Source organism: Cricetulus griseus, chromosome 3 (assembly GCF_003668045.3).
Source record: "Cricetulus griseus strain 17A/GY chromosome 3, alternate assembly CriGri-PICRH-1.0, whole genome shotgun sequence".
NCBI lineage: Eukaryota > Metazoa > Chordata > Mammalia > Rodentia > Cricetidae > Cricetulus > Cricetulus griseus.
The window spans coordinates 23,547,610-23,599,116 of record NC_048596.1 but is presented as its reverse complement, the minus strand read 5'-3'; the positions used below and the strand labels follow the sequence as shown (position 1 = coordinate 23,599,116).

Below are 51,507 nucleotides of genomic sequence, written 5' to 3'. Positions count from 1 at the left end.
ACTCACTGTAAGTAATAAGCTGAAGAACACCTTCAAGAAATGAGGAACTTTTACACAATCGTTAACACCAGTACACCCAACACTAATTTACTATTTTCTGCTGGTTCAGAAAGGACTGCAATAGCTCAGCACAGCACCTACGCCTAGCAGAGTCTGGTCAGCAGCTGCAGAATGAACAATTGTCCTATAGAAGGAAAAGCCCTGACATCAACCATTTTAAAATTAGACACTAAATACTTTATTTACAGTTTAATGCCAATCACTGCACGTTCAATGCCACTTAAAACAGTGCATCATGTACTGGAGAGCTGTGGACAAAACAGATTTACATATAAGCAACCGAGATGCTACACAAAGGAGGGAGGAAGTGTCTGAAACAGTCCCTGAGCCCCTGAAACCTCTGTCCGGCGGCTGCGCAGACCCAACAGCACGGGCATGCTCATGGAGCTTCACAGTACGCTTCCTTCCCAAGGAGTGAGGCTCTCTCCCTGCTCACAGAAACAAGTCCTGAAAATAATCATCAAATTCTTCTTCCCTATAAAAAAGTACAAACAGTGATTATAATAAAATAATAAAAATTAAATTAAAAAAATCAATAGAGTAAAAAATTAGATACATTGTATGAGACTAATAAAAACAAAATACTTTCATTCAGCATATTAGCTGATCATTCTACATACCAATATGTTTTCATAATTCAAATAATTCAGAGTTTCTAGACAAGCATCTATTCTCAAAACTGTTAAAATTGGAATATCTCACATGCTGGTACCTCTCTCAAAGGCCCTCAGAGTTTTCTTTGGAATACTTTATGAAACACTATTGCTTCTCTTTGCTCTTTTGGTTGACCTTATACCTTCTCTGTTCACTGTTTCAAATTATAACCTGCTTAAGAAATGCTTGAGTATCCCAGTTTACTGTGTTGAGTTGGCATTGTACAGAAATTAACAGCCATATTGGTCTAGAAATGTTGAACTTAATTTTTTTCCATTTGTACTGGGGTAACACACTGTATTAAATATGTAAGGTCTTATCTACGTGGGTTTGATTACAAAAACTAATAAAATATTCTCTAAATAAAAAAAAAAAGAAAGAAATGCTTGAAATGGAAACTGTGTTAAAAAAAAAAAATACAAGTCTTACTCCCAGGAATGTGAGAACATTTGTTCAGGCCACAGTCTTTATTAGTGTGAAAATAGTAAATACATATTTGTAGCTAGAAAAGTTCATGTCTAAATGCAAGAACAGAACTTAGAGGGGACATTACTTTCAGTATAACCTGTCAAGTACAGTGAGAAGTATCAAGCCATAAATAACGTAGTGTTTGCAGCCAGCCTCAAGCAGCCAAGCAGCACAGGCTTTGCATCAGCCGCTACACACAGCAAGTGTTATCTGTTGTTGGAAGGCTGAGAGGAGAGTTGGCAAGGATTTTCCTACACCTGTGTAAACCTTCAAGGGGCTCCTCAGCATGGGCCATGAGAATCGTAACATCATGGGACAGGCTGTCCTAGATGCCAGGGAACAGCCCCCTCAGAAGGAATCCAAGCAAGAACAGAAGACTGTCTGTTAAAGTGAACTGATGCTGGGCCTGCTGGCTCTTTAGAGCCAAGAACAATGGCTGGTAATAAACTTGCACCTTACCAGGGTAGGGAGTCTTTGGCACTAAATAAACACTCACGGCATTAAATATTTTCATTAAGTGATACCAAGAACAGCTGTATCCACAGCCCCCTTGGCTGATGACAGAAGGGAGCATCTACAAATCTCAGACTTACTGTGATTTTTCATCTGTCTCTGGCAGGGGACCCTTCCAGAGCTCCGATTCTGAAGCATCGTCTTCCTCATCTGTATCTCCTGCTTATTTACAAGAAAAGGCTTTTAACAGAACACATCTTGAATCATTTACCAGTGCAATTAACTATGAATTTAACAGTAATTTAGTTTCAACTTGTATAATACCCTGGAAATTTAAGTTATCTCTCCAGATACAATAAAATTTAAAAATTAAACAATATGAGAAATACCAGAGTCTCAGCAAAAAGTGCATGGAACTAATGTTACATAGTTCGTCCACCTGATAATACATTATCTAATATTGAGTAAATTTTAGTTGAATATTGGGTGATTCATTTGAGGTCTAATTTTTAATATTTTAAAAATAGGAATATATTATTTTTACTAATTTTAGAGGTAATATGTGCTCACTGTCTAAAACAAAAGTGATTTGAAAATGTTTAAAGTACAAAGGAAAAGTTACCTGAGCTTACAGGTAATTCTATCATTATTTAAGTCTGGTTGGCCCTTATAAACTTATGATGCATAATCTGCATATATGTATATATATGTATGTATGTATGTATGTATCAATCATGCACCTTTTAAAATAAATTGGATTGTACTGTGATTTTTTTGTAACTATAAAAGATTTGAGGTAACAGTTTTCCTTGAATATATATATATACACATATATACACATATGTATGTGTGTGTGTCAGTTTTCATAACTAAGATTTTAATTTTTGATGATGCACATGTGTGTACAGGTGCCTGTAGAAGCCTGAGGTGTCAGACCTCCCAAAGAAGGTCCTGGCAACTGAACTTGGGTCCTCTGTAAGACCAATATATGCTTTAACTACAGAGACATCTCTCTAGCCCCATGAAAGCTTTCAACAAAGAAGCAAACAACAAAACAAAACAAAATAGAAACAGCTATATAGAATTATAGGATTAACCAATCCTCAATTCCTGATTGGTAGGGATTTAGGCTGCTCTCCTTTTCTATTTTTATCGAGGTGGGGCAGTGCTAGTGATTAAACCCAGGGTCTTACATGCTGGTGAGGGCTCCACAGTGGGACCACAGGCCAGCCAAACCGTTGTTCTTGTACGGTGTACATTTCTGTCCGCATTTATCTGAGGTGCTCATCTATTCCAAATAAAATATCAAATTCCAAAAGCAGTATCACTGGCCACCAGACCTGTGCTCTAAAGCAGTCATAGGGCCAGTTTTCCTGCAGAAGAAAGGTTACGGAGTTTCCATTCTCCTGAACAATGTCTGAGAAAGCCTCTTTCCTCTCAGAACAGGCTGTTACAATTCAAGTAATAAGCATCCTTTTTACAAGATGTCTGACAAATGTATTTTCGTAAGGTAACTGCAGTCTCACACAGAGGCTTAGTTACTTGTGCTCAACCTAACACACTATGCTCTTTACAAACCTTAACCTACACAGCTTTGATGATTAACAGACACTAAGTCAAGAATGACATTACAAGAGATAATCCCCTTGTAGGGGTTAACCCTGGAGTTAACTTAACTCAGGTTTGGCTTGTCAGTACAGAACGTCCCTCAGTTCAGCACAACACAAAAATAAAGCTGCATTGATTTGCCACGGTGGTGCTAGCCTTTTACCTGCTGGACTCTGATCCGGGAATCAATGCGTACGCCTGAACTTTGATCCTAACTCAATCTGTTGTGGCACCAATTTTAACAAATAGCAGGGGGAGGGAGCTATGTATGTATACATGGTGGTGAAACTATAAAGTCTTGGAGGAAGATTCTTGTACTGTGACAGCCATCACTACAGTTCCCAGTGTCTTGAACTGATAATACAGGAAGAGAAAATAAAATCTTCAACTCAAAGAGATAAGAAAGAATAGAAAATCTGATTATGCCTAATAAATTCACATTTCTGGCATTACTGTTAAGATGTCAGAGAACAGAGCCTACATGGCCTCTAAAACCTAGAAGCTGATTTTAAAAAGACTTACACTATAAACTGCTGTTGTTTACTCTTGTTCCCTCCCAAGAATACTTTCCACAAGTCAGCTTTCCCACACCAGTTTCCTTCATATGAGTGTATTTGCCTACATGTGTGGTGTATATAGGTTTATATGTGTGTACATCCATGGAGACTTTTCCACACCAATTTCCTTTGTACAAGTGTATCTATGTGTGTGGTGTGTATAGGTCTAGTGTGTGTTTATGCACGGAGGCTTTCCCACACTAATTTCCTTTGGATGAATGTATTTGCCTGTGCGTGGTTTATATAGGTCTACGTGTGTGCGCGTGCATGGAAGCCAGCGGTCAACTTCCAGTGCTGTTCCTTGGGTGTTGTCACTTTGTTTTTGAGAAAGGGTCTTTCACTGGCCTTGAATTCACTAAATAGGCAAGGCTGGCTGACAAGGACCCAGAGATCTGCTTGTTTCCACTCCCCAGCACTAGGTGTGGTACCACGCCTGGGCCATTTATCTTTACACTTATTTATGTATAAGTGCATGCAGGTATGCCCATGCAGGAAGACAGTATGGAGACCAGACAACAAGGTATGGAAGTCAGTTCTCTCCCACTGCCTTGTGGGTTCCAGGGATCAAACTTGTCAGGTTGGCGGCAAGCACCTTAACCTGCTGAGCTGACCTGAGCCCAGTTTTTAAAGAGGGTTCTGAGGACGGAATTTAGTTTCTCTTGTTTCATGGGAGCACTGTACCAACTGGACTACTGACCCAGCCCTGCACATCAATTTTCTGATACCAGATAATACAATTTTACTTTTAAAAAGTTAAATGCCTTCAAATAAATTCCATTGAGAGAGTATTCACTGAAAAAGTGTCCAAGTTGCCTCAGAGAATCCAACTATACTGAAGTCCCTTCTACCCTAAAACTTCCTCATTCCCTGAGGGTGACAGTCACTACAAATACTGATACAACTACAACCAACCACCAGGGGTGACAGAGAGTACTGTTAAGGAATAATAAACAGAATGGCTAACACACAATATTGTCCTTATGGCACCACTGTCAAACCTCTGTGGTAATTATTGGTAAGAGTTGGAATAACCTGTAGTTCTTTTTTTCTTCACATTTAGTGTGTGTGTGTGTGTGTGTGTGTGTGTGTGTGTGTGTGTGTGTGTGTGTGTAATGTGGTGTGAAAATGCCATGGTATATGTGTGCAGGTCAGAGGACATGTGAGTTCCAAGGATTGAACCCAGGTCATCAGGCTTGGCAGCAACAGCTTTTATTTGCTGAGCCACAGCGTACTGCTCTATTGGTCTCTGTGGGTCTTTTCATCCAACATTACCTACGAAAACAAATCCATTCACTGTAACACTTCCCATAACAAGTAGTGTGCCGCCTGTCTCCTGAGAAAGCTCACTTCCTCTATTCTGTTTGTCAGACAGCTAGCTCCAAGCAACAGTTTTCCTAAAACTGAGGCAAAAATATGTTTTCAGGGCATTTTTATCTATAGACTCTAGTTCTGTAAACCAATCACCAAATATAAATCTCCCACATAGTAACAGCCTCCAAACACCTCCAATTTCTACATCCTCCTCCTCGCCTCCTCTCACTCCTTCAGCTTTCTCCAAACTAAACATCTGTAATTTCACCGACATTCTCCCCACAGCCCAATTTCAGTTCTCCTAACACATTGGCTCCTCTGTGTTTGATCTACCTAAGGTTTTGATGTTCTCCTTGGTGTATGGTGCTTAAATGCTTTGGGTTTTCATGAATGCTTGCATTTTGTGGATATTATATGATAACTAAAAACTCACTCCAGTGATGAAATGGTGAATATCTGTAATAACTATAAGAAATGGACAGGTGCAGGGGCTGGAGAGATGGCTCAGTGGTTAAGAGCACTGGCTGCTCTTCCAGAGGACCTGAATTCAATTCCCAGCACCCACACGACAGCTCACAGCTGTCTGTAACTCTAGTTCTAAGGTAGTTGACACCCTCACACAGACATATGTGCACACCAATGCACATGAAATAAAAATTGAAAAATTTAAACAAAAAAAGAAATGGATAGGTGCTAACTTTTGATCTGATCAATTCTAGAAAGCAAACACAGACTCTGTTTAATGTCTGGCATTTTTATTTTTGCTGGCATTGCAACAGAACTACAGGTTATTAAGGACTTCCTTTGTGTAGGGCACAGGCCTTGTGTGTGCATCTTCTGACAATAATTCATTGAAGCTGGCCTGTTTATACAACCATCTGACAAAAGCAAGACATGGACAGATCAATCATTTAAGATGGATCTATCTGTTTGTCTGTCTAGTCTGTCAAAATTTTAATGTAAATAATAGGCCTATATTTGACTCACCAATAATAAACAGTTATTGATAGTAAAAGCAATAGGTACTCTGTTGGGGATTATAAACTTTAATCTATCCCTATCTTTGACATTAACTACTTAGCCTTGGATAACTTCCTTGAGTTCTCTGGTTCTCAGGGGATCTAATGAATGGCCTAGAGCTTAACTCACCACAAATGGATGTCCTCTGACTGGGCACAGTGACATATACCTATAATTCTAGAAATTTGGGAGACTGAGACAGAAGGATCATGAACTCAAGAATAGCTAAACCTTGTCTCAAAATAAATATGTACATTAAAATTTTAAGCAATAAAAACAAGTATTTTAAAAATGGAGGGGAAGGGGCCACACTGGAGAGATGGGTGAGTACAGTTCTGTCAGGGGATCTAAGTTTGGTTCCCAGCACCCACATTCAGCAGCTCACAACCATCTGTAGCTCCAGTTCCAAGGGAGCCAAGGCCTCTTCTGTACTTCAATGGCACCTACACTCAGGTGGATATACTCACATACATAATTTAAAAAAATAATAAAAATAAAGCTTTACAATTTAAAAAACAAAAGCAGTTTTTTTTTTCTATCACAGATAGGATTTAAAAAAAAAAAAAAGAAACTACCAATGTATGTATGTTCCCTTTTATAATCCTACAGGTGATGCTTTTCTCAAAGCTGCCAGAGGAAAAAAAAAAGCTAAATAAGCACTGAGGTCTCCTTATTATTTCATAAGGGCATCGTCACTCTGCTGGAGGTTTTATCACTGCTTTACTTACGGGGAGAACAGTGACAGAGCTGTGGTCTGCCTTTGCAATCATGTGACATGCGTTGGTAGAAGTGTTTAATTCTGCCTCTATCTTCATATTGCTATTCTATCTTGCTTTCCCTTATTCCTACATCACTAATTTTAAAATAACCTTACACACTTTTTGTAAGTCATTATGAACACTTTGGGAATTTGTGGCAATCATTCAGTAAAATCACTGCTTTAATGTAAGTGGTAAAAATAAGACTAATGCACCCCTCACAGCATCAGCTTCTTCTCCCAATCCACACCACCACAGGGCCATTCAGACTCACGTAAAATGAGCAGTTTTCTTTAAGTCTTAACTGCCTTTCCTTTCCCATTCCAACCTTATCCCTATTTCTCTCCCTACACACTGTACGATGTGAAATTCAATGTTTATGCGTGGTATTTACTGAAAAAAGATTCTGATGCTTTCTATAATTAAAATAAGAAACTTGTAATTATTTTTACTGAAGAATAAATAGTCACCTTTTGTCCTTCATGATTCTCCTCATGGTGTAAAAATGTAAGTCACATCAGAGCAGGATATAAATAAATAAATAATTCAAATTACAAATGCTTTGCAGCTACATATTTCTATTTGAGAAAGAAATGCTTGATACTTACTGTTTCTAGAATCTTCCGACCTTTTTGAGGATGAATGTCCTGAAAGGAAAATGGCATCATTTTACCAAGCATCATCTTTGGGTGGTGTTGAATGTTGTAGCTAAAACCATAAGTTCTTTCCAAACTTGGTTTTCTTATGCTGGGGAGGGGGGCCCCCTTTACTACTTTCTAATCTTTTAGGTCCCTTAGTCTTATCGGCTCAATTAAAATGTTAGGCCCTTTTAGATAGAGATCATCTTATGTGTTCATAGATACTGGAATAGCTAACATAAAAACTAAGAGCCTAGGAAAAGTCTCACATGGCTTAAAAACACTTCACAGGCTACAAAGTAGTAATAATAATAAAATAATAATAACAATTTAATTTTCTTTGTGGAGATGTTCAGCCCTGCCACTGAACAGTGTACAAATATTCATTTCCACAGAATTTTTTCCATGGTAGAAAGGGGAGGTGGAGAGGGGCTGGAGCTTCTTCCTTCCGTACGGCTGAGACACATCCCCAGCCAGCCCTGTCCACAGTCATATGTAGCTATTCAGATATAACTTTTCAGCAGTAGTTATTGAGGGAGACAAGAAGCGAAAAGTACACATTTCTGGAGGACAATAAAAAGCATAGGTGAGAGAATGACACCCTCACAAAACTGGAGAGAGCTAAGAAGCCTAAGTGTTAGTCTTTCAGAGGCTAAAGGGGGTATAAGAAGTGCAGGGTAAAGACATGGAAATGTGTTCAATGGGTTTAATAAAAACAAAAAGGTAGGTGGAAAGGTTAGGCTTACACAGTGGGCCTACTGACATAAGTAGAACCAAACTGGGAAGTGTAGTTAGGCCACACATCTGAAATGTGAAGGGCCACTGTAGATGGGGGTGGGTTCCTCTTCCCTGAAGCAAAGTCAGAACAACCACAGGCCACAGGGCAGAGCTTCTTGCACACTTGTCACAGGGGTCTCAGACAGTGACTTCAGACCAATGTTCAACTGATCACAACACTGCCGGTCAGAGCACTGTAGTGTGAAAAGCTAAAACTCCAAAACATCATTTTGAGTCTGGGACTGACTTCTGGAGTTTCTTTAACTATGAATTCACTGATCCACTCCCTCACCTAACACCTACTAAATGCCTATGGTGTTAGAAACTGGAGATGCGTTAAACAACCACACAATCCCCCTCTCACAGAAAATGAGTTATTTCAAGGGCCCTGAGCATTCTTAAACAAGTACAGGGTGCTCTCAGAATGTATAACAGGGATCCAATCTAGTCTGGGGAAGTGAAACAGACAGTATTAAGAAGGGCCTTTCCAACTGAGCTAAACTGAAATGTGAAAGGCAAGGTAGCTGAGAGAAAGGGGAGCAAGGAGAGACGATATTGAATCTTTGGCCAAGAGAGTGAATCTACATCTAAGGATTTTGTTTTTCCTTATCTGCAAAAGCAACCACTCATCACATACAAGCTATTGTCCTGCTTTCCTCTACACATTCATTCTGCCATGTGACATTAACTTACTTAATGTCACCCAGCCATCCACTTACTTAACACTCTCTAGGATGGTAACATGAAGCTATAACGTATATAGTCTCACATAGGTGGGGAAAGGATGTCTAGGTTTGGATAAAGCCAGGAGTGCCAAAGGTCCATATGTAACTGTGATGTTTAATTATTAAAGCTTGTGCTTTAATAATAGTAGAGATGAGCTCTTCCTAATTTAGAATAATCCATGTCTATATGATACGATAACAGTAGGAGGGTAACAACATTATTAATGCAATAATGAATATAACTAAATTTTCAAATAATATATTACTATATTAACATATTAGAATAAATAAAAAATTTTAAACTCAAATGAGAGTTTCACAATTACTAATTGAGATTTACATTGGAGCTCAGAAATACTCAAGATAGATATAAAAAGGCTTTCAGTTTCAAGTGCTAACTCTCAACAGGGTAACAGTTCTACTAACCATCCACTCTGACTTAGCAATATGCAAGAAGGAAAGAAGCATTTAAGAGTGCCCCAACTGCCTTCCTATCTAGAGTGAGGGAGCCCTCTCCTGTCCAAATCTTATATTAATATTAGCTTAAATTCAGTTGAATCTTGCTTTCATGCCCATCTAGTTTTAAGTTTGGTTTAGTAGAAATAATAGCCAATTGGTGCTTTTTCAGCACCAAACAACTATTGGTGCTGAAAAAGCAACTAGAAGTAATTTTCATAATAGCTAATTACATGGCAGGCATTAGTCAAATTGCTTAATAAATTATCTCAATTTTTCTCATTCCTGTAGACAGGTACTACAATCATGGTTTTAGATTGAACGATCCACTGTCAAGCTGCTTTACAGTTCTGAGTACCTTCACATTCCCATTTGATTCTTCTCAAGCTTGACAAACATGGGGTGGGTGTCAAAGTAAGCTTGAGAGTCAGTGTCTCACCTAAGTAACAAGGCTTGCACACAGTGGGAATTAACACTGCAGCATTCCATATTACATTACCTGCCCAAAAGGAATCAAAACCAACTCTGTTCTTACAACTCCTATAAGTGACTATAAGTGGACCTGAATTCTCAACCACTTTCCTTTTACTTGCTATAAAACAAAGTTCTGACTGCACTCACCATCGAGATTCTGATTTGTACTGCAGCAGACTGCACTGCATACTGGGAATGAGGAGCTCTTAAACCTCTTACCTTCATCTTTCCCCTTGGCAGCCTCTGAAGAAGATTTGGATTTCTTATGTGGTGAATCATCATACTCAATCTTGGTTTTAGCCTTTCTTTTTTTTGACTTGACTTCTTTTCTCCTTTATTTTAAACAACATAATATTGAAGTTAATTTTTTCAACTGATTTTTTTAAAAAGTAAAATCCAATGAATTAAAAAAGTTAAAGTATTTATCACTTATATAATAAAGAACCTTGAGTGGGTATATAAGTATTTTAGCTCAATATACAAATTAAGATAATTCTGTAAAATAATAAAGCCTAAACAGAGGCAAAGAGCTAATTTTGTAAGTTCTCTCAGGCCTCTGCCAGCACATACCCCATGTCCACTGGGCACTGGGAAAGCATGAGCGAGCAGCAGGTGCTCTGAAGGTTCAGAGCCAGTGAGAGGACACTCTCCTCTCCAAATAAACACTATAGGAAAAGCATTTGGGGATGGAGATAGAAAGGACTTATTTTTAACTCACATCTCAACATTAGACAACTTATAAATTACCTTCTCATTGCTCTGGCTTCATGTCTTCTAGGCTAGATTTATAATTTGGTCAGTACAATAGGTGAAAAACAATTAATTTTAATTGCTTAAGAAAAGAAACACAAGGAAACAGCTCTCAAGTATTTGCTCAACAGACTTCTGATTAAGACATCCATGCTGATGCTATCATGCTGTCACAGCAGTTAATAATATATGCTCCTTATCAAAGCCATTTCAAATTGGAAGTGACGGGTAAGGAGGGAAAAATCACAAAACACGGTCAGTCTCTCTCAGCATCACTGACAGAAAGAGGAAATTAAGGTTGGAGCTGGCTACTCAAGTAACATAAAAAAAATTCTGCTGATTTTAAGAATTTATTACTGATCTGTAGCAGCTAAAACACTATGTAGACACGCTTATAATAAAACCGATTTTAAGCCAGGTGTGGTGGCATGTACCTATAACCCCAGGACACAAGAGTCTGAGACAGGAGAATCACAAATTTGAGGCTAGTCTCAGATACACAGTGAAGACTAACCTGCCTCAAAAAACAAAACAAAAACAACAAAGAAACAACAACAATATGAAACCAATAAAACCAAGGCCAATGATCTCATATGTGCTGCATGTGATACTCCTAACTCATTCAACACTGCACACATAACAAAAACTTTCTTTTTTCTTTTGGTTTTTTTGAGACAGGATTTCTCTGTGTAGCTTTATAGACCAGGCTGGTCTTGAACTCACAGAAATCCACCTGCCTCTGCCTCCCAAGTGCTGGGATTAAAGACATATGCCACTACCACCCAGCTTAGCATTCTACTTTCTAAACAGTAAATTAAATCCACTTTCCAATTGAGATTTAGACAGTACAATAACATGAGTATGGTCTAATTACTAAACATTAAACATAGTATTTTAAAAGAAAAAAATTACCTGTGATGAAAATTTAACTTAAAGGAACATTCTTGACATAATCCTAAGAGAAAAAAAAATATCACTGAGCTTCTGGATCTGTGTAACTATATTGTTATTCTAGTTATAATTTCTCATGTTCTGTATATAGGAAATAATATGAAGAAAATAATCTAACATTATATCTCAAAATCATATTAAAATGTTTGAGGACTAAAACTATTTTAACAATACTTCCTACTTAAATTTTTTCATACAATATATTTTGGTCATATTCTTTCCTCTCCCTCAATTTCTCCAATATACCCCCTCTCCACCCACCCCACTTCAAATTCTTTCTCTCTCTTTAGAAAAGGAAATTGGGACTCATTGAAGAAAATGGATTTTTCCCTTTCCCAGCAGCTATCACTTACAGACAGTGCCCACCTCACCTTCTGTCCCACTGCTGGGCCCCTGCCCCCAACTCCGGTAGACTTCCACCGCTCAGGCAGGCACAGGCCACACCCGTCAGAAGAACAGGTGAGTGACCCGTGCCAGCTGAACTGCCCCACTCCCTAGATTCCCTTCTCAATTACAAACAGCTTCTTGGTTAGGCTTCGGCTTTGTACCCACTTCCCCTTATTGCTGATGGGATTCTGTCTGTGCTGGGCTTGAGCATGCTGCCACAGTCTCTGTGAATTCACACAGCCCAGCAGGGTCTGGAAAACACTGTCATCATTGTGTCTCATAGGCAGAATTAGTGTCTGACATCAAGATATCTCCTAATAACAGGATGTAATAAGATGCATATAGCAGCAATAATAACGGAAGGTGCTGTGGTCCACTTTTTTGCAGTGGAAGAGAATCACTGCAGAGACTCACAACCGGTTACAGGCCTGGGAATAACTGGCTGTGAATGCTCAGATCTACATAGGGCACCTATATCACCCCCTCCAAGGCTCGGGGGACATCTTCAACAAGAAAGCAGAAAAAAGTAAGAACCAGAGGTTGCATGGTATGCTGTACAATGCTGTCCTCCGAGCATGACACGGCTACTACACGCTTGAACTCTCATCGCCTGCGCCTACTTGAATAAAACTGCACACGATTAGATAAATGAAGATTCCATTATTGTGCGTGCGTGCGTGCGTGCGTGCGTGCGTGCGTGCGTGTGTGTGTGTGTGGACTCATGAGGCCCTGCACCTTCCTGAAGATTTCTTCAGTGGTATAGACACTGGAAGTGTTGCCCATGCTCCTGTAAATAATCCCTTACCATCGTCTGTAAGTAACCCTAATTACACTCATTGCATCACAAAAGGAAAAGGAGGACTAATGAAGAAGAAAGAGGACCAACTGCTAAGTGAGGGGTAGAGAGTGAATGGTTTGAGTATGATCAAAATATATTATTATTATATAAGATATGAAAATGTCATAGTGAAAGCTATTAAGTAAAATTAATATATGTTAGGTAAACTTTTGAAAAAGGATTCTTTCCTAAAATTGTCACTCACTGTCAAAGAGTGAATTTATTTACTGTCAATAGCTACACATCCAGCCAAGAGGTTTACATTGTCTTTTCTGACACTGTCACTTAGACACATTATCTAGTGACATCCTCAAGCTTGTGAGATCTTCACTCTACAAGTTACCAGCTGGAAATCTGACGTTAGAATTGTTTTATCAAAGTGCTATCATAATGCTAAAAATTTTAGGCTCAAAATTTCTTTGAGGTTTAGCGAAACTACAGGGAAAAAGAACAGTTTCAGGAAAACACATTGAATCTCTTAAAATTGAACTATAAATAGTCTATACATTTTCAATTCTAAATTAAAGATAAACCTGGAAGAAATCAGCCATATCTCTACTAAACTCAACTTACTTAATTTAACAAGTGCGTTTCTCTTTTCACCATGCTCAATATAACCAAAGTTAACTTCCCAGCTCTTTAAGCCTTCTTTTTCATCACAACGTTTATTTCCACAAAAAAACTGACCTGCAAAATGAAAGGACTATCAGCCAAGACACACGACATGATTTGCCTATAAACCTATTATCTCTGAAACTTTCTTTTAAAAATTGTGAAAATAACAATATAGTAGGATGCAAAATAAATATTTAAAATATATATAAATTGTAGCACAAGCTCCTTATTAAAATTAATTGACATAATAATTATAGCATCATGTATCTAAGTATGAAATCAAAGAGATAGTTAGTTTTTTCCTTTTGCAATGGGAACTGAACCCAGCAGTCCTGTGTGTGCTAAGCATAGGCTTTATCACTAAGACACATCCCAGCTCTTTTTTTTTTTTTTTTTTTTTTTGCTTGCTTGCTACATTGTCTAGGCTGACTTAGAACTTGTTCTATAGGTCAAAACTTGTAGACATCTTGTCTTAGCCCCCAAGTGGTAGCTGGGACTCCAGACTGTGCCACCAGACACAGCTAAAGAGCCAAACTCCTAAAAACCTACAGTCCCAGAATTCCTAATAATAAACTATTCATTTAAGTAGAGTTTTAGTGAGTCCATTTCAGAGAATCTCACACTTTGGAAAGTGAAAACATTAAGTGCATTCACTAAAACCCGGAAAGGAGAAATGATTTCCCAAAATACATGTTTTTAGATATGAGTCCTTACAGTCTTTAATTGTAATATTAAAATTAATGTTTTCAAGTATTATATCATTTACTTAAAGTTCTAGCAAAAACATTCATGAAAAACATTTTAAAAACTTAAAACTGATATTCCAAATTTTTTTGATTTTATCTATTTATTATGTATATAACATTCTGCTTCCATGTATATCTGCACACCAGAAGAGGGCACGAGGTCTCATAACGGATGGTTGTGAGCCACCATGTGTTTCCTGGGAATTGAACTCAGGACCTCTGGAAGAGCAGTCTGTGCTCTTAACCTCTGAGCCATCTCTCCAACCCCAGATATTCCAAATTTTCATACTTCATGCTCTAATATATTAAAAACTTCTAAACCAGAACAAGAACTGATGATTTGGAGGTGAAGGAACAACTCAAAATTATCTATTTTGGCAGAAAAAGGAAAAATAAAAATGATTTATACAAAGAACAATTTCTACCACAATAATTTACACTAAGTAACAAACAGAAACCGCAAAATCCTTTCATATAAAATGTAAAAGACAGCCCAAATCAATTTATAGCATTGGCATCCAAAAAGCTAATTTATAACTCAGTCTTTTGATACATAATCTATTGCATGTAACCCATACTAACCTCAAACTTACCATGTAGCAGAGGATGATGAACTTAAAACACATTTTTTACATCTATCTATCTATCTATCTATCTATCTATCTATCTATCTATCTGGTGTGTGTGTGTGTATGTGTGTGTATACATGTCATGCCATGGCATATGTAAGGAAGTACAGGATGACTTTAAAATTCATTCCAAATGAAGAGTTAAACATGCACATGTTTAGTGTGTTTAGTAATGACTGTTAAACAGCGACCACAACATTCTATCTTAACTGCAACAGCTTGTTCTCTGTCCCAACTAGTCCTATATTCACTTATGAACTAAACAACTACCAACCTTTTTAAAGGCAATTTTATATACTCTCCTAAAAATTCTACTTGACAAAATTAACACAGACATTTTTATTAGTGCAAGACATTTAAGGATCTCTCCTTATTTTAGGTAAAAATGTAACCCTAAGAAAACTTTTACACTGCCTTATTTTTAAATGTTTATTTAGTGTTGTGTATGTGTGTGGACAGTGTGTGTGTGCAGTGTGTGTGTGTGTGTGCACATGTGTGGGCGTGCACTGAGTGTGTGTTGGACATGTGGAGGTCAGAGGCCAACTTGGTTCTCTGCTTCCACTCTAGGTTCCAGGGATTGAACTGAAATTATTAGTCTGGTGTGGCAAGTGCCTCTACCCACTAACCACTCACTAAGCTGCTTTGAATACACTGTTTTTTCTTTTCTTCTACAGATAGCATCCCTTCCATTTATATATGTGCATACCTGGTGCTGGGAAGGTCAGAAGAGGGCTTGGGTCCCCTGGAACTATATAGTGCTCTTGACTGCCCTGAATGTTTGATCTTTTGATATCAGACTAAGTATCTGGACTCAACCTAGAACTAGTCTGTACAAAACTTGTATTGGGTTCATGTGTGACATTTAACTTCTACTTTCAGAATGTTGATTTGTTGGAATAGAGCACTACCAAGATTCTATTATAATAACTGGTAATCAAGCACTCACTTGTTCCCCGTCATTAAATCTATAATTCTCATAACATTTTCTACATATCCTCAAATAGTCTAAAGATCAAATTCTAAAGGAAAAGTCATGAAAGCACTAAATTCTGATCTTTTCTGGGCTGGAGAGATGGCTCAGAGGTTAAGAGCACTGCCTGCTCTTCCAGAGGTTCTGAGTTCAATTCCCAGCAACCACATGGTGGCTCACAGCCATCTATAATGTGATCTGGTGACCTCTTCTGGCCTGCAGAGATACATGCAGGCAGAATACTGTATACATAATAAATAAATCTTTAAAACAATTCTGATCTTTGCTAATAATGTATTCATCAGAAATACATTTTCCGTAATTTTATTTTTATAGAAAATAATTTATTGTCTATAACAGGAAAAATCTCACCCAATGATTTCATTCTATATAACAAAATAAGCTGTGTTCTATTAAAAAGTAAGTTTTTAAAAAGTTACCTTTTCCTGAAATTACTTCTTTTTCTATTCGCCACCTGAATCCAAACTGTTATGAAAATAAATGTAAGTACAAAATATAAATTACATAGATATTCACATCTAAACATAAAGCCAAGGATGATGACATTTTCAACCTGAAAAAGAAATCTGATTCTCAGTGTGATGGCTTTCTCTCTTTTTACAGGAATTTGAAAATACCTCTGAACAATTATCAACCTCTGTTAAAGATGACTTTTAAAATGCCCTAAAAGTTACAGATGTCCAGGCAGGAAAATACCTGCATTTATACTATCTGCTGTGGTATATAGTACTGACAAGAAGAAAAGGGGTTTTGGCTATGGCAAAGGACAATAGTTCAACATGCTAACCCCATAGGATCATTGTACTAAGAAAGAATCCAGGAGCTCGAGAGATGGCTCAGTGCTTAGGAGCACTGGCTGCTAAGCAATCCCAATACCCATGCAGTAGCTTGTAACTGCTTGCAACTCCAGCTCAGGGGATCTGACATCTTCTGGCCTCCACAGGTACAGCACACAAGTGATACATGCAGGCAAAACAGTCATACACATTAAAAAAAGAAGAAGGAAAAATTAAATAAAAAGAATTCAGATAAGACACAATTTCTTGTTAACTTTGGGTTTAAGATTTAATCATTGATTTTTTTATTCTTTTTTTTTTAAATATGTGTTGGTGTTTTGCCTGCATATATGTCTGCATGAAGGTGTCACATTGTATAGACAGTTGTGAGGTGCCATGTGAGTGCTGGGAATTGAACGTTGGTCCTCTAGAAAAGCAGTCAGTGCTCTTAACCACTGAGCATCTCTCCAGCCTAATCATTGATTTCTTAATTTGTCAAATTTATATCTTAAATGCAAGTAAAGACTCAAAAAAATGTCAAAACATTCTAGTTAAACCCAAATGAAAATAAAATCCTCCAAGTGTGCAGAGAAAAAAAGGCAAAAATTTTAGACTAACCCCTTTCATTTTATGCTTAAGCTTATATCTGTGTGTACAGGCTGTGTACCTGTTCACATTATCTTAAGCTTATATATGTGTGTACAGGCTGTGTACCGTTCACATTATCTTAAGTTTATATATGTGTGTACAGGCTGTGTACCGTTCACATTATCTTAAGCTTATATATGTGTGTACAGGCTGTGTACCGTTCACATTATCTTAAGTTTATATATGTGTGTACAGGCTGTGTACTGTTCACATTATCTTAAGCTTATATATGTGTGTACAGGCTGTGTACCGTTCACATTATCTTAAGCTTATATATGTGTGTACAGGCTGTGTACCTTTCACATTATCTTAAGCTTATATATGTGTGTACAGGCTGTGTACCGTTCACATTATCTTGGACTGCCTACTGAAGCACAAATCAAATGTATTACTAGCAAGTTTCCCAAACTTTTTCTTTCTTAATTTATTTAACAAGTATACTTATTAAGTACCCATTTAAATGAGGATAACAGGTAATTATTAAAATAATGTTTGTTAAGTCTTTAAAAGAAAAAAAAGGTGGTGGTTGGGGACTGAAGAAATGGCTCAGCTGTTTAGAGTGCTTAGTGCTACTGCTGAAGACCCAGGTTTGGGTGCCAGCATCCATATAGTGGATCACAACTCTCTGTTCTTCCAGTACCGGGGATCTGGCACTCTCTTCTGGTGTCTGCAGGCACCATGCACCCATGTAGTACACATATGTATGTGGCTGGCAAACATTCATATGAGTAAGATAAAAGTAAATAAATCTTTACAAAGCAATATCCATCACCAGGAAAGTTATAATATATGGGGCTGAGAAACAACACTGTCATACTAGGTAACTTTTGTACCCTTATACCCTTCCCCAATATCAGTTCTCATTGGATTCAAGCTGCAGTTACTCAAGCCCTGAATCCTGCTTCCTGCAACACAGATTCTGTACACTTGGATTTTTTTGTAAAAGAAAAATAGCCTTTGGCTCATTTAAGGTAGTGATCCTCCTCCTCCTCTTCCTTTTTTTTTAAGGAAAAAATGTTTTCCTGCTGGGCAGTGGTGGTGCACACCTTTAATCCCAGCACTCGGGAGGTAGAGGCAGGCAGATCTCTGTGAGTTCGAGGCCAGCCTGGTCTCCAGAGCGAGTGCCAGGATAGGATCCAAAGCTACACAGAGAAACCCTGTCTCGAAAAAACAACAACAACAACAATAACAAAAATGTTTTCCTTAAGTGTATGGGGGTGTGGCACAGAGAGGCCAGAAGAGTGCATTAAGTGTCTGACTTTATCACTCTTTACCTATTCTTTGAAGCAGGCTCTCTCTCTGACCTACGAAGCCAGCAAGTCCCAGAGATCTTCCTATCGCGCGCGCGCGTGCGTGCGTGCGTGCGTGCGTGCGTGCGTGCGTGCGTGTGTGTGTGTTTGCCTGGCTTGTTACATGGGTGCTAAGATCCAAACTCTGGTCCACAGGCCCTCATGACTCCTCAGTAAGCACACTTAACCACTGAGCCATCTTTCCAGCTCCCTGATTCTAATAATATTTTTTGCATAGAGAACTTAAACACTTAACTTTAATTTGTGTATATCTGTTCTCCTCAACTAGACCACAACTTTATTCTGAGATAGGATCTTCCCTCACACTTGCTTCACGGTACTAAGCTGGCCTTGAACTCAGAATCCTGACACTGCCTCTCAAATGCTGGGATTACAATCATACACCATCACTAACTAGATTGTAGCTTTTTGTGAAGGGCAGTCACTGTATACTGTGTTAGTCAATTTCAATAAATACTAGAGAGTTCCATAAAAAGCCTATGGCTGAAAAGCTCCTTTATAATATAGCCCTTGAAAGAAGGTATTTCAGACTTGATTTGTAACATAGTAACTGCAAGTAAGTCCAATTGTGGTGATTCCAGATTAGTTATGGTAATTAGCTGGTACAGACAACAGTTTTGCAACAGCATCCACAACTAATATGCAAGAAACTGAGAAGCCTCTGGGCTATAGCAACCACACAAGTTTGTAACAGGATTATGCAAATTACTGCTACTGTCTGTACAGAACTAGAAAACAGCTCACAAACTAAAAACACCAAAGAGACCAAACTAAGTGAAAAAGAAATCCTTAGAGATTCTTTTAATATAGCTGTTTACATATAGATGGTTTTCTTGATAGAACAGAAATATGCACTACCCCATACACGTATTCCTTCTTACTTTTCCAACTGAGATTATCCGTTCCTGGATTACCTTTTCTAGTTCCTAGCTTTAATATTAATTAAAGATTTAAAGTAGGAACGGGAATTTGCAACTACTAATTAGCACTGACTGAATGTTAACTTTACCAAAATAGAAATATTTATGTAACGAAAGTGCATCTGCCACTCCATAAATGGCAATCAATCAAAACTATTAATTTCAAACATGATCTGTGAAACGAGACATCATTCTGCAGTGCTTAGTCACTAAAGGCTCAAGATGAGAGCCCGGAAGAGATCCAATTGCCAACAGTGTGTAATTTTAGACTTTCTACGGCTGATCTCACAAACAAAATCACCTCGACCTTCATAAATTCCACAGACCCTCTGTTAGCCCCATGACCACAGAGGTTAAGCAGCCAAAATGATATCCCAAAGTGCAAGATAACAGATTCATATCAGTGCCGTCAAAGAACAATGTAGGTCATGGTGGCTAATAAACATTAATGCTGCACCTGAATAAGAGCTCCAGCTATAAATATTCATAGGGCATACCTTATTTTCTTTGTATCTACTGAGATCAGCTATGCAGTATTCCTTGAATAATTTATCATAGTATTTCTTTGCAAGTCTCTTCTCCCTATATCCATAAAAAGTATGTATTATACATTTAGAAATCCAATCACAGTTTGCTACTTTTAAGCAATATCAAATAGGTAACATATGATATAAATATTAATGTTAAAAGAAGCCTAATATAGACAGATGTGCTGACTATCAAGAGATGAGCTGTTAATGGCAGCTCTCTCAAACTGAAGGACTTAGACAAATGATAAATAAAATTCTTCATTTATTGCCCTTTGTGATGTCTGGGCTTGGAAGACCACTTTTATGATTTCTTTTTCCTAAAGCATTCAAAACATTTTATAAGGAACATACAATAGCTTATTTTAAGACAATAATAATTATTTTTGAAGATGAGGTCAAGCAATTGAAGTTAATTAAAACTGCCAAAGATTACCCAAGGAAGCAAACCAGAGTCAAGAGTCCTAAACGTAAGTTTCTATCTTTGACTCAGAAACTGACCTACAAAGAGCTGAATGCCTAGGATAAATGATGATTAAGACAGCACAGACTGGTACTGGAGAAATGGCTCAATGATTAAGAGCATGTGCTGTTCTTCAAGAGACCTTAGTTAATTCCCAGCACCCATGCTGGGTGGCTCACAACCACCTGTAATTCCAGATGCAGGGAATCTGATGCCCTCTTCTGGTCTCCACGGGTTCCCACACACATGTGGTATATACACACACAGAGAGATACACTCACATATATAAATAAAAATAATAACATCTTTAATAAATAATAATAAAAGAGAAAACAGAGTAAGAAAGACAAGACTAAAAATTCTGCTTCACTGGAAGCTAATGGCTGAAATTTCCAAGCCATCAGACTGGCAAGACAGTTGAACCAGTGAAGGTTCCTGCCACCAATCCCGGTGACCTGAGTCTGAACACTGGGACCCACAGTGAAAGAAGAGAACCAACTCTTTCAAGTTGTCCTTTGACCTCTACCCACATATACACACAAAATAAATAAATAAAATGTAAGAAAATTACCAAGTCATATCTGCTTCATCCTCCTCATTCCATAGAAATCTATGGTTTTCTCGTATAACATCCAAGTCTGTCTTATCATTCTCCCTAGAAACAAAATTTTAATTTTAAGTTAGTACAAAATTTTAATTTAGTACAAGAATAAAATTAGTCAGATTTAGGTTAAATAGTGCTAAAACTTTTGAAAACTTGAATAAAAATATAAATAGTTCTATCTGGAGATTTTATATAAACAATTATTTCAGTATCTTCAGAAGCTATTTAAGGAAAAAAAATGCAAGAAAGAAGCAAGTTCAGTAGAGAAACAAATTCACTCATCTCTAAGGTGGTCTAATCATACAAATGGTGCTTTGTTGCCAAAGCAAGGATGAGAAAGCAGAATAGACTCTAAGTGAGAAAATGAGGATGAAACAAGTTTCAGAATAGGTCCAAGTAACTAGTTCTTAATAATATATAATGTTACATCATTGCAGTAGTTTCCTGGGAAGATCAGTAAAGGAGGAAGAGAAGAAATAGATGCTCAGTGTGAAAGCATGTGATGGTATTTTGTTTATGCTGTAACAAATAAAACTTGCCTGAAGATCAGACAACAAAGCTAGCCATACCAGTTATGTATAGAAGCCAGGCAGTGGTGGCACACACCTTTAATCCCAACACTCGGGAAACAGAGGCAGCTGGATCTGTTAGTTCAAGGCTACCCTAGGCTACACAAAATTGATCCAGTCTGAAAGAGAAACAGAGCTCACACAGAGGTAATCCTAGCACTTAAAATCACATGTCTTTAATCTCAGCACTAGGGAAGTGGAGACAAGAAGAGAGATGGTTGGGAGGAGAGAAGAACTCAGGGCAGTCTGAAGAACAGTGCAGTCTTCGGATACAATCTGAGGAGCAGTCTGAGGACAGGATTGCCCCCTTGGTCTGAGGATTGTAGGTGTAAGAACTCTAGTGGCTGGCTGCTCTGTTTCTCTGATCCTTCGGCTTCCATCCCCTTATAGCTGACTCTGAGTTTTTATTATTAAGAATAATTAGAATCTGTGCTACAGAAGTAGAATAAAATGGGCTCAGTGGATAAGGGAGATAAAATTGGGATAGCTAAGATAGTGTGCTGAAGTCTTTAGGACCCTACCTACTCAGAAATTAAACCAGAGGGAAATCCATGCAAGAACAAGAGCCTCAACACAGGAAGAATTTTCATGTGTAGGAAATTCCAGAGTGAAGTTTCTTGTTTGCCTTACTTTTTTTTTTATTAATAATGTTTTTACTTTTTTCACCAGATCTCTGTGAGTTAGAGGCCAACCTGGTCTACAAAGTGAGTTCTAGTACAAACCTACAGAGAAACCCTGTCTCAAAAAACAAAAACAAACAACAACAACAAAAAAGATTGTAACTATAATTACATCGTTTCTATCCTTCCCCTCCCTCCCTCCAGCCCCTCTCCTGACTGCTCCCATTCAAATTCAGGGTCACTTTTCCAATGATTACGTAGGCACACAAATGTATATAATTATTCCCTCCTTTGGACACTTGCATGGCACCTTATGGTACCATGAAAGCTAGATTAGGAAGGAGGTTTTCAGATCCGTTTCTGGATCCTGTGTCCTAAGTGTCTGGTGTCTTCAGCAGTACAGTCTTTATTGTCAACCAAGGGCAACAGCAATACCTATAATGTTTGCAGAGTCTCTTGGACATTGCCTTACTTTTGCAAAAGCAATCCTGGACACTACAGTTTAAACAGGTTATTGTTTCAAAGGTCCTTGTCAACAAGACATGGTGTATTTCTCATACATACTATTACTTCCCACACCATACCTGCCTCAACGGTGACAAAGCTACCTGAAGCCTGCTCACCAAAGAAGATATAAGAGCCTAAAAATCCATTCACAGCTGCCCTACATCCTATGTAAGCTTCACAATACTTACCCTAAGCGCCTGAAGTCCTCCCTTTTGCCACCATAGTACAAAATATAGTCATTGACAAACTTTGTGTGCCTTTGATACTGAAATGCACAACATTAAGGATATTTATAACTGCTCAAGAGTTTTTCCATTGCAATATATTACTAAATGAAAAGAAAGTGTGACATGAGTGTATCTAGCATTTTTAAATGTGTAAATCAAGACAGACAACTGTACAGTATACTTGCTTTCTACTGAAAACATTTCAAGTATGTATCACTTGTAATGTTTGGAATCTTCATGCATACATTATTATTGTGATAAAAAATACATAACCATCGGGGGAAAGGGAGCTTTCTGTTCTGTTCCTAGATTATACTCAACCTCCTTCTCTCATTCAGTCTAATATTATTACAAATAAAGAAATTGTGGCATCTAAATTAAAGGTTAAAAAGTAGAATTTATCACTTATTATTACAAAATATAATAATTAATGATAAGGTATATAAAAATAGTATATAATGTTTATAAAATTAAGCCCCAACAACATTGAGGTTTCAAAAAGCAAACAAGAAATCAGAAGGGCAGGCATAGTGGCTTACACCTATAATACCAGCATTCAGGAGGCTGAGGCAAGACGAGCAACAAGAGTTCTTGGCCACCCTGGGCCACAGAGTCAGGCAGTGCCTTGAAAAGAGAAGAACAGAAATGAAATAAATAAACTAAGGACGTTTTCAACTTTAATATTCAAAGAAAACACAAGCCATGTATATTTTCCATGCATTGTAACAAGACATGAATATTTAATGTTCAGTTTTTAAAACCTTGGTAGTAGTCTCCACACTCAAACACATGCAGTCTGAGCTGTCTCAACTTCTGTGACCACTTTCTTAAGAAACAGTGATTTCACTGATCAGATTGTAGTCTAAGAGACAATCAGAACATGAAATTGAGATGGGGGAGTCCAAATATCTCAAGGCCTGGGTTCAAACTCTTCAACTACCACTAACTGGGCATGCTATTAGAGCAGCTAATTTTCCCCTAAGGATCTAGGTGACAAGTTCTTCAGGCTTTTCAGTTTCATGTCTCTGCTGTTACTGCTGAGCTCTACTAGTATAACATGAAGCAGTCAAAAGCAGCAGGCAGGGTTGCGTTCAACACAACTTCTTCTAGGGCAAAAACACGTCAGTGGGAGACAAGCAAAGGCACACTTCTCCCTATTCCTTATGCTAACAACTCCAACTTTAGGCATTATATCTAAAAACAAATACAAGCTTGTGAAAGGTGGTGACTGAAAGACACACCAGGAACTGTCCTTATGCTGAACTATATTCCCCAAGCTTTCTTTCTGCCTCATCTATCCCAGATTTAGAAGTGAGGCTAGCAACTTGAAAACACTAATAAGCATGCACTGAAACAATTACAACAGCAGCGTGCTCTCCCTAACAACCTGTTCGCCCTCACCAACAGCCAACTCTCCCTAACAGCACCCTGCTCTGCCTAACAACAGCCCACTCTCCCTCACCTTTAAAAGGCTAAGAGTCATTCTAGGACGATCATTAACTGTTTTTGTTGTTGTTTGTTTGAGACAGGGTCCCACCATGTAACCCTGGTTGGCTTGGAGCTTGCTATGTAGACCATGCTGGCCTCAACCATGCGGGCCTCAAATCCAGAGATCTGCCTGCCTCTGACTCCTAAATGCTGGGATTGAAGGTGTGTGTTACCACACCCAGCAAGACCACTAACTTTTAACATAATTACTCCTCTGTAGCAAAACATCCCAGAAAAAAACACTGGGGTCCTCTGCCATCCATGCCAGAAAAATAGGACCTATACTTTTGTTCTCCTAACGCCCTCAATGAAGGTGTCAGAGAAGAGAGAACATATGTTTAAGCCAAGCTTCCAATGGCCTGGGAGAGGACACACAGAAACACCTCAGCTTGGCCTCTCCAATTCTCTAATATCGACACAACAGTGTGATGTCAGTGTAGCAGTGCCATGAGCCAGTCTGACTGACTCACAGACCAGACAGTCTCCAGTCACACCTGAGGAACAGAGTGACAGCAGGCCTAGGATGGCACTCAGGCAGATTTAATTTTAAAAGAGAAGCTTTGCAGAAAATTTAAAATAGTGAAGAACCAGGTGTGAAGTGAATAAATTAAAATGATATTACAGAAGACAGGAACAGAAAAGGGAAATTTTGAAAGCCTGACAAGAACAGCCTGGAACATCTCCAAGTTCATGAACTTTTTAAGTCTATTTATAGGGAAAAAAAAAGAAACCTACTATTTTTCATTATTTTACCTCTAAATTTTTCCTATATATTAGCAATAGAGAATTATAGCTGAAAATCTAAATGGTAATAATACTAGCCTGTAAATATAAAACTGGTCTATCTAACTTGACAAGATTTTGATTTTTAAAAATTAGAAAACACGGTTAACAAGCAGATTTTGAAATAGTCTATCAGTTATAAAGACAGGACTATAAAAAGGATACAGCATCCATAGCTATGAGATGAAACCTTCTATTTCTCGCTTCTTCCCTGTTAAAAAAAAAAAAAGTTAACGTAAATTCAAATATCCAATGTTTTGCCAACATAATCAGATCCACTTGTCCTGAGATTATAAAACAGCTTAAACCAAGGAATGTCCTAACACCGAAACACCACACCTGTCCAGCAGGTCTGCCGCAACTTGCTTATGGACCACCTTTCCATGTTTTTCTTTTTGAAATGGTTTTGTAAGCAGCAACTCATCTTCGACTGTCCTAGTGTATTAAAAAGAAAAATTAAGTGTTAATTTTTCACATGCCCAGGATTGCTTAGAAGCATTCTACGAGTGACCTGCATTTCAGCTGTGACAGTTTGAAGGTGAAAGTTTCCTGTGACTACACCTGAACACTTGGCCCCACGGGTAAGCTGCTTCAGGATGGTGGAGCCTTGCTGGGAAGTGGATCACTGCAGATGGATTGAGGTTTTATAACCTGGGCCTCACTCATAGCTGCTCTTGGTTTCCTGAACACAGACTCATGTCCAGCTACTGCATGCTTCTGCCTCCAGGTGTTTCCCCTCCCTGACTGTACCTCTTTGTGACCCCAACTCCAGGTGTTTCCCCTCCCTGACTGTACCCCTTCATGCCCCGGACTCCAGGTGTTTCCCTTCCCCGACTGTAGCCCCGTGCAGTTGTTTCTTGTGAGGTACTGGTTCACAAGAAAAGTAACTTAACACCTCAGCTCAAAGAATTAGAGACTTAACTTTAAAAGACTAGCTGATCTTTAACGAGACATTCTGAATCTTAATTCTATTTAATACTTATAAAATGGAAAAGACAAAACAAAATGGCCGGTTCTAACCAGCAGGTTCTTGTCTCAATCATTTACCACCCTAATCTTATTATTAGGTTACTTATCTGTAAAATAGGAATAATGAAGATTTAACAAAAAAAAATATGGAAAAGAAAGTTTGACTATAAGGGAGACTTACCACAAATGATCAACCCTATTGATGATGTAGATAAACTGAACCCTAGACCATAGTACCGAAGTAAATTTGCTCAAATTCTATTCTTGGGGACTGTACTTGGGACTTCATGTAGCCTAGGCACTCATTCTACCAACTTAATTACATTCTCAGATCAGGAAGTAATGTTTTTAATGAAACTCTAGAAAACATACATTGTTATATTAATTTATAATTATTACTATTCTTTTTGTTATTCATGAAGACTGATCTCATAATGTTCAGTCCTAGTTAGTAAACATATTAGTCTTACTGTGGAATAATACACCAATTTCTCTAAGTTCCATTAGTACGAATCAAGCACTCCGACGTTAACACTTATGAAGTTTCTAAGCACTGAAACCTAAGATCAATGCCCCTCCCTAAACACAGCAACTTGGTGAAAATATAGCCTTCAGCTGGACAGGTAGCTCATACCTGGAATCGAAGCACTTGGGAAGCTAAGATAAGGAGATTGAGTTTAGGATAGCCTGGGCCATATAGGGAATTCCATGCCAGCTCAACTACATATGAAACCATCTCAGAAAACAAAAATGACAACAAAAGAATATGTCTTCCTTGTGACACCCAGGCTTTTGTGCTAGAAGATCTTGGTCCCTCAATTCAATAAAACTTCCCATCAGTTCCCTCCATTGACCTTCTTATTCAAGTAAACATCACCACTGTTCTAAATTACAATTCACCCTCCACATGGACCTCGCTTGGAAGGCAAGCACTTGCAAGTAAACTCCTTTTAAAGCTGTGACATTTGCAGGCATAGTCTTAACAAATGAAAAACAAACAAACAAAACAGATGCAATAGGGAAATCTTTCCTTTCCCCACCATCCTTTTCAATAAACCCCCTCACAACAAACCTTCATTTTTCCCACAACTACCTCCAAGTGTAAATCCATTTATTACAGTGTAATGAATGAAACCTCACTTGCCACAGCAGTTGTTTCTATATGCAAACTCAGCCCCAAACCTTTCAGCATTATTCATTTATACCTCACATCAGCCTAGAAATGATGTGAACTACAGACCAGTAAAGACTTACTTCTTCTTCTTCTTTATGCTTGATTCTCCACCTTGCTCATCATCACTAAAATCAGAGTCGTAACCCCCATGCCCGAGCATCTGCAAAGGAGTACCAAGTCAGCTGTGTAGACCCCGAGTTGCCAACAGTCAGGAAACACAAGCGTGAAAATTCAGTGATCTCAAACAGCCGCAAGTTTTATGAGACAAGGTAGGCAGATGGCTGTCTGTGGGCTATGCAGTCATCTAAAACGTTCACTCCCTTTGAAATGGACTGACAGCTCAGAAATGTATGTTTCCTTCCTTTATTTGCTGTTAAGGAAACCAATTATTGGCCTTTCCGGGGAAACCTAAACCTGGATACTGCAAAGTGATTTCGAGCAAGGGGCAGTAATGCATTCCTTTCATTTGACTCATAATAGTTGCTCTTAGTATGCACCTCCTAAAGATGTTTCAGCCATTGACAGGCCACTGAAAATTTTTATAAAGCAGAGAAATTATTGTCCATTACTTCAACTACACAATGCAGTGATTTTTATGATTTTTCAAGTTAAAAAGAAGTACTAAGAAGTACTTTTATTTTAGGAATGAGGAAAATCAAGGACAAAACCAATTTTACAACGCAAGTGGCTAAACTGATCTGCTTGATTCTTTTGGGGGGAGAAAGGGTTTCTCTGTGTATCTTTAGAGCCTGTCCTGGCACTTGCTTTGTAGACTAGGCTGACCTTGAACTCATACAGATCCACCTGCCTCTGTGTCCCAAGTGCTAGGATTAAAGGTGTGGGCTACCACCCGGCTCTTGATCTGCTTGATTCTTAAGGCCCCAGTTTGAGCTGTCTCTTGGGAATATGATTAGGCACAACTTACCAGATTTAGTGTTTGTAAAAAACAGTAAACTATCAACTGATTAAAAATTTTTCCCCTAATTTTTTAAACATGAGTTTTGTTTTGTTTAAAGTTTCCTCAAAATAAATTACCTTAGCCCTTGGCTTAGTCGGTTTTATTGCTTATTTTTAGATTGACACTCTTGGAGTTGCTCAAAAGCCCCAGCTGTCACTCAGTTGTGTCTGAAAAGGCATCTGATTCCAGCATTACACTGAACCTAGAACACACATGAGCAGGGGTACAGATGGGTTATTTCACAATTGTATGCCATCAATATTCAATTCCTACAGCTGAAAGGAGCTAGTCCAGGTCAGGTGATGCTATTTTTAGCCTTAGTATTTGTGTCAGCAAGTGTTCAGAACTTAGGGCACACATTAGTATGGGAACGGATAGGTTACAGTCTCTACAGTGGAAAGGAACCAGTCCAGGTAAAGTGACATTAGCTTTAACTTTAGCATGTGTGTAGGCAAGTAGAGCTAAGACAGACAGTGTTTCCATTCTTGAATATCTTCCTTGCATCACTCCATCTCTGCTGGCTTCATTCATCTGTTAAATGAGGTGGCTATGTCAAACTGTGGAAGTCTATGAGTCTGTGTCATTCCATTTTAGGAGTGTGAGTATACACCTTTCTTTCCTCTCCCACCAACTGCTAAAGAGAAGGCCACAGCCACACTTGGAGACACAGGTTTGCAGGCCACGGTTTCCCACTTTCCCTGGCTGACATCTATCACTGCCTTATACACTGAGACTTCACAACGTACAGCAGATCAACATCTTATCACAGCTGTTCAAATTATACCACCCTCTAATCTTCACTTTCTTCGTATTTTGATGGTAGGAAACCACAGTGTGGAGCCTGAGGCTTTAGCAGAATCCAAGATCTGGCACAGACGCTTTTTCATTTAGCTTTCTCTTCTTTTTTCTTCTCCTTTTTTTTTTTTTAAAGGTGTTCCTTAACCTGCCTGAGCCTCGGCTTCCCACTTACGTAAAGGTTAACTGGAGGAGTAAATGAGCCACCACGCTTAAAGGGTTTGAGAAGCGTACCTGGCACAGTAAACCCTGTAATATGAAATATGAACTAGTAGGCCATATCGACCTCTCATCCCCAACACCACTTCCCTGCTCCGACTTCCCCCCGTTTATTTTTCTCCTGGCAGCTTCACCAATCCCATGAGCTACTAAAAAGCTTTCATTCAAATCATGCTATCAGGCCACGGGAGTTAGGAAAATCTGGAGAATGGAGGGCATCTGCTGCCCCCAGAATCTGTCAAAATAAAAAATCACAACCAATACTAGGAGGACGTTTCAAAGTCCTCTCTAACACCCAATACGCCCACGGCCCTCCTTACACACCCCTTCCCTTCCGCTCCTCTCTGTCTGGCAAGTTCGTCCCAAGAGTCGTGGCAGCTGCAACGACGACCCACGGCCTCAGCGAGCCGCTGCAGGTCCGCGCCGGTGCTACCGAGCCGCGCTACGCCGCCGCCCGCCGCGCGCCAGGCCCTACGGGTACCGGCTGGGAGCAGCTTCCGGCCGGCTCAGAGGCGTGTCACATCGACAAGGCACCGTTCTCCGGCGCTCCGACCCGGTGCTGCAACCAGAACGGCTCGGGGAAAACAAGAACGGCGGGAGAAGAGGCCCGGGAGAAGAGGAGGAGGCTGCCTGGCTTGATTCCTCATTTCACCCCCCCGGGCCACCTCCCTTTCCTTCCAAGGAGTCCAACATGTAGTACAATGTGGCACTGCCCGCAGCCCAGCCCACGTCCTTCGTTGGAAAATATATCTTGCTATAGAAGGAGCCCTGCCTGTCGCCTGCGGTCTTCTCTCTAGTAACCTTAGTAACGCCTCCGCGGAGCATCCTCGCCCAGCAAGCGGCTCAGCTCAGATCTGCCTTATTACCCTCCTCTTCCCCCAGGAAAACAGTGCTCATAATTAGAACAAAAATAGCTTCTCCGCGTTCCGCCACCCACACAATAGATACTGTTCCAAACGCAGTGCTGGAGGCTGAAGAAATCGAATTGGTGAGGAAAGGAAGAAATGAGGGATGGGAAAGATTCCACTGGGTGGCGGATTCCTCGGTCAGTAAGCGACCTGGCACGTGCGGAAGGGCATCCAAAATAGAACTAAAAAGAAAAAGGGGGCAGGCAAATTAAATTATTTTAATCCCCACTAGGTCTTCCTGCATTTTGCTTGAGCTACACCGTGATGTCCCACTCCCCTTTCCGCTGGGTTCAGATCTTGTCTCCCTCTAGGAGCTGCGTTTATTCATCTCGTCCTTCGTACCCAGCAGTGTCTTTGAAATCACAGGAGCTACAAGAATATTCGTTGAATAGAACTGGCATGCCTCTGGCTTTCACAGCAGTCCCATTTTAAGAAAAACCCTGGCACAAAATACACTTTCATTTTTACATCTTTTATCCTAAACAGTAGGTAACAATATCCCTGTCAATCAGTTCAAGACTTCTTTTCATTCCTGGCAGTAAATTGTAGGTACATCCTGATTTACCCAGAGCAGTAAGAGTGATCTTGTTAGTTACACGATTATAAATTCATGTATTTCAAGATGTGTATGAACTATACTGCAATAAAGATATTTCCTTAAGAAACTAAGGACAACGGGAAGCCTTATACGTTACTATTATAACATTTATTTGGTGGACCAGTCATTTTTGATAAATACCTGAAAGCCAAATATTTGTTCTTTTACTAATAAAGTAAAAAAAGGCTATCTTATATCTAAGTCCTTTATACTAATATTTGACATATATTAGCATTTTGTTTCTTTTTTGGCATCTTTTATCTGTTACTTCATTTTGCTTTTCCAACAACTCTGTGCCGCTGTTGTAGCCCTGCATTTAAATTTTCAAGTTCGTGTGTGTGTGTGTGTGTGTGTGTGTGTGTGTGTGTGTCTGCATCCCTGTGTTATATTACATGTGGAAGACAGAACACTGTGTAGGAAGCACTGGAACAGCAGTTACAGAGTGGTCTGGGCCATCTGTTGTGGGTACTTAGGGACCAAATCCTTGTCCTATGAAAGAACAGCAAGCCTTTCAACAGCTTTGCCAATTGAATGAAAATGGGACCCACAGAGACGCAAATGTTTGAATGCATGGTCCCCATTTATTAAAATGTTTGGGAAGGATTAAGAGGTGTGGCCTTGATGGAGTGGGTGTGTCAGTAGGGTGGGCTTTGAGATTTCAAAATCCCAGAGGCTATCTATCTGTCTGTCTGTCTGTCTGTCTGTCTGTCTGTCTATCTATCATCTATCATCTCTACCTGCTCCCTACCTGCAGCCTGTAACTTGTAGGTCAGATGTGAGCTCTCAGCTACTTGTCTGCTGCCAAGTTCCCTGCCATGAATGTCATGAACTAACCCTCTAAAACTGTAAGCAAGCCCCCAGTTAAATGCTTTCTTTTATAAGTTGCCTTACTCATGGTGTCTCTTTGCAGCAATAGAAGTATAAGACACCACCTCTCCAACACATGCTTTGTTTTACACATGAGAGAAAGAAGCACAATTCCAGATTCTGCAAGTTGATGAGGGTTTGAAGCTGGGCAGCACTTTTCTTTCTACACAGTTTAGCTCCTACCCCTCAGCTCATGATTCTACGGGAAGTAGCTTCTGATTTGATAGGTGTCTCGATTTTTCATTCAATCAAAGGTTTCCCTTTTTTTGCTTTGAGGTCAGTAGCTACTGGAGACAGTAAATACCAAATATATGCTATAAATAGATCGCACAATCTGAATTTGAAACAACACAGGGCAGAAAACCCACCTTGTGGAAAAATCTCAAATAAGCAATTACAATTCAACATTAAAAGACACAAACACCTGATGGGGGGAAGTGCTTCTGTATATGTGTTTGTCTTATTGAATGATAAATAAAGTATTGTTTGGCCAATGAGGCAGCAAGTTAGGCAGGACTAGGAGTCAAGGAGGATTCTGGGAAATGTAGTAAAGAAGTGGTGATCCAGGCAGGGTTCTGGTGGCTTTGGAGTAAAGACTTATTGTTACAAACACCCATTAAGTACTTGCTCTGGCTGGAGCAGTCATTGGGAATACAGAAATGTAAAAACCACTTGTTTATCTCAAAGACAGGCTAGCTAAAAAGACAGAGCTTATAAAATAGTAAAATTAATGTATTTTATCATATACCATAAGTATATGGTATATGGAAGTCTATGGGTCCCAGGCTTTAAGATGTGTTATAGATGTTTACAAAAATGTAAATCTGCATTGACGTTATGAAACCCAAAGCAACAAAATGCTGTGGTAGAGATGAGATAATTCCAGAGAAGATGGATAATGATGGTGGCAAAATATCAAATTATGTTTTAATACCAACTGTGAATGCAGAACTTTTAAAAGGGAGTAGCAAAGGAAAGGCCACTGAGAGAACTTGAGGGCAGATTTAAAATGTTCATGAATGCTAGGCTTTGGCATTTGGTTAGTGCTAAAGGAGAGATATAAAATACAGGGTGGTATTTTGGCTGGGCAGGGATATGAAAATCAGCTTAGATGTTGTATTTAAAGGGTTCGGTGTTATTCCTGGCTCATAGTAAGGTTTAATAAGTGTTGGCTGTTGTTTTGTAAAGGAGATGTTATATGTAGTGTTTTAATAATGCATCATCTCTTTAACAGAATGCAGAAAGACAGGAATGAACAGAGGCAGGAGGGTCAGTGGGGAGTTCATCAGGACAGTTCATCAGCAGTGTTGGAAACTAAGAAATAATTTAATAGTTGAAGGATTTCTAATTTAATAATTAGAAGTTGTGGCCAATTGAGTATACAGGTGAGGGATAGAGAAACAAAAGGTGTATCTAAAGCTGCAAAGATTGAAGTATTTTAAGCATCCTATGAAACCCAAGAGGGTTACTTAAAAAAAGAAAAAAATACTTCCTTGTCAAAAATAATAAATTTGCTTGGGGGAGATTTGAAAGTTTAGCAAAGCACACAAAAGTATTAAACTACCTCTTCTGTGGAAAAGTTTGATATTTTCATACTTTGGTTTAGACATTTTCTACCTCTTTATTCTTTTCTAAAGATTTTTAACTCATTTTTATTTTATACATATGATTGTTTTGCCTCCATGAAAGCTTGTACATCACATGCATACAGTGCTCAGAGAAGCCAGAAGAGGGCAGCACACTTGGAACTGAAGCTACAGACAGTAGTGATCTGCCAAGTGGGAACTGGGAACCAAAGCCAGGAGCATTGCAAGAGCACTGAACCATCTCTGCAGCCTGTCTCCTTGTAGAGCCCTTCTCCTCTCCATCTCTCTCCTGTGAACATAATATCATCACTATCTTTCCCTATCAAAAGCTTCTCTGACTTCAGAGTCCACGAGAATTTCCCTGGAGGCATGTTCCGGCCACTCACAAGCTAGGCAACTCTGGCAAATTGTCTCACTCTCTAAGTCTTAATTTCCTTACCTATAAAATGGGATGATATGAGTATCTGTATTACAGGGGTTGATGACTTTTAAAATGAAGTGATTCAGATGAAATGATGCCTTGACAATAGAGATTGTAATAAGTGCTACTTGAGAAAGAATTCAAATACCAATAGAGAATAAGTTTAACTATTAACTGCTTCTCAGGTATGCTCCAGAAATACATGAACACATACACAGTCCTGTGGTTAACAGCAGAGAATTCAGTATGGTCTGTTCAATAAATAGTTCTGGATTGACTGAATAAAATAATATTGTATGAGAATTTTTCCCCCTGGGGAAACATGATACTCATCCCTACTACTCATTGCAGATAGGGAACCAATGACAGACCAAAATAACAATACCACCAAATCCAACTCAGTGAACCAGTGAGTTTATGGAGTCACTTACAGGAGCATGGGAAGGGGTTACTTACAAGAGCTCAGACACCCCAAAGGCAGTGGCATCACCATAGCTCACCCCAGCGTGGGTGATGACTCAAGAAAGCAAGAATCCTGGAGCTCTCTGTACAACTTGCAGGCAGCTCAGGAGGTCAGAGTCCCCTCTCTTGGGTAGTATATAGCCTTGAGGAGAGAGAGGCCTTGTGAACCTGGTAAGTTTCAGGGACTTCTTGAGACTTGGGAGTTGTTTACTGGTAGAATCTTAAGAAGTCTTCTTTCAGAACTTACAGGGATTTGAGTTTCCTCCAGAGTAGAATATTTCAATTTGGAGGAAAGTGGGACTGGAAATATGGCTCAGTGGTTGAGAATGCATACTGCTTTTACAATGGACCTGAGTTCAGTTCCCAGAACCCACATCAGGCACCTGCCAACTGCCTGTAACTACAGCTCCAAGGGATCCAGTGCCCCTTCTGGCCTCTTCCAACACATGGTCACACATGCACATATCCACATATTCATATACATAATTAAGAAGAAAATAAATCTTCAAAAATAAAAATAAATTATTCAATTTGGAAGAAATTGCTGCACAACATATGGTTTAAAAAGTTAAGCCTGATCCCTACCTTACACCATACATAAGTCAGTTTTAAATAAACAGGAAAACATCTTCATGGTATTTTTAAATATTTTTCTTAGAGCCAAAAAGACTTTCTTAAATAGAATGCACAAGGAATTAACCATAAGGAAACATAAATAAGTAAAGACTTCTGTTCTCTTAAAACATTTTATTAGGAAAATGAAAAGTTAAGTTGCAGGTTGGGAGAAAAGTCTGATTATATATATTCACATATATTCACAAATGCATGCATTCACACAGATATGTGAGTATGTGCACATAGACATATATATATATATATATATATATATATATATATATATATATATATATGACTGGAGAAATGACTCAGAGGTTGAAAGTACCTGCTGATCTTGCAGAGAACCCAGGTTTGGTTCCCAGCACCCACATGTCAGTTCATAATCATCTGCAACTCCAGTTCCAGGGCATCTAATGCCCTCTTCTGCCTCCACAGGAATGTCACATATGTGATGTACAGGCATACATGCAGGTGAAATGCTCATACAGATAAAAGTAAAAACAAAGAACTTGCTTTTAAAAGCACTGAAAACATGTTACATTAAAATCAGAAGCCCTGTAGGAGAAAAAAAATGGCAAAAGACTCAAAGGATCATCCACAGAAGACAGAACATGGCGATACATATACAGCAAAGCACTGACATTTACTGCTACGGGGCAAAGGCAGATCAGGTGATTGCATACCAGAGTGGACAAAGGAGAAGGCAGCTGATGTAGAGATGCTGAAGATGGGCCCTGACCTTAACTTGGCATCCTGGTGCAGAGAGTTGGAAACAGTGCTGAATAATACTGATTAATGTTAAATAAACATGAATGTTTCATTCCATTCTTTAACAACGAAATGCTCATAATCACTGAAAGACCTGAACTAGACTATTCATAGCAAATCCATTAAGAAGGAAGGAAGCAAGCTGGACATTGGTGGTGCACGCCTTTAATCCCAGCGCTTGGGAGGCAGAGGCAGGTGGATCTCTGTGAGTTCGAGACCAGCCTGGTCTACAAGAGCTAGTTCCAGGATGGCCTCTAAAGCCATAGAGAAACCCTGTCTCAAAACCCCCCCACAAAAAAAAAGAAGAAGGAAGGAAGGAAGGAAACTAGAAGTAACCCAATTAAGGTAGTTGAATAAATTTTGGGTTAAGTGAAAAATAGAATACTATACAGAAAAAACATGGACAAACTACAACTAAACACAATAATGCGGATGAATCTTAAAAATGCAATGTGGGGGAGAATTGAGAGCGCGCTCACTATGTGACCTGGGTTAAGTGAAAGTTAGGTCTCTTTTTTGTGGCACCTCCTAGTCAGCCATCTGTGTGAAGATGAAGATGAATATCTCCTTCCCGGCCACCAGCTGCCAGAAACTCATCCAAGTGGACGATGAATGCAAGCTTCGTATGTTCTATGAGAAGCTCACGGCCACAGAAGTACCTGCTGATGCTCTGGGTGAAGAGTGGAAGGGCTATGTGGTCCAAATCAGTGGCGGGAATGACAAACAAGGTTTTCCCATAAAGCAAGGCACTTTGACCCATGGCAGAGTGTGCCCTGTGTTGAGTAAGGGGCATTCTTGTTATAGACCAAGGAGAACTGGAGAGAGGAAGCACAAGTCTGTTTGAGGATGCATCGTGGATGCCAATCTGAGTGTTCTCAACTTTTTTATTGTAAAAAAAGGAATGAAGGATATTCCTGAACTGACAGATACTATTGTTCCTCGTTGGTTGAGACCTAAAAGAGCTAGCAGAATTCGAAAGCTTTTTAATCTCTCTAAAGACGATGATGTCCGCCAATATGTTGTAAGAAAGCCTTTAAACAAAAAAGGTAAGAAGCCCAGTGATTGAGAATGTACTGTGTATGTTTATCTTATTGATTGTTAAATAAAATACTGTTTGGCCAATGGGACAGTAAGTTAGACAGGACTAGGAGTCAAAGAAGATTCTGGGAAATGTAGTAGAGAAGTGGTGATCCAGACAGGAAGTGACATAGCAAGGAGACTCATATATAAAGAAGGAGAAACAGGAAGCAGCCCTCTTTTCCCCTCCGCTCCTGCTCCAGTGGCACAATGTGATCCACTGGCAAGGAGGGACGTCAATAAGGCGCCGATAAGATAAGTCTTATAAAATATATAGGTTTATGATAGTTAAGACTGAGCTAACAGATGAGAATCCTAGTCATTGACCAAACAGCTTTGAACCTAATACAAGTTTCTGTGTATTCATTTGGGCCTAACTCGGGCGGGTGGCTGGTGTAAAGCTCACACGTGGCGGTGGGGCTCAGGCAGATTTTGGCAGAAAGATTTGTCATAACAGCCCAGGACCAAAGCGCCCAAGATTCAGTGTCTTATTACTCCATGTGTCCTGCAACACAAACGGCGTCGTATTGCTCTTAAGAAACACCGAACTAAGAAAAACAAGGAGGAGGCTGCAGAATATGCTAAACTTTTGGCCAAGAGAATGAAGGAAGCCAGAGAAAGCGCCAGGAACAGATCGCCAAGAGATGTAGGCTGTCCTCACTGAAAGCTTCTACTTCTAAGTCTGAGTCCAGTCAAAAATAAGTCTTTAAGGATAACAAATAAATAATCACACATTGAAAAAAATGTAATGTTCAGCAGAAGAATTGCAAATGTGAGGGGATACATGATATGGTTCCATCTATATAAAGAGCAAAGCAAACAAATGTAATGATTATGTAGAGCAACACTCATATTAATTAGGTATATCTAGTCTTTCCACATTGTAAACGTATTTCAAAGCAATATGCTGTACAAGTAAGTAGATAAAATTTCATCCAGCAATTTGAAAACAAGCAAATGAATGTACAATATCTTGCTGTAAGTCATCGGTGAGGACCAAGGAACAAGATTGGAAACGGAAGAAGACATGAGGTGAGTGCTCTGAGAATGAGAATCGTCTATCTGACTGGAGTGCTGATGATGTGAGTGGCTCTTTTACAGACACCATGTATATACTTCCCTGTATACGTGTTATGGCCTTCGAAAGTTTATATTAACATATATGTTTGTAATATATGACATTATATATATACATATATATGTATACATAATATATATATATATATATATATATATATATATATATATAATATGTATTATGTAACTGTGGCTCTTAACAACGTTACCTGGTTACCTGTAAATGAAAATTTTGTCAAAGCAATTTCAAGCATGTATAAACAGATTGGAAAATGGGTAAGTAGAATTAATGTGTCCTTAGAAATCATACCACACAAATGCCCACATAATCAAAAACAAACATCCTGTAGGCATCAAGACAGAACACGGGGGAGCTTTGTGAATGCTGAGAAGACACAGCCAGTACCCAGTGGCTCTTCCACTTGGCAGAGCCAGCTTGTACTTCACAAGCCCAGATCTTGAAGGTATCTAGGGAACTTCCACAGTAAAGCTCAGCCCTTGAATAGAGAGAAAGGGTGCAACCCTATCCTTTGCCAGTGGCCAAAGGTCATGCACTCACTTGTGTCAAAGGCTGGAGGAAGCTGCCATTCAGGCTGGGGTGAGTAAATACTGCGATTTGAATGGGCACCGGGAAACGACGCAGAGACAGCAGAACACCAACTAGCTAAATGAATTGATTGGCGTTTTTAGGTCTGTTCCCAGGAGACCATGGAAGAGACGGGCTGTCTATAAAACCCTCTGTGAGGACCTTGTGATCAAGAGATAGGAAGCTACTTAGAGTACAGATGAGATAGAAGGCAGAGCCCAGGGACACTAAATGTCACTGGAAAATTGATGTGCTGAGTTTTGTCACATGATATCTAAGGGCATCAGGGTTTCAAGCCTCTCCCAGTAACTGCTCTGGGGAAAGGCTAATGTGGAAATGAAGGGGGCTGTGTCCTGGGTCCCTGGATCTTCCCTCAAGGGCTGACTAGGCTTGGCATGCTGGTCATGGGTCTCCTATAAGTGGAGCACAGTAACATGCTATACAGTACGCCGTGGTGAGCAAGAATAGAAACAGACCCAGGAAGCTATGGAGACACCAGGAAGGAGCCCATTCTGAGAGAAGAGAAACCAGAAACACCTCAGAGATCGAAGACTTCGTGTTCTGAATGCTTGAACTATAGGAATTAAGTCTATGCCCCAAGTTAAGTTAGCTTTGTGTCCTGAAGAAAAGGAGTATGGGAATGTTCCCTCAGGCCTCTCGCACCCACCAGTGACTCCCAACAGCCTCTCCTGATCTATAGGAGGTAACAAGCATGTGTCTTCACATTTTATGATCTCTTAAGTTGGTCATGAGGCAGTGCACCTGTAAAACAATAAGACGTCCGGGTAAACGTTTAAGGACACAGACAACCTTAAATTAATGACATCAAGTTATCATGAGATAAGTCAGCACAAACAGTATGTAATTTCCCCCAACTGGTGTCATGACTAGCAAAATGTCTGAGAGCAGATTCCCTTTGCTTAGTGGTTCTGGTACTAGAGGGAACAGCTGGCTGCAGGAGTGGATAGACACACAGAAAATGTGAGTGACTGAATAGGTCAGGTGAATAGTGATGAGTAGAGATGGAGAGCCCCTCACATGGCCCATATGAAAGCAACAGCATCCATAATAATAGCTGTTTTTATAAACAACTATTCAGTATCATACTTCATTGTCTGGGACTTCATTAACTAGCTTAGAAGACTTACACTACATACAGGCCAGAATTGGTGCAGAGTCCATTTTTCAAGAAAAGTTAGAAATCTGGATTTTTAGATTCAATATCCTTGATATTGGATATTCTTGATATCGACGTTCTTGATATGGGCCTCTTAACACAAATTTGTAAATCAAAGCAAAGCCCTCTGGGAATAGAATACTAATGGGAGCTGAGTTCTGTCCATAGGGTACAACCCTCTAAATCCATTGCCTTCAGTTGAGGATTGGGCCTTTAGGGTAGACTTCAGAGTGTGAGCCAGGCATGGCAACCCCTTCACAGGAAGAGTCAAGAGGGCTGGAGAGATGGTTTAACAGAGAAGAGTGCTGGCTGTTCTTCCAGAGGATCCCGGTTCAATTCCCAGCACCTACACGGTGGCTCACAACCACTTGTAATTCTAGTTCTAGGGTACCTGATGCCTCTCCTTCCTAGACTGGGTGTGGTTCACACGTGTGTGTGGGGGGGCACACACATGAAATAAAGTAAAAATCTAAATGTTTAATATCAGAATTTCTTTTATATTGCTAAACAAATAAAAAGAAGGGAAGACATTGAAATAGAGTGAGGAAAGGGGGAAGGTGATAAAGAAGGCAAGAGCTGGTGAATATATTCCTGAAGTTAAAAAACAAGGAACAGGGTGAGCCATCAAACCCTGGACTAAAGCCTCAGAAGGTAAAGTTGTCACCCAGACTGAAGGGATGCAATTCACATCACAGAGCGTGTTGACAATGTTAGGGTTCAGCTGCATCCTTTGACGCTGGGAAGCAGTGTGAGAGTTAACAGAATCCTTCGCTTCTTTACCCCACATTTTCTTGTATTCTGAAAAATGGCTTACCATAAAGAATCTCTCTTTCCTGTGTAACTTAACTAGGGCAACAGAGAGGCCGTGATAGTTGATTATGATTGCCAACTTGCCTGGAGTAAAAGTGATGTGTTTGATTGTTAGTTTGACCTAGGGAATAAAAAAAAAAAACCTAGGGATATGTCTGTCTGTGAGTATCCTTCCTCAGAGGTTCAGTTGCAATGGGAAGACCCATCCCGAATGTAGATGACACCATTCAGTGAGCTGGGGGTCCCAGAGCAAATAAAACAGAGAAAGTCCTGATTGTGGACACAATGTGACCAGCCTCCCCATACCCCTGCCCCATGCAGTTCCTGCTGAGATGGACTATACCCTCAAACTTTTGAATCAAAACAGACCCTTTCTCCCTTAAATTGATTTATATCAGGCATTTGTCTCAGCAGTGAGGAAAAGTGATACGAAAGCAAATCCACCCAGACTCAGCAAACTGGCAAACTAAACTGCTTATCAGCCAAATTTTGGTTAGCATTTCTCCTTTCTTCAGATTCCCCCATGCCTGCATGTTGAACCACCCTCAGGCTAGCCAGCACACAGCCTCTCCTGAGAACAGACTAGTCTCTGAGTGAGACCTTCTGATTTACTATTTGATGGGGGAAGTACTCCTGTGTATGTTTATCTTATTGATTGTTTAATAAAGTTCTGTTTGGCCAATGAAACAGCAAGTTAGACAGGACTAGGAGTCAAAGAGGATTCTGGGAAATGTAGAGAAGTAGTGATCCAGGCCGGAAGTGACATAGCAAGGAGACTCATATTTGAGCAAGGAGAAACAGGAAGTTCCCTCTTTTTCCCTCCGCTCTTCCTCCAGCAGCGTAATGTGATCCACTGGCAAGGAGGGACGCCAATAAGGCGTCCGATAAGATAAGTCTTATAAAATACATAGATTTATGATAATTAAGACTGAGCTAGCAGATGAGAATCCTAGTCATTGGCCAAGCAGCTTTGTACCTAATACGTCTCTGTATTATTTTGTCCATCCATGCGGGGGCAGAACTCGGGTGGCTGGCAGAGACCGCCCACATGGCGATAGGGCTTGGGTGGCTTTGGTGGAAAGATTTATCATAACAATTATCCCATTAAGCCTTTTGTCCTATTTCTTCACAACCTGCTCTTTCCAGCTGTTTCTTCATTTTTAAGAGAATCCCTTTCTGCCTAACTCCTCATAGATCCTATGATTGCAGTGTTGTCTCTATTGCAACGGTCCACCTCCCCATTGCAACAGTCCCTTTCCTCCTGGCTGCAATCTTTTTGAATTAAGTCTCCCCCTGTTAAGGTCAGATTGACTAATTACTTAGCAGTGTTGTTAAGCAAGCTAATCTTTACAGCAAAGATCCTACCATACGGTGTGTTGTTGAGAAAGTTCTGTTTAAGGACACAAATCTTAGCTATGGTGTCTGCTCTCTCAGTAGAAATTAGGCATTCACTGAACTGACTCCACAAGAGAGTTACTAGCAGTCAAGAGTAAGATCACTACTGTTCCTGGTGTAAGGGAAGCTTCCACAACACCACACTCAGTTTCCTCTCTTCCTTGGAGTCTGTACCATCTGGGGACCCTGTTTCTTGGGGTGGATATTCCTTTTTACTCTTAGCAACCACTTGTTTGGCCAAAAGGACCATCTACACACTGGTGTGTCTCTCTAGTCCAGAACTGAGCTCCAGACCCACACATTCACCTCTATACCTAACATCTCTCTGCAGCTACCTCCAGCTTCATGTCAACACAGAAATTGGTACCAGAAGTGGGGTATTGCTGACAGATCTGACTGTGTTGTTTATGACAGGGTTGTTGAAAGACTTTGGAACTTTGGTCTAGAACTTTGGTTGTGTTTAAGAGTCTCCCAGGTGGTACAGGTTTTGAAGATATTAGATCATAGAGAAGCCAGGCATGGTAGCACATGCCTTTAATTTCAGCACTTGGAAGGCAGAGGCAGGTGGGATCTCTGTCAATTCAAAGACAGCCTGGTCTACAGAGCAAGTTCCAGGATAGCCAGAGCTGCACAGAATAACTCTGTCTTGAAAAACAAAACAAAACAAAACAAAACAACAACAACAACAAAAGTCATGGACAGCAGTTGAGGCTTGGCTGGCACTATGAGAGGATAGGAGAGGCCATTGGTAAAGATGCAGCCTCAGTAGCCATTGGAGGACCAGGATTAAAGGAATCGTGAAGAGAAGTTGAGGATTGGCACTGTGAAGAGAGCCCAGAAAAGCTATTGGTAAAATTGCAAACCCAATTGTAGCAGAAGACCCCAGCATGATTGGAGATGCCCATACAATGGGCTGACTACTGGCTATTCTTGGTTGTCAGCTTGACTATATCTGGAATGAACTACAATCCAGAAATGGAGGGCACACTTGTGACCCAGATCTTAAGGCAGGAAGACAGCATGCCTTTGATCCACATCTTGAGGTAGAATGACACGTGCCTTTAATTTAGATCTTGAGGTGAGAAGGCACACCTTTAATCTGGGCCACATATTCTGCTGAAAGCCTATATAAGGACAATGGAAAAAGGAAGGGTTCATTCATTCTTCTCCTGCTTGCCCTCACCTTGTCAGCATATCCATTCCTTCACTGGCCTTGGAGCCTGCTTCTTTGGGATTCCAGCATATACAGAAGACCAATTGAGACACACAGAATCATGGGACTGAGAAACTATTAGATTCTTGAACTTTTCATTCACAGTCAGTTATTGTTGGACTGCAGCCTGTAAGTCATTCCAATAATTTCCCTATCTATCTATCTATCTATCTATCTATCTATCTATCTATCTATCTAGAGAGATTTGTTCCATAAGCTCTGTTACTCTAGAGAACCATGGCTACCAAGGACAACAGCACTTGTGGAGTAGAGCCAGCCTAAGACTAAAAAATAAACTTCATGTGCTGTGGATGGTTACCCAAGCACTTAGAGGAGCTCAGAAGATCCTGAATAGATTCTAGATATTGGACACTGAGACACTGAGAGTTTGAATTTGCTTCATTTAGATTGTGACTGTGTCCTGGTTCTTCCTTCTTGAAGTAAGAAAGTATTTATTTATTTATTTATTTATTTATTTTGTTTTACAGGAGCCTGCAGTTGAGAGACTATGAACTTTTAAAGAGATTTTGGAGTTTTACAGAGACTGTGGATTTTAAAAAACTAGATAGTTTCAAAGAAACAACTTTTAAAGCATTTGATTTTGTAAGGTTGTGGGACGTTTTAAGTGTGTAAAATGTTTTATATTGAGATGTTGATATTAATATGTGACCTTGGAGATAAAGAAGAAAAGTAATGTTATAGCTTAAAAGTGATGTGTTTGTATGTCAAATTGACAAGAGGTCAATTGTGCTAGCCAGTTTTATGTTAACTTGACACAAATTATAGTCATCTGAGAGGAGAGAACCTCCATTGAGAACATACCTCCATAACATATAGTTGTAGGCAGGCCTATAGGGCATTTTATTATTTAGTGATGGATGGGGGAAGCCAAGTGCACTGTGGATGGTGCCATCTCTGGCTGGTGGTCCTGGGTGCTATAAGAAAGCAGACTGAGCAATCCACGGGAAGCAAGCAGTAAGAAGCACCCTTTCATGGCCTCTGCATCAATCCTTCCTCCAGATTCCTGCTCTTGAGTTCCTTCCCTTAGTCATGGATTGTTACCTGGAAGTGTAAGCAACATAAACCCTTTCCTCCTCAAGTCGCTCTTGGTAACGGTGTTTCATCACAGAAATAGAAACTCTAAGAAAAAGCCCACCCATGTTGTAGCATATATTTACATTTTATTCCTTGAAACAGTTGAATAATATTCCACTGTATTTATATACATTTCATTCATTCATTCATTCATTCATTCATTCATTCATCTGTTGGAAATACTTTGATCTTCTCTCTATTTGTAGTTGGACTTTCTTTGGACAGCCAGTTCCCAAATAATGACATGGACACTTCTTAATAATTATGAAAGCTTGGCCTTGCTTTTAAGCTTGTTCACAACTAGTTCTTATAACTTAAATTAACCCATTTACATTAATCTATGTTCTGCCACATGGCTTATTACCTCTCCTCCATACTGTACATCAGACTCCTTTTGAATCTGGCTGGCTTAATCTGGCATGCCTCAGATTCTTCCTGAGTTCCTCTTTCTTCCTGGAAGTCCCACCTACTCTTCCTGCCTAGCTATTGGACATTCAGCTCTTTATTAAACCAATCAGAAGGCACCTTAAGCAGAGACACATCTTCACAGTGTACAAAAAGATTATCCCACATCTCCTCTTCCTTCTTTCTTTCCTTCCTTCCTTCCTTCCTTCCTTCCTTCCTTCCTTCCTTCCTTTTTCACTTTGTGACAGGAGCCCCAGGCCGTCCTTGACTCATGGTCTTCCTGCCTCAGTTTCCTGAGTACAAAGATTATAGGTATGCTCCACCTTACCTGGCTTCATATTACTTTACCTTTGGCTGCCATTAGCAATGCTGCTATGGACACGGTCATTCAAAACAGCTGGCCAAATCTTCTGCATTTACTACTGGAGGTAGAATTGTCATAACATGCAGGGATCCTAGGTTTAATATTCTGAGAAAACACCAACCTGTTTACAATAGCAACACCACCATTTTACATTCCCACATTCTCCACAGCCTAACCAACATCTATTACTCCTTTAAAAAATGACCATTATAGACATCCTGGTGGGTGTGAGGGGTTCCTCACTGTAGCTTTGATTTTCATATTCATGTGACCAATAGCATCAAGCACTTTATTGAAATCATCCCGAAGGAGGAAGAATATTCTAGATAAGTATGTGGTAAGATAAGCTTGGAAGAAAATGTGCCCTATTAGGGGGTGTGGCTTTGTTGGAGTAGGTGTGGTCTTGTGTGTATGTGTGGAGGAAGCATGTTACTGTGGAGGCGGGCTTTGAGATCTCGTATATGCTCAAGCCAAACCCAGTGGCTGAGACCACTTCCTGTTACCAGCAAGTCAAGATGAAGGACATTCAGCTGCTTCTCCAACACCATGTCTGCCTACATGCCACCATGTCATAATGATAATGGACTGAACCTCTGAAGATGTAAGCCAACCCAACTAAATGTTTTTCCTTTATAAGAGTTGCCCTGGTCATGGTGTCTCTTCACAGCAAACTTTGTCTAACTCAGACAAAGTAATGCATACTCCTCCTTTTGACTATAACCCCATACTGAAAAGGGAATTGGAATTTCCCCAGGAATCTCAGGAAATGCTGAAGTTTTCTGCTAGCCAGAGGAGGAATTTGGTTTGTCAGGAAGACTTGTCAGACCACCTTGCAGGAGAGGCTGTTTAAGATGCTGATGGGCCAATGAAGGGCGAAACCAGGATTCCATCAGAATTGCTTAGCTCTGCATATCCCTTACACTCTACTTAAACCTAAACCTCAAGTCAGGACTCTGAAGATGGCCTTTGTAGTTTTCATATTGAGTAAACCTCCTATCTGGGCCTCTTGCTATAATTTGGCTTTCTAATTGGCCTGGAGGAGATGGGTGACTGAGCCTGTGAGGACTGCCCGAGTGTCACCAGAGAGTATGGTATTCCCTTCTGGCTCCATAGTTTCGTTGATAAGTTAATTTTAAAACATAATTGGGAGGGGGCTCAGGAACAATTTCATTAGTGTGAGAGGAAAACAAGGCAGGTAGTCTGTAACTCTGAGCAGCTTCGGAGAGGAAGGAGGTGAGAATAGGAAAGGAAAAGGCATGCTGTCTTGAGTGAGGGTCTGAGAAAACCAGCTAGCCTGTAAGCAGCTGTCTGGCAGGAGGGGCCTTCAGAAAAAGTGAGAAGTCCAAGGTGTCAGGGATTGCAAGTTTAGACATTTTGGCCAATTAAAACAAACCAGAAAAATGGGAGGGGGATACATTTCATGCCAGGCTGTAGATCTGAGTTCGGAGGTCACCCCATCCCAGGCTTTTGTGTTCTCCATCAAAGGAGTCCTCCCGGGGCACATGGTCAGAGACAGAAACAGACAGAAGGGAAAAGACACCTGAGGATGGGAGTGGCTAGAGTACTGGGGTGGGAGGAGCCAAAAGGAAGCCCTGGGCCACAGGGTGTGTGCCCCTTTATGGGATGTTTATATAGCATGTCTCCCTGGTTTATATGTCAAGGGCTTCTCTCCAGCCTGGTGCTAGGTACGTGAAGCCAGATGGGGAAAGGCTCCTGTCCTCTGCCAGCTTGCTTCTTTCCTGTTGTCCCAGTCCTTATTCTCCTGCCAGGAGAGCTCTGGCTTTGATGTTACCAAACGTAACATCTTCACATATTTTCTTTGGAGAACTGTCAAGTCAAGACCTTTGACCATTTTTAATTGCTTTTCACCACTGCTGCTGTTGGCATTATCGAAGCTCAGTTCTTTATGTATTCTGGACACACATTCTAGACATGATTTGCATGGTTTTTGCTTCCATTTTGTAGGAGGACTTCTTGGCTTTTTGATAGCATCTTTTAACACACAAAGAAATCTTTCATGAAGCTAGAATTGTGACTCATGTACAAATATGAAACTAATGTGTCCGAGATTTTATTTTACTAGCCCATGAGGCTGTCAATAAGATGTCATGACTAGCTCAAAGGAGAATTCTAAGAGCTCACATAGGCAGTCAGGAAATCCATTGTGAATTTAGACATTAGTGCAAAACTGGTTGATAGCCACAGGGAAAGTGTCAACTGCCTCTCTACTGGGCAAAGTGTACTGGTATTTTTACACACAAGGACCACTTGTATTGCTATCCGTTTTCTACAGTGTTGTAAAATACTTCAAAGACAGTAAATTCTGAATAACTTAACAGTGTACCGGCCAAAGCAAACAGGGAAACAGGTTTCTTTTTTTCTTTTCTTTTCTCTTCTTTTGTTTTCTTTTCAGGGGCAGGACTACTTAGTCTTTCATAATTTGCCCTATGCCCTCCAAGGCACTTTCCACACCTCACACAGTAGGAACACTCTGCTCTCCATTGCTTCTGCCTTTCAGCACTAGGATAGCTACTAGGGACAGTTGACTTCAGCTCAGGGACTGTGTGGGGTGGTGGAGTTTGATCATGAAGCCCTTCCGGCTGCTTTTGATAGCTATTATGAACCAGTGTTGTGCTAGAAGGGTTGTGGGGCAGCTCAGTGTCACCCCCCCCCCCCGTGAGCCTTACTCTCCAGATGGAGACAGGAAGAAGTAAATCAAATAACTACAAGCTGTGATAAATGCAACGAAGGCAAGCGGTTGCTGACACGGGGTCACAAGAAAAGGACAGCTAACTGGCTGCCAGGACAGGCTGCTCCCCAGAAAGAACATTGTAGCTGAGACGTGACAGGTGAGACCTGACAGGTGAAGAGGAGCGTATGGGTAGGAGGGGCAGGATGTCAGCCCAGTGGCCAACTCTATAGTCTGTCCTCACCCTCTGTGCTTCTAGGAACAGGCCTGCAGAAGCTACTCATACTGCTTATCCTTGCCCAGGACCCAAGTCCTGCCCTCCCAATAGTTTGATTGGCTGATTTTCAGTCTATGCTCCTACAAAATGTTGAAGAAGAGAAGAGCCAAACCTTATCAAACCAGCTCCCATTTCCCCTTATCAAGGGGCCATTCTGAATCCTCCTGTCTGCTAAGGGAAGCCTGAAATAACAGGATTGAAACCACAAAGACCATAAAAGGCTTTACAAATGCAAATGACTGGGAGAGTTGGCACATTAGTGTGACAGTGTAAAATGATCAGCTCTTCCCAGCTGAAATGATTTGATTAGAAAACTGCAAAGCACAGAGATCTTAGTGGAAGAGGAAAGGCCAAGAACAGGGTGCAGGCCAGGGGGGAGGGGCGGGAAGGGGTCAATGTCACCTGCCTCACAGCTAAGTCCTGGACCCAGGCTCAATGAAGCACATCTCTGTTCCAAAATCAGTCCGTGCAGCTCCACGGATCTCACCAGGAGATTGGCACTAGAAGGGCAAGGTTGGGAACCATCTGCCCAAGTTGGAGCCATGCCCCAGGGGAGAGACAGCCGAGGAAGGAGCAAGAGAGTCTGAGGGCAGTGATATAGGCAGGAGAGGAGTTGGGAGATGGAGAGCAGAACTGGAGAGCCCACAGAACTTGGGAGGGGGGCTGTATCATAGCAACCAAAGGGAAGTGTTTAAAGAGAGGATGCTGCCAATTATGTCAATACAGAGGACTGTTTCTCAAAATGTGGTTTTGAGAACGCCCACATCAGAGTCACTCGAGGCTGGTAAGAATTCAGTGAGCGCTGGCAATGTCTGCCAGTGGAACCAGGACTGGGCGATTCCATAGGTATTCAGGGAGGTAGGTCTCCTGCCGCCTCTAGAGTTCTGCTGTTGATGGTTTTACTAACCTGCATCAACATTTGTGCAAAATGTTAAATGGAAAAATCCCAGAAATAAATAATTAATGAGTTCTAGATTGTTTGTTATGGTAAGTATCAGAATCTCAGCCTACCTGGCTGCCAGGTCCCAAAGAAACTCAGGAAACGTGGCTGAGTTGCCTATTAGAACACCAAAGCACATATCTGCTCTCTGAACTCAAGCACCAGTTAGAGTCCTAGCTCCTTTTGGCACCTCTAAATACCCTAAATACCTTCAGCCCAGGGACTTCCCAGGTTCTTTTTCCTATATAACTCTGCCATTTCGGAGACAAGCTCTCTCTCTCTCTCTCTCTCTCTCTCTCTCTCTCTCTCTCTCTCTCTCCCCTCACTCTTTTGGCTCTCTTTGACCATTTGTCCCACCCTTCCTTCTCTTTCTCTCTAGCTCCCCCCCCCCCCGCACTGTGGCCCAGTTCAGACTGGACTCTTCCAGACGACTCTCCCTCAAATCTACAATAAAATCCTTCCCCTCAGCCATACCTTGGGGCCATCATATCCTCATTTTATTCACTGGCTCCATCTAGACTGGTTTAATGAACCATTCCTACATCCAGTGTATGTGTACTGCATTTATTACTTGCCTGTTGGTCACTGAGTTGGGCCCTGGCCCTCATTAGCAGATGAAATATGGTAGCAGAGTGTTTTATATTCAAGCAACCTTTGTTTTACTTTAAAAGTCCCCAAAGTGCAAGACTATTGATGTTGGCAATCCAGACACTCCAAAGGGAAGTGGGGAAGTGATTTTTTAAGTAAAAAGGTAAAAATTCTTAATACGGATCAGGAAGAGCTTTTGAAAGTGAGAGACCACATTCACGTTGTCAGGTCCAAATTTTGGCAGTTAAACAAACAAAAGATACCATCCCTCAGGAATTTGTGAAGCTGATTCCCCCTCTACCAAAGGAGTCATTTCCCTCACCACTGGTGGAAGGGACACATGGCTATCTGTGGTGCCTATCAGCATATGTACGCACGTGCTGGTCTCTAGGTCCTCTCAGTACCACAAGAACCTGTTATGCATTTCAGAGTCCATGCGGGCATCCTGGCTCTTCTCACCCTGCCCCTTACCCTAAATTTCTCCAGCTAGTAGGCTTCCCTCCCCCAGCTATTCAATCTCCTCATAACCATGCTATCTCAGCCATACACTCTCCTGGTTTTCCTTTGCCCACATCCTCTGTCTTCTTCTCTCATTTTCCCTGCTGCCCTCTCCCTCTAAACTCCTGTCCAGACTGCCGGCTACGTCCAGTCTACTACCTTCTCTCTTCTCTGGACCCTTCTAGATGCCTCTGGCTGTACCTTCCTTCCTGTCTACAATAAAAACCTTCTGCTTGACCATAACTTGGAATAGTCCTGTTGTCAGCTTATAGTTCTGGCGATGAAACCCTCAGTTTATAAACATATTACTTTTTTCACAGTATGGTTATGGTTACTCAATTTTATTATTTATTGTCAGTCTCTCAATGGCTTAATTTATAAATTCACCTTTACCATAATATGTATGCATGAGACATAATACAGCAAACGTAAGGTTGAGTGTCATGTGCAATTTTAGTCACTGACCCGGAGGCTTGGCACCCATCTTTCATGGGCATGGGAAATTCCTGTAACTGCAATGTTTTAAATCATTGGGCTGTTAGGTAAATTACTTATTTTCCCTAGGCCTGTTTTGTTTGTTTTCATCCATAAAGCAATATCTAATTCATTTCTAAGGTTGACTTAGGTATATCCTTCACATAAGATATTTCTGTATACAAACTGTGTAGTGCTCAGCACATGCCTGCAACACAATTAGGAGTCAGAGAGCTAACAGTTATTATATAGTAAAGAAATTCACTAGGGGCCAGTGAGAGGGCTCAACAAGTAAGGGAGCTTGTTGTGCAAGCTTTAGGGCCTGATTTTGGTCCCTGGAACCCAGGCAAAGGTAGAAGGAGAGAACAGGAGAAAATTGCCTTTATAAGATTTTTCTCTGACATCCATTCTCTCTCTCTCTCTCTCTCTCTCTCTCTCTCTCTCTCTCTCTCTCTCTCTCTCTCTCCACACACACACACACACACACACACACACACACACACACACACACACTTTTTTTTTTAATTAAAAAGGAGATCCCATTGGGTATGAGAAGTAGAGGAGACTTTCTAGGAATTAAAACTTAAAATGGTAGAGGGTGGTTATACTTGTAAGAGGAAGATTAATTAAATAACAGTGACTAGGGGTGACTGGAAGAAGTACCAGTTAGATTTCCATGGTGCAGATAGCAAACACGGAAGGAAGCAAACAGGGCTGAGAGCTAGCCTGCAGAGAGAATGAGAGGAAACTTCCAAGGATGGACACTAGATTGCTTATGAGAATCTAGCCACTTTGTCCTTGAGAACCCAGGAAGGAGTCATTGCAAAAGCCACCAGTGTGACCTCAGAGCAAACTCCTCCCTGGAGCATGTTAGACCTGCACTTAAGACAGCACCCTAGTCAGAAACTGCACCAGAAACTCTGAAGGACATGTCTAACGATTTGTGTGAGGGAGATTGTGTGTGTGTGTGTGTGTGTGTGTGTGTGTGTGTGTGTGTGTGTGTGTGTGTGTGTGTGCGCGCGCGCGCGCGCGCGCGTGTGTATGCACATGCATATATACACATGTGGGGTCCACAAGTCCATCTCATTGTTTGAAGCAGGGGCTGTCAATGAACCCGGAGCTCACTGGCTAGTCTTTTTGACCAGCAAGCTCAGGGAATCTGCCTGTCTCTGGACTGCTTCTCCCTGCTCA

At 40.3% G+C, this 51,507-nt stretch overlaps 1 protein-coding gene and 1 pseudogene across 5 annotated transcripts; one reads left to right on the top strand and one right to left on the bottom strand.

Annotated features, from left to right (window-relative positions):
* Positions 1 to 214: 214 nt before the first annotated feature.
* Positions 215 to 29,898, bottom strand: LOC100753320 (protein FRA10AC1 homolog). 4 transcript variants are annotated; one of them, XM_027407433.2, is made up of 15 exons: positions 29,748 to 29,896; positions 28,487 to 28,611; positions 27,532 to 27,611; positions 25,648 to 25,743; positions 25,474 to 25,519; positions 22,999 to 23,075; positions 21,082 to 21,165; positions 20,018 to 20,102; positions 16,286 to 16,331; positions 13,459 to 13,572; positions 11,622 to 11,664; positions 10,179 to 10,291; positions 7,498 to 7,536; positions 1,776 to 1,857; positions 215 to 535 (listed from the first exon to the last, which is right to left on the bottom strand). In XM_027407433.2, exons 3-15 carry the CDS (start codon positions 27,609 to 27,611, stop codon positions 493 to 495), a joined length of 948 nt encoding a protein of 315 aa, XP_027263234.1. In that variant the 5' UTR covers positions 28,487 to 28,611; positions 29,748 to 29,896; the 3' UTR covers positions 215 to 492. The 4 variants fall into 4 exon arrangements, with proteins under 4 accessions (XP_027263234.1, XP_027263236.1, XP_027263237.1 ...); XM_027407435.2 differs by having other exon boundaries at positions 1,776 to 1,854; XM_027407436.2 differs by lacking the exon at positions 13,459 to 13,572 and having other exon boundaries at positions 29,748 to 29,898.
* A 6,303-nt stretch (positions 29,899 to 36,201) lies between these two features.
* Positions 36,202 to 37,430, top strand: LOC100753620 (annotated as a pseudogene). Its single transcript, XR_004769455.1, has 2 exons — positions 36,202 to 36,709; positions 37,172 to 37,430. The product of XR_004769455.1 is annotated as a 40S ribosomal protein S6-like (transcript).
* The last annotated feature ends 14,077 nt before the right edge of the window (positions 37,431 to 51,507 follow it).

Bases quoted from the DNA above. Each gene is read 5' to 3' on its own strand.
- LOC100753320 (XM_027407433.2), bottom strand. From the start codon at position 27,611: ATGCTCGGGCATGGGGGTTACGACTCTGATTTTAGTGATGATGAGCAA. The intron at 25,744-27,531 runs GTAAGTCTTTAC...TTAATACACTAG, and splicing joins AGCATAAAGAAGAAGAAGAA to GACAGTCGAAGATGAGTTGC. The intron at 13,573-16,285 runs GTAACTTTTTAA...TTCATTTTGCAG, and splicing joins AGAAGTAATTTCAGGAAAAG to GTCAGTTTTTTTGTGGAAAT.